At 40.4% G+C, this 72,089-nt stretch overlaps 2 protein-coding genes across 2 annotated transcripts; one reads left to right on the forward strand and one right to left on the reverse strand.

Moving 5' to 3' along the window:
* Nucleotides 1–11,098: 11,098 nt before the first annotated feature.
* On the reverse strand, nt 11,099–20,194 carry LYRM7 (LYR motif containing 7). Its single transcript, XM_042023378.1, has 6 exons — nt 20,060–20,194; nt 19,577–19,939; nt 17,431–17,503; nt 16,733–16,803; nt 14,162–14,243; nt 11,099–11,629 (listed from the first exon to the last, which is right to left on the reverse strand). The coding sequence occupies exons 1-6, from the start codon at nt 20,192–20,194 to the stop codon at nt 11,553–11,555; spliced, it is 801 nt and encodes a 266-aa protein (XP_041879312.1). The 3' UTR covers nt 11,099–11,552.
* Nucleotides 20,195–23,766: 3,572 nt separating this feature from the next.
* Nucleotides 23,767–27,757, forward strand: HINT1 (histidine triad nucleotide binding protein 1). Its single transcript, XM_042023405.1, has 3 exons — nt 23,767–23,959; nt 26,540–26,644; nt 27,420–27,757. The coding sequence occupies exons 1-3, from the start codon at nt 23,849–23,851 to the stop codon at nt 27,582–27,584; spliced, it is 381 nt and encodes a 126-aa protein (XP_041879339.1). The 5' UTR covers nt 23,767–23,848; the 3' UTR covers nt 27,585–27,757.
* The last annotated feature ends 44,332 nt before the right edge of the window (nt 27,758–72,089 follow it).

Here is a 72,089-nt window from a genome sequence, read left to right on the forward strand (position 1 = left end):
GTGTTGAAGATCTATACAAATATTTGCCAGGGTAAAAGTTTAAAATGGCTCCAGAAATAAAATGAGTGGTTGTGCATTCTTTCTGTTGATTTCTGTATTACTTTTAGGCTACTGCATATCCAAAGGCACACATGGTACACAGGAGCTTGGCACACTTTGAAGAATATGCCAAATTCTGCTTGCTTTATGCAAGAAGGTGAATCCAATGATACTGCTTCTGTACATAAGACAGAAAAAATCTAGAACCAAGTTCCTTCTTTCCTTGGCAAGCTGTCCTTATAAAGCATGCTGCCAGTTCTGCAAGCTTTTAAGCAGTGGATTTAATTAGGTTGTTTATATAAGTGGAAGCATGTATTTGCTCAAATGCTACCCAGTTCAAATTCTATGCCACAGCTGAAATTTTCATATGAAGTCATGCTTTAAGGAAGTAAGACACTCCTTACTGAAAGCCCTCTCCCACTGCTGTGGCAGTAATGGTGTGGGTGAAGGCAACACAACTTGGGACTTTAAAATTGTATTTTCATACAGCACCTTTCTTCTTCCTTGTTGTGAGATTGATGAGCCTTGATAAGGCACAAGAAGCACCAGCCTTTCTGGTTTTATTGGACTCAGGATATCCACAGTGATTTACATGTTGCATATACAGCTATCTGGCATGGAGTAGGCTGCTGTTAACTCTTCTCATAATTCAGCAGGGGTAGCAGAAATCATCAACCACTCAAAAAGAATCATCGGAAATATTTGGTACATGGTTAGCATGGGTCCCTATATATTGACAAAAAAGGAAAATTTTGGTTCTCAGCAAGAAAATGATAAAAATCTTGATGGAGGAGAGACAAGACAGTGGCCAACAGTCAGAAAAGATGGAGAAAATGCACTCTTTTCTGTACATAGTCTTAAGTCTGTTCTGTCTATTGTACCCAAGTCAGAGTTTGCTGTGGGCCAACATTACATAAATAAACAGAACTAGAACTTCAGACTTACAAGAAACCCTCTCATATTCCTGAATAGATGTTAAATGAACCTGAAAAGTGGAGTGGTAACAGTGGAACCCCAATGATTCATGTGGGATTGAGTTTTCTCATGTTTGACTTCATGGAAATACCAGGAGAGTCCTTGCAAATAAATTTTAGCTGTTATAATTTCAGGAGTAGTATACTCAGAATCCATCTGCTGGGTAAGGATTAAGTAACCCATGCTAATGCAGTGTTAAAAGCCAGTACCTTTACAACATCTGTGAATCTGGCTCTGCACAGAATTCCTGAAGAGTGTGGTGCACTGGTTTAGCATGGCAAGGTTTTGGTGGCTGGGGGGTTTCTGTGAAAAGAAGAGCCAATGCCAGCTGGCTCCAAGATGGACCCACCACTGGCCAAGGTCAAGCCTATCAGCGATGGTGGGAGTGCCTCTGCAATAATGTATTTAAGAAGGGGGAAAAAAACCTGTGCAGTAGCAATCACAGCCAGAGAAGGAAGGAGTGAGTACACATGACAGCAAGAGCCCTGCAAACACCAAAGTCAGTGCAGAAGGAGGGGTGGGAGGTGCCCCAGGTGCTGGAGCAGAGATTCCCCCTGCAGCCCCTGGTGCAGCCCATGGTGAGGCAGCTGTGCTCCCACAGCTCACGGGGGTCCATCCACAATGGAGCAGAGATCCACCTGCAGCCCCTGGAGGACTCCACTCTGGAGAGGGTGCATGTGCCCAAAGGAGACCGTGACCCTGTGGGAAACCTGTGCTGGAGCAGGCTCTTGGCAGGACTCATGGAGAGAAGAGCCCAGGCTGGAGCAGGTTTGCTGGCAGGACTTGTGACCCTGTGGGGGGACCCACTACAGAGCAGCCTGTTCCTGAAGGATTGTACACTGTGGAAGGGATCCACACTGGAGCAATTTGTGAAGTTTGTGAGAAGAACTCATGTTGGAGAAGTTGGAGGACTGTCTCCTGGGGGAGGGACCCCATACTGGAGCAAGGGAAGAGTGTGAGGAGTGAAGCATAAACAGAACCCATTCCCTACCCCTCTGTACCACTCAAGAGGAGGAGGCAGAGAAAAGAGACATGTTAAGTCTGGAAGGAAGGGAAGGGTGAGGGGAAGTTATTTTAAGATTTGTTTTTATTTTCTCATTATCGTAGTCTGATCTTATTTATAATCAATTCAACTACTTTCCACACATGAAGACTGTTTTGCCCATGATGGTAACAGGTGAGTGGTCCCTCCCTGTCCTTATCCTACAAGCCTTTTGTTATATTTCCTCTCCCCTGTCCAGCTGAGGATGGGATGGATAAAGCAGCTTTGGTGAGTACCTGGCATCTAACCAGCGTGAACCCACCACACACAGGTAGAAATCCAATGTGCAATGATCATACAAAAACTACTAAGACAAAAAAAAGAAGACTAACACCTCAGTGGATTTTCGCCTTGTGTCATCTGGCAGGAAGACTTTGTTCTGCAGAGATCATGAACTAGATAAGGGTATTGGTATACTCCTACCAAGAGCAGCACATCATCTTTCTTTGTTCTATCTCTCTCCATGTCTCCTCATTTTCTTGTAAGCAATGGTGGAGAGGTAAGAATCTCCTTCCCTTTCAGCTTCTGCTCCCTTCAGTGTGGTTGAACACATTGCTTCTAAATCACTTTAACAAACATATAATATAACTGGTATAACACGTTATTTTCCAAGCCTCCAGCTGAATACTCATTCCTACTCATTCTAATGTTTCTACTGAACATGCTCTGATACTGTGGGTGTTCAGGCTTCAGACATCCTAACAAAAAATGCTGTCTGCCTTCCAGGAGGCAATACTTTGCTATGAGAAGTCATTGATCACATTCTTATTGACATCAGTGAGAACTGCACGCTCTTCTTGATATTCATCCTGTATTTTCCTCAGTTCCTCTTACCCCTGGTTATAGCTGTTAAATTGTCACAGCATTACCTTACCTTACCTTCTGAGGGCATATATTTGCAGAGTAGTCATATCACACAAGTGTGCTATTTTGCTCCAGCCAGCACTACAGCTCATCCTTCTTCATTTCCTTATGTATATGGATACTGCCTTGGAGATTCATTTAAACTGTTTAGTTTATCTTAGTTTATACCTAAATTCAGATTGGAATGAATACAAAATATTATTTCTTCACCTGTTCAATAACTTTTAAGGTAGCTTTTGCATCACTATTTAGCAGCTCTTAGCAATTTCCACACATGAAACAGCCCTCTAAATAAAACAAAAATAAATACATAAATAAAAATAAACACAAAAATTCTTCAAATATTTTTTCTTGTTGCTAAAATTTGCAGAGTCCCATTACTCCCAAAAACGTGGGTATTTTTAGGATTCAATGGGATTTTAGTTTCAAATCTGTTCCAGATATTACAGGCCATCCAGTTCAAATGCTACTGCAATATTTTGTTTCTTTAAAATTTTGTCTTTCCCTAATTATTTTCTTTCTTCAACGTGGAGCAGAAGAAATAGCACAAAGGAGAAATCCCTGAGAGACCATCTGACTTAACTTTTGTGGTTTGAGTTACTGTGTATTTAATAAATTACTTAGGTAACTACTTCACCTGTTAGAAAAGTTATGTTTTAAATAAACGGAGTTGTACAAGAATAACACGATAAAATCTGCAGCAAGCTTTACTGGATATCTTGATCACAGAAACAGTGCTGTGTACTTTGTTCCCAGGTTTTGGGTGTTTTTTTGCACTCATTTTCTCCTGCATATTTGGGGTGTTCTGCTCTGAAATGGAGAAAAAACATGTGCCAACATTTGCATGTTTCTTCTCCATTTTAAGTGTCTGTAGTTTCAAATATTCATTGAAATGTGGTTTAGAAAATAGCGAAAGAAATCTCAACATGCATCTTAAAACAGAATTTCAAATAAATCTCTCTTGGGGCAATGGGAAGTACATCAAACAGCATGCTTTAAAGTATGATTCATCATTTGATTCAGCTGGTGCATCATAACACGTTTCCCATCTGACAAAGGCAGATAATGTACCCTTTACAACTATGTGTCAAGTGTTTTGTCACTGGAGCCACAAATTCCCTAAATTTTGCCTTTCATGCAGCAGCTAAAGCAAAGCAGTACTGAGAAGCATACTGGTCACAGTTCTGCCCACCCAAGGCCTTTCTACATGGCTTCTTCTCTGAACACATATTAAAGGCATTGCAAAAGGAACCTCACAATTTCTAGAGTCCTTTTTTCCTTTTTTTTTGTTTGTATTGTCAGTCTGACATAAGTTGACGTTTCATTTTCTCAGGCCTAACATGCTTATAATGTATTTAATTCTATATTTTGATGAAATTGTGAGAAGCTGAGAGCTTCCTACCTAATGTGTGCACATCTATAATATTACCAGAAAGTAAGATGGGTACATTAAAAGATTTGATATGATCTTCCTCATTCTAACATTTAAGAGGTTTATAATCATCTTATAGGGGAAATTTTCTTCCTTCCTTTGTCCATAAGGAATAAAAATACTGCCAGAAATCTCCACAAGTCATTGCAACTGAGTAACTGTTTATCTAAGTCCCACTGAATGCATCTGCAATAAAGCAGAAACAGGCAAAATCACACAGAAAAATGACTGCAAAACAGGTGATTGACCCTAAACCTTTCTGCTCAAAGAAGTTACTTTTTGAACATGCTGCAGTTCTAATTATGACTGCAATGAAGCCAGACCAAGCACAAATTAAATATCCTCTTTGTCTTTACTATTTCTATATTCAGTCGTCTGTTCGTCTTTAGTCCAAACAAAATCAGTCTTCTTTTCACCTCCAGTTTGCACTGCAGCCTATAATTAAACAATGAAAATCTGACATTTATCTATAGAGGAAAATTAACCATTTAGCACATGGAAATTTTTGTTTCACTCATGCAGAATTAGTCCTTAATATTTCTTTATTCCATTTACTCTTCTGTAGATACAAAAATGCTGTTGGCGAGGATTTTCTTGCTATTTTCTAAGTCCATGAGAGACTTTTCTCTCTCACAGAAGAGGTAGCAGGGAATGTAAACAACCAAACACCTGCAACCTTGGAAAGTCTTGTTTATGGTACAATAGAAAAATATTTTGACAATGGATGTTTTAGGATTCTAGCCAATCACCCCCAAGGGGTGGCTGATCCTTGTCCAATTAGACTATGAAGAAAAAAGTCTATAAAAGAGTTTGTAAAATAATTAAATAAGGCAATCTTGCTGCACAATTCCTGCCTGCTGGATCTTCTCTCCTCCTCCTCCGTATGGCTGCGGGACACGGTGATGTACCCTAGGGCTCAGGCCTGTGGTAATACTCTTCCTTCTATGCATTTTAATGCTCTTGCTCTCATTCCTATGCTCATTCATTTTGGGCTTCATTTATTGGTTTGACAAAAGCCAGACTAACCTCAGCTGCTATTGGACAATACTGCAGGGTCCAGTGAGACCACTTGTCTGCTTGTATTTCCACAAAGCATGTTTGGAGGAAAATTACTGAGGAAACCACATGCATAATTAAATAACAGTGACAAAAAAACCCCAAATCTGGCATATTCTTAACGTTAAAGGGAACTTTCTTCAGGGGCTCTTTTCAGGTAGGTAAGAATTCCTTCTTTGCCCCTTCTCAGTACTACATAGCAGCTCTCTTATGCTGAAAATGTGTATTATGTTACAGAATAACAAGGCAAACTGCTACAAAAGTTAAAAAAACCTTACCTAGCTTTTGAAGTCATACTCAAGGGCACTACAGCACGAAAGCCACGCTCTTCCCATTGTGACACGGATAGGCACAGCTATGTGTGGAAAATGCAGGTTTGTCCCTCCCTTGTCCTTAAAAGCACTTTTTCCCATGGGTAGTTTGTGCTGAATCTCCAAAAACCTGACTTCAGACCGTACCTCTAAGCATCAGGAGAAAATCTGAAGCAAAGGATAGCGGCCCTCCCAGGCAGAAAATGCACGAATGGACCAATAAAAGATCCACACAGCAACATCACTGCTGGCTCATCTGCAGGTGGACAGCAACAGATCCCTTAATAAATGCACACTTGCAACAGCAAGGAAGCATTGCGATGACCTTTTCATTTTTTCCCTTACAAACTGACTGGGAAAAGTGTAGAGTATTTTACAGGTCACTGCCTCTTTGTTTTGACTACCACAGTTCTGGTGCACAGTGAGCAGAGAGACAAAATTCCCAAGCTCAGTTATGGTGATGTGTTTCAGCTGGAAAGGGTGGTTCAGGGCAGCTGAGTCAACCTTCACCTACAGCCACTGACCTCAGAGAACAGAGTGCTCAGCAGCATGTGTAACAGCAGAACTCTTCCCACTTCTACAGCCTAACAAAAACCATGCCATCCTCTCCCCCAGGTTCAAGAGGCCATAGTTTCAACAGCTGTTTATTTAATCCTGACTAATCCTGGATTCAAGCCACAGCCTTTTGTGTAGATGAGATGACAAGCTGAAGGATGTAATGCAAAACCAAATTACTGAAGTTCTAGCTAAATGGAAATATTTATTTATAAAAAGAGCAAATTATTTAAACTTACTGCTATTTTTCAAAGTATAAAGACATGACCTTCCTCTCTTTTTCTCTCCAAAGACTTATTCTTGTTGGCAGAAAAAAAAAGTCATGGCAAACCAGAATTCTAAAAAACTGAATAAACCTATCATGCAAGCTTCACTAGTTACAGAATTAGGTATTTGGATATCTACACCACAGATTTACCCCAGAGAAGCTACATATACTTTACTCTCAAAGATGACTGGATTTCTACTATCAAAACATCAAAACTTTATAACTGTAAAATCATAGAATCATCAAGGTTAGAAGAGACCTCTAAGATCATCAAGTCCAACCATCAACCCAGCACTACACTGTAACCCCTAAACCACTAACCCACATCACCCAGCACCAAATCCAGATGCCTCTTAAACACCTCCAGGGATGGTGACTCCACCACCTCCCAGGACAACCTATTCCCATGCCTGACATGCTCTGACAGTGAAAAAAAATGTCTAATATCTAATCTGAATCTCCCCTGTCTCATTTCCTCTGGTTCTCTCACTGCAGGCACAGTAGAAGGGACCGACCCCCACCTCACTACAGCTTCCTCTCAGGGAATTGAAGAGAGCAATGAGGTCTCCCCTGAGCCTCCTCTTCTCAAGACTAAACAAACCCAGCTACCTCAGCAACTCCTCATAAGGCATGTTTTCTAGATCCTTTGTGGGCTTTGTTGCCCTGCACTGGACACGCTCCAGCACCTCAATATCCATAATACTAAATACCAACATTAATACTCAATTCATGTTCCTATTTGTGCTTTGTGTTAAGTAATTATTTTCTCATAAAACTAAAGATCAAATATTTGACAGCCTACCAAACTTCAGAGTTTAGGATTGAATTTTGCAAGTTGTTTGGAAGAAATTATCTAAGGCTGGGAAGTATTAGGACTCAGCTCTTCCTGTAAGTTGGTCAGTCTTTATTTTTAGTTTTCAATTGTCAATATTTCTTTTCCTTTTGTAAAGGAAGTTTAAAGAACTGCCAGTACTTGAAGCTGTATTTACAAGACCAGTGTGATACAAACAGGGCTGATAATTTTATGCAGCATTCAGACTATTTCAGCTCCTTCAGCTGGCAGGACCTCTAAGAAAAAGAGTAAATGCATAAGCTGAAGTTGCCACAGGTTTGCTGATCTCATATTACCTGAAAAACTGACTGAGAACTCAGCTCCTTAGGGAATGTACAAGCCACTTTTCCATACTAAACTTTTAATGCTACTTCCAGATCAAGTCTTTGTAAAATCACTTTGTGGTTTAAAAGCACTCCCTGTAAAATTAGCAACTAAATGCTTCCTGCGCTGAAGTGCACAGGAACAGAGAAGGGGATTAATTTGCCCCTGCTAAATTAGAAAAAACACCTTGTTTCACCTGAAACCATTAAGAGTTGAACACAAATCCTACCCAGACAAACAAAATCAATTCATAGATTAAATCTATCACCTGTGTTTTATGACCATCAGGCTATAGAAAATGTACCAATACCATGCTTGATCCCTATCCTGATCTTGCTGGAAAAAAACAACTAAGAAACCTTTTATTCTGAAACTGTTAAATAATGGAGAGGAGAAGGTGGTTAGCAGAAGACCAAAACTTGGTACTTAAGCCAGAAATACTCTTTGGATGTATTTAATGCTCTCAATAAAGCTGCAGTGTATATGAAGTGAACACTTCATGAAAGAGAATACCAAGGCAGAAGGCTCTAACAGATGCATCTCTGGTAGATGATGCCAAAAGCTGAAGTGCTTAGAATTTTGGTACATGGAATCACTGAGGTGACATCTGTTCTGCCAAACTCTGTATACATGTGACTACCTTGAGCAGACCTGAAACTCGCCTGTAAAACACCGGGTCCTGCTAAGCAGTACTGCTGGTGTCTCTGCACAGGTCACAGATGCACCTCTGCATGGCAACATGCACTGGTCAGAGCACACTGAGCTCTTGGCTCTGGCAGCTGAACTGTAGCGAATCTCAACAAGCACCAAGGCTTTTCCAAGAGCACCTCCTGTCCGCCTGCAGAAGACCTCTGTGGATTTTTTGACACACACATGACTAAACTAACAGCTTAAAGAACGATTACCTTTAAGGCTTATCTTTTATGATTGATGATACATACTCTGGAAGGAAAGACACATGCATTTCTTTCAAAATTCTGCTGTTGCAGTAAACCGAAAAACTTTAATGTGATTGAGTTGTGTTATTGTGAACTTATTAAACTAGTTTCTGTTGTAAACAATCAACCTTTTCCCCTCCTAAGCCATTAAGTGAAAAGCTCTGTAATGACTTGAAGAGTTTCAGCTAAGACTTCAAACTTTGCAAAGAGAGATTGCAACAATTGTTCCTTTTTATTTATGTTTGATTATTGGAATTAATTAAAAAAAGATACATATGAGCACAAACCCAGCAATATCAAGTACAGATTCATACCTGGAGTGAAATTAAAAAGGTAAATGGAAACAGGGGTGATGGCTGGGTTCTGGAATGTGAACAAACAGGTAGCCATGAAAAAAGGGGAAGAGGAATAGTCACTATGACCAACTAGCACAAAGAAGCCTTCAATTACCAGCTGCTCATTAAGCAGATTTGTGAGATTCTTTCAAGATTGAAAAGTTGAATTTGAAGAAAGAAAACACCTGCTGGGCCCACACAGCAGCCAAGTCTGAGATACTTTTAGGGTAACATATTTGGATTCCCATCTATCTTGGTCTAGATACCCCCTGGATTCCTATTTAAAATCACATTGAATAAGAGCAAGGAATAGGCCTGTCAGCCTCTTATGCCAGTAGCCTTTTTTGTATCATCTTGATTTTCTTTATCTCAACTCCGCAGAATTCGGTTTGTCTTTGCTGCCCAGGAATGCACAAGGACAGCAGGAACATGGAATGTTAATGCACAGACCATAAAGATACTGCACAGGAGTGTAAGAAGAACTATTCTGAAGACAAATAAATTGTACCAACTATTTTTTTTACCGTGTACTTTATTTTCACCAGTTGTGTATGTTATTCAAGTGACTCATTCTGTATTTTTATTATGAGTATTCAAGATGCATGTAAGATGAAGTACACAAATGCCCGTTGAATCGCAATTGATCCTGTAAGTTGACACTTCCCTACTGTATTTCTACTGATGTATTCTTACTAAAAATAAAACCCTGAAACACATGACAGCAGAACAATACCAAAGCAACAGTCACATGAAAAATTCCTCCACTTGTGGGTTTCTCAAACAGGATACAGAAGACCACCATCTATCATGACATCACCAGTCTTTTACTACATATTTTGGATGGTAACGGGCAACACTATTTTACATCAGTAGTGGAAGAGTGAAAACTTACCAGGCCTCAGTTCTATAAAATCAATCGGAAGGATAAAATCTCTAAGGCTACGCCCACAGCCTAAAGCAGTGGCTACAAGAGGTAAACTCCCCCCAATTCCAACATGCCATGGGATGTATACCTTAATGGTTATATCATTTGCCAGTCTTGCCAGACCCCTGTTTAACTACTTCTGCTTAAGAGTTAGTCACTTCACCTGAGGCGATGCTCTGCTTTCTCTTTACAGTTGCAACTACCTTGTATTTTCTCTCTCTGGCATATGCCTCTCTTATGCCCCTTCTGGGAACAAGAAGTCAATGTAGGCAGGCCGCAGAAGGATGGGAAACCAGACATAAAATATAGCTTGTCCTTAGGGAAGTAAACAATACCAGGGGCCTAGAATAGGGCATCCCCTACAGATTGAGACATTTGTTTTGTAGTGCAGCCACTAGACCACAATAAATGACAAGAACTGCAGTCATTTCATTCCATCTCCCATCACGTGTCTGCTGCCTTTTAGCTACAGTGCAGGGAGTATCAGTGCAATTCAAAGAGGTTTACTGACATCTGTAATTGCTGCTGGCTGCCCTGCACATGGCAGCCGGAGGCAATGGCTTTAAAGAAAGGAGTACTTGTCACACTGACATGCTTTGTGAGAAAAAAGAGACTGGATGAAGGCACTAGTTTTCTGGTTCACTCAGCCAGTGAAGCTGTATCAGTACACACACAGATACACAATTCTGACATCTTAGAGACTGAAAATAAACAGGAGCACTGGGACTCACGAGTTGAGACGTATTGCTGGACTACTTCACTCCTGTGTGAGGTACTTAGATCCTAGGATGGTGCCTGTTACCAATTGCGCGAAGAGAAGCTTCTATGTATCACTGCAGTTGTACCTCCTTCCAGTTAAAATGGAAGTGAACAGATAATTGTGATGAATTCCACAGAAGCAAGTAAGTATCCTTTAAAAAAAATGCAAACTATTATGGTTTAGTACTCAAACTTTTCATATATTCACTCTAGGCAAGTTCACTTGCAACTAAACAGCAAGGCCCTTTTCTTGGAAAATGCCTCAGTCACTCAAATGATTACAAGCTAAAACACAAACCCTACATTCAGAAACTATATGATCTAAACCAACATCCTTAGATTATGTCGTGATTGGGTTCTCTTGTGCTGTTATCTGAGAACTAAATCCTAACATTCTGGCTCATTCCAAGGTGTGGAGGAGAAGAAAAACACTAGACATGCTCTCCCATCTGTCAAACACGAATAATTTATTCAGACAAACCTTTAAGAACTCTCTCAGGCATCACAGGATACCAGCGTACAATTAATGACAACTTCAGAAACCATGCTTTTGGTGAAAAGCATACATTTAATGTTAAATGCCACAAGATGTTTTTCCATTACTTCAAAGAAGCTTATGATTGACAATAAGCTTAAGAATAAATATTATCAGTATTAAGTACTCCATTTATTTTTTACATAGCTTTGAAAAACTCTGGATTTCTGGGAAACAGTCTCTGTCTGACAGCTGTCATAATCAGAAACACTCCTGGCTGAAGTAACACAATTCAGCAGTGTACTTTTAAGTTCTGTGGAAGTATTAGTATCTTCCACAGAACAAGTACATGATAGTAACATAGCATTCAAGAAAATCAGTGAGTTGATTTTAGTCTCTTTTTTCCTGGTAACAATATTTCCTCAGGATTCTTGCTTTTTTGTTGGTTTATCTAAGTAAGGAGTGTTGTCTTGTAGCACATCTTTCCTGGGTATGAGTACTGAAATAGAAAAAAAAACCCAGTAAGACTATAATCTTATGGAAAATACTACTTCAAATTCTAAAGTTGTTTTCACATTTACATACAAAAAATCAGGTTACTAAAATGAGGATCTGAACTTCTGGTAAGTGTACAAGCAGCATCATTACATCTAACACAAAAGCATACTAAGATTTTACTTTCAGCTGGTCATGAGAATGTTTTCCCATTTCCTTTATAAGCATTAAAATTTTTGATATCATTAAGAAGCCATAAAAAATTATCAAGTCTTGCAGTAACTTTTAGCAGGGGGGGAATGGCATTTTTTTCAAGCCTGAGTCATATTATGCTTACTTCAACAGTTTCAAAACTGAATACTGGATTTAATTTAGCTCTCTCCCCCAAGTCTTGGAATCTGATCTGTAATATTTATCTTGTCACACCTACTTTAAAGGCCAACAGGAGAAGAAAGCACCTAGTGAAAGTTACTGCCAGTATATTGTCACAGAACTGACTATTCTGTGTCCTTTGTTACTGGGTCCCTGTCCTGTGTTTTCTCTCCTCTTCCTTCTGTTGCTGATACACTTGGCTGTCCTAATTCCATCCCTACACACTCGCACAGGATTAGAATACAAGCTAGTATTTGAGCATGAATCCATGTGGCTTTTGCAATGGAAGTTCTGCCTTACAGTCCCTGCTGAAGTCCTCTGAATGGCTCTTCGGAGGTTGCCACGATATGTTTGGATTCCCAGAAGTCCCTCAATCAATGCTTTTATAAAACAACAGCCTTATTATGACAGAAGTCTTGCACAGATAAGTCACTGGTTAAACTGTAAGAAGTGAATAATAAATGATGAGGCCATCCATTGGAGTGATGTCAAATGTGGAGTTCTACAGGTATTTCTGTTGACATGTCACTTACAACATATTTGTAAGTTACCTGGGAAGAAAAGGTTTTTAATATATTATCCTGAACAATTTCATTAAGAAAATGGCTTACTGTGAACAATGGCAAGACATGCTTAAGACTTGACTGAGTAACCACTAAATTGATAGACAAAATTACACCTAGAGACATGCAATGCAGAGCGGTCAAGAAAAGTACTAATTTCACAAAGTAAGTGGTAAGTTCAAAACTGATTATGACTACTCTGAGTTTAATGAGTACAATTTTGTAAAAATAAATACATAATATGTACACTTGGCAGCCAAAAATTAAATTTAAAATTAGCAGTGACTATTAGCAGGAATCCAGTTGAAAATGAAAGAGAAAACATTATTGTGCCATTGCTGTGTGTATAAATGCCTCCTTGCCCACAGTTTTACAACAGTGCTCAGCTCGACTGAGATAGCAGGGCCTTAACCATCTTGAGAGATAGAGTTGAAAAGGGTGCAGTGAATAGCAACAGAATAATCACAGGCATTCACCTGTTGTTTCTGAGAGAAGCTGTTTCATGCGGGAAGTGAACAAAAAAGAGGCAATAAAGGACTTAAAAATTCATGAACAGCTGGGTGAAAATGAAAAGTAATTGAAGAGAAGGCCATTGAAGATAACTAAACCAGAAAACATCCCTGGCTCAAGAAGTGCTGCCAGGTGTGAAGAGCTGAAAGAGGTGCAAGTTCACTTTGTCTGTTCCTATTCTTCCAACTGTTATCTGCCTGGAATCACTGTGGAAGACTTGACACTGGTCCAGACATATCTTTGGTCTTGATCATAACTGCTGTTTTAAAGCCAAATGTTTTACCAAACCTAAAACAAAATTGTTACAAAACTTGACAGACAACATTAAACAAAAGGAAACAATGTACACAGATGAGTATTTCCCATATTCTCTGCCACACCCATGTATGCTGAGCCTACCTACTACTTCTCTTTTTGACTGTTAGATAAAAGAACTGCTAAACCAGGAATCAAGATTTCAGATTTGATAGACTTTGCATCAAGGCCATCACTGTGTCACAAATCTTACACAGAATAACCTGAAACTAAAATAGTTGGGAAAAAGTTTTGGAAACGAACACTCAATCCTCAAAGAAAAAGCTATTTTATGGTCAGTGTCAGAAATAAATGAAATTGTGCAAGTGAGACGTTTCAGGAGTACATACTGCACTTGCTAATTCTCCTAGGCAGCTTCTCCCTACTTGGTAGAGCAAGCACCTACAGATAGATACTGTGGCTACTGCCTTCAGACGTACGCTGACTGACTAGTGTGTACACGCATGCTGACTTGCTATCTAATTGCTGACCTTCCTAATAGTTATAGCTAGTTAAGGGCATCAAAAGTAACTTCTGCCTCATGCTTCAAAACATTTGTGTAGAAACTTTGTGCCTTTGAAACCTCCACCTGTCCTAGGTATCAATCAATCAATAGCCTACATTAAGAGTTTCAGCAGAGAACAACAGACATGCTATTTGCCTCACTATCCCTTTCCTTACTTTAATATTCTATATTTATTTACTAAACTATTATTTTATTATAACTATTATTTTACTATTATAGTTTATTTACTATAACATATACAAGTATCTCTTTAGCATGCAGTCTTACTCACCTATTTTGTCAGAATCTGTGTGAACCGCCTGAATAACAGAAGTTCTGAGAATCACTTCAACATCTGAAGCTATTTTCAGAAGCTAGCAAAAGGAATAAAAAGAGAGGAACAACAGAGTAATTTAAACTATATATGACTATTTCTGAAGATATTTTCCATACTAGACAACTATTCAAATAATAAAGTCATTCAGTTCTACTATTCAGTTACTTATGTACTACGTATATACTGCTTTTGCCTTGGGCATTCTGGAATAACTTAAGAGATTGAAATGTAAGTGGCCTTGACATGGAGCACATAGAGAGGGAAAGTTCAGCTCAGTAACATACACCAGTACACACATCTACGTACCTGATCAAAACTGCAAATGAATAAGGTGAAATGCAAGTACAAAAACAATTAACTAGTTCCCAGTGATCAAAGATACTGCGAATGCCTCAGTAACATTTGACTTTCCTTGGTGAAAGGGCAATCTCATTCTTTCAACACTACTGCTCTTGAAATTAGGAGACAAAAACAAGGGCAAAACACGACAAGAATTAAGAATACTGAAGTTTCATAGAAAAGCTATGCAGAAACAAGGCACTACCTAAAGATTAGCAGAGGCATTAGTATTTGGCAAAAGGCCTAGAATTCCTTCTCTCACTAAGAGGATAAGCTGAAGCACTCTCGCTAGCTTTGCTGAGCAATTAAAAGAAGTCTAATACTTGTTTGCATGATACCTGTGCCAGAAATAAGTGAAACTGTGCAAGTGAGACGTTTCAGGAGACATGCTTACACTAGGAAGTGGATCTCTGCAAAGGCTACAGCTCAATACTTGAATCTACTTGACTGCATTTCTTCTCATGCTTTCCCCTTTTATGGGCTTGGAGCAGGTACTGTCCAGTTACCCCTGCTGAAAAGCCCATTAGCAGCCGGGCTGCATGCTCCTGAAGCACAGCTTCCTCTTCAGACTGATCTTAAGGGAATTCTGCTAGTTGCTCTGACACTGCTCTACAAAACAAGACAAATCACAGGAAGTGGAATAACCAAGGCAACTTTGTAAGTGCACTCCTGATCTGAAGTCAAACTGGTGCATTAGATTCAGCTGCCACATTTCTCATTCTCCTACTGTAGACAGTTATCTTCATCTCCTTATGTCACTGCAAGCTTGCCATGTACAAGTACACACAGATACAAGTACTTGTTGATGTATTAGAATACACTGTAGCTTTCTATTTTGGCTCGTCAATATTCCATTTTTTAGTTGCTGTCCAAAGCAGAACACTAACAGCACCATGTTTATGCAAAGAAAGTGCCCAAACTTTCTCAAGTGCTGTAAATAATTTGATTCAGTTTCTTTGCAACCAAGTCTATTCAGTGTGTACATGCAATAAATATGACAGCTTCTGTGATGTTCTAGGAGTGTGTAGCTGGGATGGAAGCCTAGTATTTCTTTCACTGACATAGTTAATCAACTAACCCGTATTAAAAAGTTACATATGTGTATTTTGTAGGTTGCCAATTACAACAAATACAGATTTCAAAATTACAGCAAATATTTTTCCTGCACACGTATTAAAAAAACCAAGCCTTAACCACATAATTTAGCTAATGAGACAGTAATAACACAAACACTGAGTATTACTACAGGAGGCTGATAACGAGCTGAAATTCACGAAGTCCTAACTAAACGGTCAGAACTATTTATGCTGCTGTTCAGTGGCTGGTATGAGGAAAAGGTTTACATTCATTTCTGCAAGGGACAGATGTAGGCACTTTACTCCAACCAGTGCCCAGTGACAACGTAAACACAGTCTCATATCAGGCTGAATGACAAGTACTAAGTTATTCACTCTGTATGGATGTTAATAACTAAAATTATCTAAAATACAGAAGTTCCATTTCAGGAATCAGTAACTTCTAGAAAATATGACTCAGCAAAAAGTGTTAAGGTGCCAAATGAGCAAAGGTTACTAACTTAGTGAGTGAACAGAATGCTCTACTTTTAATGCATGATGAGGAAGGAAGCAAAAAAATCCCTGTAGCATAATTAATAAATACTACTACTAGACTATACTACAATCAATCATAATAATTTTCTTATTTTTTGCCTTCCACAAAAGATTCTGACTCATTTGTGATCTGTCAGCAACTGAGCAGATTGCTTAATTTCTCCGCATGTTTCTGTGTTTGTCTACACAACAATGACCCAGTAAATATAAGTGACCACAATGCAGATAGATATTATGAGCAAAGCATAAAATATTTACATGAAAATAGCAACTATAAACATTTTCTCCTATAATTTTATTAAAAACTTCAGAATAATCACTTTGAACTGTCAAAACATACTTTCAACTTACATGTTTTTCCATGTACAATATTCTGTAACATATTATTAATACCACTGGAGGTATCTATATATTTATAAACAAAGATCCATGCAGAAGTCTTCCTAAGCCAATCTGATTTTTGTGATGTCTCAATGTATTTACATTGGTTTAGAGATCCTTTAAGTAAAAAGCTCATTTCTAAATATTTTTATGCAAAGTGGAAAAAAACCCCAAACAACAGAAAACAAGAAAATACCTCATTTATCTTCTCTTCAGATTTCTCGTCTCGGTTATTTCTGAATTCTTCATTTATCTTTTGTCTTGCAGCTAAATAAAGTAAACAAAAAACTAAAGTGTGAACAAAAATTGCATTTTGAATTTGTCACTGCCCCAAAGTTAAGAATCTTAAGTCCTTTATGGCACCTTCCTGGGGCACTCTGATCAAAGTATTTCAATGTAAGATTTCCATGTAATTCATGTGATGTCACATTTTAAGTTGACTGGTATACAAATCAAATAAGATTCACTATTTAGCATTCTGTATTGCATACAGAAAGTGGTTTACTAAAAAAAGCAGGACTAATCCCTTGAGGAAAAACCATACAGAGAGAATTAATTCTAATGCTTAGTACAGTTAAACATGCTTTGGCTGGACTGAAGAGAGTAAGTTAAAAAACAAAAGAAAAAAATCTCCCAGGAAGATCAGGAAGATTCAAGAAAGAGATGTGTCCCTTCCAAAATATGGATTGGGTGCTTGAATCTAAGAACCATTTTTTTTGTTTCAAATTAAAGGATGCCTGGTTATGGACACACAAGTTTTCCCAATGATTACTTGAAAAATACGGAAGAGAATGTAAAGAAAGATTATGTTAAGAATTCTCTTTCTCTGTATTCTGAGAAGAAAGTTCCACAGAAATACAGGTAAGCATACACCACATAAAACAAGTATCTCACCTTCAAGGGCTTTGGTATCATTTTTAAAAACTTCTTGCCGTGTTCTGTGCAACAACTTAAAAAGCTTCAAAACCTGCCAATACAACATCAATAAAATTTACTTATTTGCTAGCAGGATTGTTAGCTAAAATTAACATTTTACAATTGAAAATGTTTTGGTTGAAATTTCATGTTCTTTCCACTTAGTACAGAATTTGATAAGGAATCAGTATCTAAGACGTTTTACTTAAATTCCTGATAAAAAAATCTTGCAGTCAAAGCAGATGTAATGTCATCAAAATCTTAAGACAGGTCTAAATATTTCACATCACCCTACGATGCTGGCACCACAATCCTAAATAATTACTTGGCATGATGGGAATATAATCCTGCAAATACATGGACACATGCATTATTTATTGTGCCAACATCAAATAAACCCGACAAACTGGAATAACTCTAAAAGTCAAGTTACTCGAAGGCACTGTCAAGGGCACATCAGAAGATATTCTCCAGCTACTGAAAATGACAGAAATAAAAATGGCTGAAGTATTCTCATATAATAATCTTCTGGTGTGGCAAAACCAATGCAGAGTCCTTCCCTTAAATGTAACTGCCAGGTCAGCAAATGAAAACTTCAGTAAAAGCAAACACTCAAACGATTAGGATTTACAATGTAGAGAAGACACACCTGAATATGTATGAAGAGCAAACCCCCTGAGAATCACAGCTCACAGTCATGTGGTTTTGTTTGGTCATTCATACAGACTGTAATGAACTACTGAAATCCTCAAGTCCTTAGGAGACTTCTTTGGTGTTTGCCAGACACTGAAAAGAATCTCTGACAGGCACCAGAAAAATGTAATCTTGATAACAGTATGCCTTTTGACGCTCCTTGTAGTACTTCCTATCATGTTTTGGCATCTCTAGAGGGCACAATTCCAGGTAATTCATAATAGTCTTAAATTGCTTTCTCACTATTAGTTATTCCAAATATTTTTTAAAAGGACATAAGAGGAAACACAGGGCTGTAACTCAGAAAAAAAACCAGAAAATGAACAGAGCCATGTTGTCTTTAATTACACCATTCCCTAGATGGGTGAATCTGTGGAAAGTAAATTCACAGAATTAAAACACAACAAATAAACTTCTTGCTTTACAGATTATTTTAACATCCTAAAGTTTTTCTACCCCCACAATATTTTTGCCATCCCTGCAGTTAGCAAATTAATATTACAAGTTGTTTTATGTGGAAGACACGTATGGTAAAACTTGAAGTTTTCTGATAGTTATTCTGAACAATTTGATGAGCCATTTTCAGGCATCTTCCTGCCCTTACAGCAGTCTACAGCTTCCTCACAAGGTGAAGAGGAGAGGCAGGCACTGATCTCTTCTCTCTGGTACTCAGCGACAGGACCCAAGAGAACGGCCTGAAGCTGTGTCAGAGGACACTTAGGCTGGTACCAGGAAAAGGCTCTTCACCCAGAGGGTGGCTGGGCACTGGAACAGGCTCCCCAGGGAAGTGGTCACAGCATCAGCCTGACAGAGCTCAAGAAGCTTTGGCACAACTCTCTCAGGCACATGGTGTGACTCCTGGACATGGTCCTGTGCAAGACCAGGAGCTCGACTCGATCATTCTTGTGGTTCCTTTCCAACCCAGGATATTCTCTCATCCTATTTCTGCAAGCTCCTCCTGAAAATTTTTCACTACACCTGCCACAGAGTAGCTGTATTAGATGGACTTGATCGAGACATGTTAAAGCAGACTCCTCTGACCTCCACAGTCACCTGCTTTAACAGGGAGCTCCAGGAATACCTCAGTCTGTTGTATTCCCACAACTAGGCTTCAAGACACTTCTGAAAGAGGTACTGACAGGATATCACACCGTAGTAATGAGAGGGTTTAATAATTCGTTAAGTCTTTGTTTTTCCCTACCTTACTCTCACGAGACGTGCTTTTGATGTATTTTAACCTCTGCTTATCACATCTCGCTTCCTTTTCCCGCAATAGCCTTTACCTGCAAACCCCTACTTTTTTCACCTAGTTTCGTGTCCTTCTTGTCCTGAAAGCCTATGTCTTTTGTCTCTACCAAAGCTACAAAGCTCCAACCTCCGAGCACGCCAGCGGGAGGCTCCCGCAAGGATAAAATGTATGTGTGTCACTCGCCTGCCCGCGGCTCCCCATGGCGGCCGCCGCCCGCACCGGCCCACCGACGGAAGTGGCGCACCGGAAGTGACGATCCAGCCGGTGCCGCTGACAATGCTGCCCCGCCGCCCGCCGCCGCCGCCGTTCCGAGCAGCCTTTGTGCCCTCGCCCCGCTGCCTCCGCCGGCGGGGCTGACGCGGCCGTCACAGACTCACAGAAGGGACTTCCAGCTCGGGCTGGAAGGGACCACAGTGGCTCATGTAGTCCAACGTCCCTGTTCAAGCAGAGACATCCCAGAGCACATGGTACAGGATTGTGTCCAGACGGTTCTACCCCCACTGGGGGACTCCACAGTGTCTCTGGACAATCCGCTCCAGTGCTCGCTCACCCGCACAGCAGAGTTGTTCTTCCTCGTGTTCAGGTGGGACTTCCTGTACATCGGTCTGCCTCTTGTCCTATTGCTGGGCACCACTGAGAAGAGCCTGGCTCCCTCCCTTCACATACTGACAGACACTGACGAGGTCCCCTCTCAGTTTTCTCGAAGCTGATCAGGCCCAGCACCCACAGCCTTTCCTCGTAAGAGAGATGTTCCAGTCCCGTCTTCACTGCCCTCTGCTGGACCCACTTCAGGAACTCCATGTCTCTCTTCTTCTGGGAAGCCCAGAGCTGCGCACAGCACTCCAGATGTGCCTCACCAGAACACAGTAGAGGGTGCGGATCACCTCCCTTGACCTGCTGGCATTGCTCTTCCTATTGCACCCCAGGACACCACCGGCCTTCTTGGCTATCCAAACAGTGCCAGTCCTCGCCATGCCAGGGTCTGGTGGGAGGCTGCCACTGCATGCAGGAGGAGCTGAAGGGGGTCCATAGTAGGCAGGCAGTGCTGCCCACAGGCTCCACTCAGTCCACTGGAGCTGCCAGTGGCCCAGGGACCCCTGCCCTCTGACGGGAGCCGTGGTGAGGACGAGGGGCTGCTCCCTGTACAGCACCCCCTGCCGAAGGTTCGCAGACCACTGCCCAGGGTAGCACAAAGACCAGTGTGCTCTACTCTTTCTTCTGAACAAAAAATCCAGTTGTTTCAAATGGGTAACTGGACAGCCATCAGTTTGTTTGCAACACCTAGAATGGCAAATAAATGATGATGTTTGCTGTTGCTTCAAATCAGTTTTTATTTTGCCAGACTGTTTCCTTGCTCTTGCATTGGCAACTGCCTTGCCAATGGCAGTTCAGAATCCTTCCTTACTGGGGTGCCTTCTCCTTTCCCGGTCTATTTTTTCACCACTACAGAAGAAAACTTGTGGTTACAATTCCTTGTTTCTGCACTTACCAGTAGTATCTCAGGATCTCTCCAGTTCCTAGGTACCCAGCTGTACTTAGAAGAGGCCAGCTGCACTTTTCAAGGATGTTTGGTTCCCAAAATCAAAGCTGCCAAGCTGGCAGGCTTTTTTTCTGCTGGTGTTATCTGACAGGCATTTTTTTCTGTTCAGTCATTTCCCCTCTCTAGTCAGGTCACCTTCTTGACTGCTCACATCAAGTTCCCCACAGCCCTGGCTTGCCTTATTCACACCCTGGCTGACCACCCCAGCCTTGCCCTGGCCATATCATGGCCATGTTTGGTACTTCTAAAAAACTGAATTGCCATTCTCTTGAAAAATAAACAAGCTTATAGTTCAGTAACACATCATTCAGCATTAGCTTAAAGGCAGCATAAGGATTTTCTGTGTAATCAGCTTTACTGTTCACTAGACCTCTAGCTTCAATACACAGTCCATTTAATCGTTTAACTGCAATTACATTGTAAGCTAATTGAAATATGGGAACGCTAAACTATTACTCAATAATTTTAATATTTTATTGTTAATTAATACTCAACTGCAAGCATCTATTAAATACTCCTTTTTACTATGTAACTCATAAATAAACTCGATCTGTTAGCAGAAGTGATGTTTATTCATAGATTTATTTCCAAGAATAATTATTGCAGATGTGAATGAATGAATTACACCCTTTGAAAGGACCTTGTTTTATTGAAAATAATATATATTTTGCTGTTTACATGGTGAGACACAAATATATGCTGAAGTCAACTATACGAAAAAAAATGTTTTTGCTTTTTCAGAGAAACCTTTAGCTTGTCTCTTTATGTCTTCTCTTAAGATAGAAATATGCTTTATAGACTGATTCCACGGCAGCCTGTGGAACTACTTAAAATATATTACCATGTGCAAATGGATCCAAAATAAGTATTTGTATGTTAAACTCCTGAGTCTGTCTAGCTAGTAATACCAGATCTTCTATTCTTTCACAAAATACATTTAATTACTGAGAATATGGGGGAATAAAATTAATCATTTATTTGCTGAATAACCATGGTTAGACAACAATATAATTCAAAAAAATTAGTCTCTGAAGCACTTATTTTAATTGTCGTAAAGCTCCAATACCATCTGTAGGACATATACATGTCAAAATATCTTAATGCAGAACCACCAGCTGAGGAAGAGAATATAATTTCAGTGTTTAATGTGCTTTATCAGAGTTTTGTTCAGGGTATCTCATGATAAACTATTTCAGAGTTATTACTAGAAATATATGACAAATTCTGGTCTTTTTGTAATAAGTTCAGGTAATCAGCTGCGGAACCATATTAGGTTTAAGCCAGTTAGCAGTATTTATTCCCTGCCTCCCTCCAGCATGCTTTCCTGTGAGATTTTTGTCTAGAGAAAAATATATTAAAAAAAAAAAATAATATATATATATATATAAATGTCTATATTAATATCTTCCTAGACAAATCTTCAGGGAAGTCAATCTATTTTATTTGTGAGGTTTAGAAAATCATAGAATCTAGAATGGGCTGGGTTGGAAGGGACATTAAAGATCATCTAGTTCCAACACCCCTACGATGACCAGGGACATCTTTCACTCAACCAGGTTGCTCAGAGCTCCATCCAGCCTGGCCTTGAACACTTCCAGAGATGGGGCATCCACAACTTCTCTGGGCAACCTGTACTAGTGCCTCACCATGCTCACAGTAAAGAATTTCCTCCTCATATCCAATTTAAACCTCCAATCTTGCAGTTTAAAGCCATTCCCCCTTGCCCTGTCAGTACATACACTGTAAAAAGTCCCTCTCCTCTTTCTTGTAGGCTCCCTTCAGGTACTGCAAGACTGCAATTAGGTCATCCGGAAGTCTCTTCTTTTCAAGGGTGAACAATCCCAATTCTCTCAGCCTTTCCTCACAGGAAAAGTGCTCCATCACTCCGATCATCTTGGTGGCCTCCTCTGGACTCACTCCAGCAGGTCCCTGTCCTTCCTGTGCTGGGACCCCAGAGCTGGATGCAGTGTTCCAGGTGGGGTCTCACCAGAGCAGAGCAGAGGGGCAGAATCCCCTCCCTCCCCTGCTGCCCACGCTGCTTTGGATGCAGCCCAGGACACGTTTGGCTCTCTGGGCTGTGAGTGCCCATGGCTGGGTCATGTCCAGCCTCTCATCCACCAGCACCCCCAAGTCCTTCTCCCCAGGGCTGCTCTCAATCTCCCAGCCTGTGTTGACAGCAGGGGTGGCTCTGATCCAGGTGCAGCACCTTGCACTTGGTCTTGTTAAACCGCATGAAAATTAAGCTTTGTTGTTAGTCTTCTAGGTTTCTGAGGTTTTTTCCCTGCTTTTTTATTTCTCCTATTTCATGACTGGTGTCATATGTATTTAAAAAAAAGCATTTACAACTAGATGTATAAGCGTGTAACTTTTCTGTTGCCCTCTGTGAATTACTGCTTGGCCATATTGATTCGTTTGTTTCATGGTTACGAAATTACTTGTGTGCGGAAGGGCTGACACATTAAACTGACCTTCTGCAGGATCCTGATTCCAGGAGCACCAAACACCTGCAAACTTGTATGGAGCTAACGGCAGCCCAGCTCGGAGCAGTCTGCAGAAGCTTGTTCCAAGAAATCACACAGATATTTGCGTTGGATTTGAAAAGCACTAGTTCTGCCTTCAACAGCCTCTCACGGCATCGCACTACTTTCTGCAGAATTGAGTTTCACTTCGCAGCGTTGATTCCTCCGCGGAACCGCCAACAGTTCCCCCCCGCTGGATCCCTCCGCAACTCCCGGGTCAGCGAGGGCGCGCCAGTGCGGGGGACGGGACAAGCAGGAGAATGACAGGCGGAACCACCAATCAGACAGGCGGCAACGGCCGACAGCCGGCGTTGGCCCAATGAGCGCCGAGGGGGGCGTGGCCGCGGGAGGAAGCTGCGGCTGAGGGCCGGCTGGAGCCGCGCGGGAGCCGCCGCCATGGCTGACGAGATCAGCAAGGCGCAGGCGGCGCGTCCTGGCGGGGACACCATCTTCGGGAAGATCATCCGCAAGGAGATCCCCGCCAACATCATCTACGAGGACGAGCAGGTGCGGGCGGTGCAGGGGCCGGGGGCGCCGTGGAGGCGCTCGGGAGAGCGGCGGGGCGGGCGGGGCGCCTCCGCGCCTTCCTGCACCGTCCCTGGAGCTGCATCGGGCTCCTGGCCAAGGGTCGAGGGTTCTCACAGCTGGTGTAGGAGGGTAGCCGTGAAACCTTTACCACCCGCAGGCAGCCTCCTTGCGGGTTCCGAGCACCACAGCTAGCTGCTTTTGCAGGTCCCGATGTTCCTCTCAGTAGCCTTACGGAGGTTTTGTAGCTCTGCTGCCAGGCTTTGGCAGTGAACCTCCGAGAAGGATTGCTGGTGCCTCACAGCATGCTAGGGCCTAAATGAAGTAATCAGCTTCAGAAGAAATGCAGCGGTTATTTCCAAAATGTAAACTAGCTACTATTCAGGATAAGATCCTCTGCACTTTCTCCCACACCCCCTTCAGATTGAAATACAGGAGCCCCATTAACAGGAGTTTTTGCTTTTGAAATAAGGTATTATTCTCAGTGGAGAATACAGACTATAAGGATTCAGTTTGTCAGATTTATGTGTGCAAAAATCATGCGTAGCTTGAAACTGTTTTCTTGATAGATGGCAGAATTGTTGCAGTTGCCATCTGCTCTAGGGAATATTGGAAATGTTCACTGCTTTCTGAAAGTCATGGTTATGTTACTGCTCTGTGTTTATGTGAAGGTATGTGCTCTTTCTTTACCCTGGTCAAAGCTCTGTGAGTTTTTCCTTCAGCTGTAATGGCTACAGCAGAGTAACCTGAGCACTACTTGATTAGGAATTGACTTCGCTGAGTGTATAACCCACTTTGACAGCCATTTGTGCAGAGTATTTTCTGGAAGAGTCATTACCTGCAGTGCCTCACTTGATTTTTACTTCAAAGTGCACAGAAATGTAGAGCTTCTAGATTTTAGTTGACTAGTGGATGATCTTCAATTAATTTTGTTGACTTTATGGAGGTCTTTTTAGAGGTGGCTGGAAGTGTTAAAAGGAGAAGGGTAAGGAAGGCCTTTAATCAATAACTGACCTTTAGAGAAAAGGAAGTACCGAAAAGTACAAAGTCTCTGTGGAATTATGCCTTATCATTCTTTTTCCGGTTGAATCTAAACTTGCTGAAATGAAGTTTGGTTTCCCATGCACTCATGAACTTCTGTGGTTGTGCTTTTTCCTTAATGCTGCTTCTGCTTTCTGTACCATAGAAAACTATTAGCTTCCAGTCTTTTGCTCCTAAATTCTTTGACGTGGTTTGGCCATTTGCATTCTGCCTCCATGGGACTATATAATAGAAAAGCTGCTTACAAAATGGTCAACTCAAAGTAAGATTTATTTATTTGGGTGCACATTCGTTTTATTCATCAGTTATTTACTTACTGTCCTTCTCTGGAAGAAATGAGCAGTTCATCAGAGATTCAGAACTTCAGGGCATTATCTTAAAGATACCTTAAAACTGGACAGATTTGGTATATAAAAGATAAGCTGTATACAAGATCAATGCAAGCTGAGTTCAGGCGTTTCACCACTTTTATTCTTGACAAAAGCCATGTTTCTTAGTAGAAGAAAAAAGCAGTATAGTTGCAAAGAAAATTAACTTTATTGATCACAAAAAAAGTATCTAGGAAATAAGTATTTTGAAGAATCTAGATACGTGTTTTTAAGTATACACTCTCTGTGACATAACCAATAACTACCAGGTGTTTTGCTGTTAAATGTAGTGGGTAAGTCAGAGATGTCCTTGGACTAATGATGGCAGGGTGCCTGCTGTGCATCTGCACGTTTGTCAAGGTTGCAGTAGCAAGTCCCAGTTTTGTGGTCGGCCATTTGTACAAAGAGATACAGCTTCATTTTCTCTTGTCTATTGGTAATTCCTAATTGGAGATTTAAGTGGTGCATGCAGTGTCTGATTGGTTGTAATTTTGGTATTTGTGTAACTTCAGCTGAGATTCAACTGCTCACTACAGACAGTTGTTTGTATTTCAAAAGTGATGCCTTTCTCTCAATTTGAGAATGTCTGAAGCAGAGCCGGTGTTAATGCATTACTGTGAAATACTTTGTGCTGTTGAGAACAGAAGTTTAATATGGCTTCGATCACGTAACTTCAGGATCTTTGGAACTGCCTTGCTGTCTTTGACCAAGGAAATATTCAGGCATATCTGGAAGATGATTAGCAACTCTTTGCCATTTATTTTATTAAACATGGTGTTAATAAAAAATAAGTAAGCATAAGTGTACTTTTTATAGGCATGCATGCCAGCAGCTCTACTAGTTGTTATGCATGTGTTGAAATAATAAATCTTGAACCTGATTGTGTATTACTTTGCTGAGAAGGCTGTAGATTTTAAACAATGCTTTAGAGAGTAGTGTTTCTTTTCATACCAGCAGGTTTTGGTAAGTAGTGTTTTGTGTTTAGAATTTAAAGGATGTAGAATAATATATCACTCAAGAAAAGCTACCATCTCTGCATGTGTTTGAGGTATGCGATAATCTGCTGAAGTATGTATTTAGTGAGGCATATTGATTTGAAACTCTTACCTTTCTCTGAAGCAAGTTATATTTTACCTGTTTGCTGTTCCTCCAGTGCCTCGCGTTCCATGATATTTCACCCCAAGCTCCAACACATTTCTTAGTGATTCCTAAGAAGCCAATTGTCAGGTTGTCTGAAGCAGAAGATTCTGATGAATCTGTAAGTACTCTAAAGGTTTTCTGTATACCAAACTGTGCTTCTTATTACTTCCATAAAGTACTAGGCTGTCCCCCTTTTCCTCTTGACATTTCAAAGAGGCAAAGTAGTTTTCCGATACTATAATCCTTGTCCTCTAGCTTAAAAAGATAATGGAGTTAAAGTTTTCCAGTAAAATTAGCTAGAGAAAACAAAATATGTCTGTATGTGTGGATTTCCCAGGAAAAATGAATTGGTATTTGTTATCTTATAATCCTGATGTCTGTTTTCATCATTTGCATGCAAGAGTACTTGCTCTAATGTGGGCTTGGGGGTCATTAGCAGGTCAGAGATGAAGAAAAGGAAGGTTAGCTGAGAGGTGCTGAATCTTTCATTTGTAACTATAAACATCGAGCTCAAAGATTTTGTAAACTTTACATGGTAAAATAAAGTTTCTTTTCCACCAGAATTATGTATGTTGTCTGAAGAAGTAGTTGGGGCTTTAACCATGTAATAAATTTAGATTCTCTGACACTTGTAGTCTGTTACAGCCTGGCTTGAAACTAATCAGTAGTTCTATTTTCCCCCTATATTATGCATAGTCAGTCTTTATAGTTTTTCTTGGGAAATGTCAGTTGCAGGCAGACAAGAATTTGAAGAGCAGTGGCTGAATTTCTGAGAATTAACTTACTGGCTTATTGGTTCTTTGCTCTCATTCCTTCCCCTCCTGCTCTTTCCCCTTTTCTGTGTGTTTTCTGTTTGTTGTTTTTTTCTTTTTTTTTTTTTCTTTCTCCTCCAGCTTCTCGGGCATTTAATGATTGTTGGCAAGAAGTGTGCTGCTAACCTGGGCCTGACCAATGGATTCCGGATGGTTGTGAATGAAGGGCCTGAGGGTGGGCAGTCTGTCTATCACGTACATCTCCATGTTCTGGGTGGTCGTCAGTTGGGCTGGCCTCCTGGCTAAGATTTGTACACCACAGGAGTTAACTGCATGCATACAAGTTACCACCAAATAGATTTAATATGTTGTCCATCAATCTAGCCACTGTTAGTGTATTGTTTTTTTTAATGTGTGTCTGCAGAGGGTAATAAATGCTCTGAACAATATTCGCACAATAAAGATCAAGCATGTGGGAATCGTCTCTGTCTGGTGTGCATTACTGTTAGAAACAACTCTGAAGTTAAAATTATGTTCTCTGGAGTTTAAAGCATGTAATGTGTTTCGGTCTGCTAACAAGTCTTCTGTAGGTAGTGATTTGCCAAGGCATTTGAAACCTGAAGGTGCAACCGCTTAGCAGACTGTCGTGTCTTTTGGGAAGAAATCTTCTAAGCTTTTTGAATGTGGTATGTAAATGTTTGTAAAGCCAGTGTACGCTGCTGCTGAAACTTTTTTAAAAAGTGAAATTCCAAACATGCTCTTCAAGGGCTGTGTCAGTGAACTGCAGTGTGTTGGGAGCACACCCTGTTGGAGCTTGCTGTCAGTGGCTTCATTGTAAGGCTCAGTTTTTCCAGTGAGAATGGGTGAAACGATAGTCTTCATGGCAGCTGTGATAGTTCTATAGCACATGGGTGTTGGGGTCCCTCCCCTGCCATGGAGCCCTGGGGGGGGGGGGCCCTGAGGGGAGACACGGGGTTTCCCTGCCCCGGTCGCCTTTGTTTCCCATTGGTTGGTTTGTGTTCCCCGGGGTGACCAAGGACCCTCGGGTCCCGTGACTGCAGAGTTCCTGGGATGGCCCTGGCCATGCAGCTGGAGAAATAAACATCTCTGAAACATCTACCACGAATCTGTCCATATATAATTCGTTTCCACGGGACTCCTGGTTTGAAATATACTTGTTGCAGTAATCCCCGCTGCAACAAACTGGTGGGGAATGTGGGCAAGATACCGATCCCTGAAGAAGATTCGTGAGTAACATAATCACTCTAGACCTCTCCTCATCTTGGTTTGGATATTCTCTCTGGGCTATGGAGGAATCGTGGGAAATGGGGCTCTCTGAGCCACAGAGAAAAATATATCTAGAAGTAAAAGGAATCCTTGAACAACAAAACAAAAAAGTAATGCAACCGGGAGATCTAGAACACTTTTTCATCTGGCTTTTCAAAAAGTTCTCCTGTATTTCTCGAGACTTACTTTTTAATATCGAACCTCCTGTGTCTTGTGAGGGGTGTTTCTGGGACGAGATCTGGGATAAAGTATGGGATCAAAGAGAAGCTTTCCATGCATACCTTATAATCAGGGAAGCTCTTGAGGAGCATTTGTATCGTCCCATTACCCCTAAAGCAGAGGATCCTATTTATCCCGTGGCCGAGGCCGCGCGGCCGCCATCCCGGGAGCACATGACTGCAGCTGTGCCGGCGGAGGTGCCTGCGCTGGATGCGCCCGGCCCCCTCAGGAGCGTGCGCCTTATCGCGGACCCCATCCCTGTCTCGGGGTCCCCGGCCATGCGACCGCGAGTGAGGGAGCGATGCCGCAGGCGCCGCGGTGCCGTGGGCCACGAGCAGCCAGGAACCGGGCATCGGCGTGGCAGCCCGCTCTGAGCACACGGCTCGGAGAGCCCTGCGGAGGGAGAAGCGGCGGTTTCCACAGCGACACGAGAAGCCGCGCAGCGCAGCGCCGAGCCGGAACGGGGCCGCAACCAAAGCAGCGTGGAGTTTGCAGAGCGAAACCACTCACAGGGTGTGGGGCCGGCGGCGATGGCAACGCGGGGCCGCGCAGAGCCCAGACACGCCGGGGCAGCGCCGCTTGGAGAGCGCGGCGCAGCCGCAACGCGGGGGCCCGGCCGAGACATCGGAGTCGGCGAGGCGGCGGCCACGCGGGACTGGCAGCCACGACGAACACGCAAGCACGTGATGGGAGGAGTTGTAGCCACAAAAGTCACAGGAACTGTGAAATGGTACAATGTGAGAAACAACTATGGATTTGTAACATGAGATGATACAGGGGAGGATTTATTCATCCATAGAACTGCCATTAAAAGGAATAACCCTAAAAGTTACCTGCAAAGTGGAGGAGATGGGGAGGTTGTGCAATTTGATATAGTGCAAGGAAAGAAGGGTTTACAAGCAGCGAATGTTACTGGGCCTGGAGGTATTCCAGTCAAAGGCAGCCGTTATGCACAAAATTATAAACAATATCCATCCCACCAATTTCCCTACCCACAGCCTACTTCCCCCTTTTACCCTATACCCAATATGAACCCCTTCCTAAGTTTACCCTATCCCCAGTTTATTCCTAATCCGTTTTTCACCCCATGGCTTCCCTATACAATTCCATTTCCCTACAATTCCTCTCCGGTACCGAGGGGGGGATGAAAAGGGGGAGGGAAGAAATTAAACCCTCTCCTGCCTCAGTTTCCCCACAAAGCATGCCCGGAGAGTTCTGTCTCCCTTCTGTCAGCCCTAAGATGTTCCAAGAGAATCTGTTTGGACATTTAAAGACTCAGGAGGGTGGCTTGTTTTGTCTTGAAACTGTTCTTGTTATGTTTTTCCAGTTGTTTTCATTCTCCTTTTATTAAAATAAAACGGGTGAGATGTTGGGGTCCCTCCCCTCCCATGGAGCCCTGGGGGGGGGGGGCCCTGAGGGGAAAGACACGGGGTTCCCCTGCCCCTGGTCGCCTTTGTTTCCCATTGGTTGGTTTGTGTTCCCCGGGGTGACCAAGGACCCTCGGGTCCCGTGACTGCAGAGTTCCTGGGACGACCCTGGCCATGCGGCTGGAGAAATAAACATCTCTGAAACATCTACCACGAATTTGTCCATATATAATTCGTTTCCACGGGACTCCTGGTTTGAAATATACTTGTTGCAGTAATCTCCGCTGCAACACATGGGTACTTAAGTTGTGATTTTGATCAAATTGAGGACTTGAAATGAAAAAACTGAACTGTTGTAAGATGGTCAAGGCATTTCTTGGCACATAAGCAGCATGATGTAGTATGCATATATATATATATATATATTTTAGATTCCAGATTTTAGTGAGCAGATCTCCTTCAGTTAATAGTACTTTCTCTGTGTTGCTGCATACAGCTGTTCATGCAACACAGTCATCAAATCTCCCAAGACAATACATTTTCTTGTAGTTAGGGTTACATGTGTGTCGGCCAGTGTGAACACAGAACAACTGTTCTTTCTGATAAAGCTGTCACAACTAAGTAGTTTTTATGATGAAAGATACTTAAAAGCCTCAGATGCCTTGATAAAAGCCGGTTATTTGTGAGCATCAAAAGTGTTTAAGAAATGTGTGAGTGTGTGTAAAGGGTGTACAGGTAAAGCCAATTAAATGTATTTTCTGTTCAGGTAAAACTTGCAAGTTTGGTAAAGCCATTTGAGTTCATTCAACCAGAAGATACTCTGTAAGTACTTCTGAATGTTCTGAGCTTTCAGAATTTTTACCCTAAGATGTGTCTTAAACTGGAAAGTCAGCTAGTGATTCTGAAGGGGCTTGGTCTATAATTGAGTTAGGAATAAACAGGTGGTTCTGCAGTGGTAGCATAATGGCTCTTCTCCTGTGTAACGTGCATAGAAGTGAAGAAGACAACCACCCAATCCTCAGAGGTACAACATCCCTGAACAGAAGCTGAATGTGTATCAAAAGAATGAGGTATCACTAGCAGACACAGTGGGGCTGCAGTAAAGGTTTGTGGCTGGGAAACTGGCTATCAGAGTAAGTTCATGGAAGGCCCTTAAGGATAGTGAGATGAACCATCGACATCCAAATATGAGAAGGGGCATGTGACGTGTGTACTTTGACTTTTCTAATTTCTGTTGTATTGTGATTTTTTTTCACACTGGCATATGTGATTTGAAGCATAACTGGTGAAGTTTTTGCTGGTGAACCCTGTATGAAAGTAACCCAGTAAAACTTCTGTTTCTTTACTTTGAATCTTGGAGATGTACTTGTAGATGTATGTGCTTCGGGAAGGTAAAGAAGACTTCCAAGTGAGGGCAGAACCATGAATCTGTTGCAAAGGTAGCCATGAGGCCAGCTTCCTAACTAGTTTAATTGTGCTTAGGTCTCAGATGTGTACCTTCTAGATTGATGCTCAAATGATGAGTAGTACTGAAACCTGTCAGACAGTGGTATACTCAATGTGGGAAAAATATAATTGGAGAAAACCTTTTTTTCCCCTTATTTGTGCATGTAGGAAGTGGAAGAACTGGGCATTAGTTGACTTCTACCTCTCAAAAGTACTTGTCAGTCTGTTGCTAAAAGGCAGACCAGGCTCCTTGTCATGAGTTTTCTGCTTGCATTGCTTTTACTTCTGTGGTGAGGTGATGACTCCAGTGCAGCTGCTTTGTCCTTAGGGCCACTTAAAAAAGTGAGGTGTGTTAACTGCATCACAGGGGGGCAGCAAACTTCATCTTAGTAAAAGCCAGGGCAATGGACATGAGAAAGTAGTTACACTACATATATCCCTTTACTCTACATTAGTGATGGATCTGAAACACCCAGTGGAAGATCTTGATCTGTTTTCTCAAGTAATCAAATGCAGCTGGATGACAAAAGCCTGTGAGCAATTCAAGGATTTCACCTTTATATAATCTTCATGGGCTGAAGGTGGAAACAATTTACCTGATTTAATTACAGGCTGATGTATAATCTGTGTCCACTTAATGGGATGATTGAGCTAGGCAACATCTATTGTTAATCTCTGTAAACTCCCTGAGGTATCTGGAAGGTGTTCCAGCTTATCAAGAGATAAGCATGGAGTGGAGAGTCTGTTTGGAAGCAATGGGGAATTTTAATGTGCCTTGTCTTTTCAGGAAGATTGCATTATTACTGTAAACTGTAGTGGTCTCTGGTGGAATTTGTGTCTAATCTTCCAGATAATACCACTGTTACATCACTCTTAATCAGAGACAACCTGTCAGAGAGAGCAAAACTGCACATGTGAAATTTATGTCAGTTTTTAAAATGCCAGATACTGAGTTTGAAGTAACACTTCCTAGGTATGAAATTTGGCATTCTTTTGGGTATTGAGCTGTCCAGTCATGTTGAGTCAAGTGGTCCACATGTACCCATGGAGTTCTTGAAAATCCCATGACAGTAACAATTGCAGGTTTGAGTAAGTCGTACTGACTGAGGCTGCAGTTGTCTTATTTTGTCCTTTCTGTTTGCTGTTTTCTTGTGTGTTAGAACTCATTTTTGTGGACCACACTCAATTTTTGTGGCATTTCTCTCAGGAGCACTGTGTTGATATTTTATTTGGTTATGTTTGCATTTGCTGTGGATTTAAATACAAAGTTCTGTCTTGATTTATTTTCTGCTCCAGTTACTGGGGGGAAAAACAGCCATTGCAACAATTCCTTTTACTTCTTAACAGATAGGAAATGTCTGGTAAACTAGGCAAAATTTAATCTTGTTTCGTTGTCATTTCCAATTACAAATTTCTTTCCTTTTAAGAAACTCTATATACTCCAGCCAATTCACAGCTGAACTTGAAAGAACTGGGGGAAAAGCAAAACGTAGGCTAATAGTGTTAGGCAGAGCTGTTCGCCAGTTTTGACCATTAGGTATGTACCCTATACCTGTCTGTCATCAAGGATTTGAAGAGGAAGTATGTGATTTCATTGGACTGTGATGTGCTTACACACGACACTTGGGGTAGTTGCAGGGCTGCCAGGTGGGAGAAAAGTCTTGAACCTGAGTCTAAAATTCAGTCTTTTGGGTAGAAGTTGAAGAGGGAGTGGTGATGTAAGAAGTCAGTGCTTCAGTAACTGGGTTAGGACCATGACCCTTTGGTGATAGGAAAGTTGGGAAATACTCCTTTTAAGTGGGAAGCTTCAAGACAGCAAATTGTCCTGAGAAACAGAAGATCTTGAGACAAAGAATTCCAGAAAAAAAAGACTACCTCTTCTCTACTTGTGGTAAAAGTGAAAGAGAACTGTGTGCAAAGGATAAAAACAGTATTAGCCTGTAGGGTGTTCTGTATATTGTAAACCCAGCAACACCTGTGAAGGTTGTTGTACTCCATGATCTTGGAGGTCATTTCCAACCTTGATGGTTCTGTGATTCTGATATGTTACGGAGTAGATGTGAGCGTGGCTCATTTGGTCTTGCTAAACTTACTCAAACACAGTCTCACTGGACAGAATGCTCTTGGGATGTGAAGGGTAAAGGGACAAAAACTGAGGCTGGAGCTGTAGTTGCTGACCCCTTTTTTGTGAAGGATTTGTGCTGTTGGTCAATGTTGCTAAAGGTCAAGGACCAGTCAATCTCTTACAATCTCTTACAGACTTCAGTAGCAGAGAAGACAGTTGAAAATAATTATACACCAAAACAATCAGGTATTTTTACTTTGTTGTCATGGTAGCTGTACTTGTGTCAAATTTTCATAGAGCAGAATCATAGAATATCCTGAGTTCAAAGGGACCTATAAGGATCATGGACTCCTGCTGCTGTGCAGAACAACCCAAGAATCACATGTGCCTGAGAGCCTTGTTCAAACACTTCTTGAACTAGACAGGCTTGGTGCTGTGACTACTTTTTGAGAAGCCTTTTCCAGTGCCCAGCACCCTCTTGGTGAAAGACCTTTTCCTGATATCCAATCTAAACCTCCCCTGACTCCATGCCATTTCATCAAGACCAGTCACTGGTCATGAGAGTGAAGATATCGGTCCCTGCTCCTCTGCTTCACCTTGTGAGGATGTTGAAGACCTCAGTGAGGTCTCCCCTCAGTCTCCTCCAGGCTGAACAGACCAAGTGACCTCAGCTGCTCCTCGTAAGGCTTTCCCTCCAGACCTTCACCATCCTTCTAGTCCTCCTTTGGATGCTCTCTAGTAGCTTCATGTCTTTTACATTGTGGCACCCAAAACTGCCCCCAGCACTCAAGGTGAGGCTGCCCCAGTGCAGAGCAGAACAGGACAATCCCCTCCCTTGCCCAGTTGTCAATGCTGTGCCTGATGCCCCCCAGGACATGGGTGGCCCTCCTGGCTGCCAGGGCACTGCTGACTCATGTTCAACTTGCCACTGACCAGGACCCCCAGGTCCCTTTGTGCTGCACTGCTCTCCAGCCTCTTGTTCTGAGGTCTCTCCATACACCCAGGGTTGCCCCATCCCAGGTGCAGAATCTGGCACTTGCCCTTGTAAAACTTGATACGGTTGCTGATTGCTCAGCCCTCTTAATTTGTCAAGGTCTCTCTGCAGGGCCTCCCTCTCTGTTCTTGAGGGAGTTGACAGTTCCTCCCAATTTAGTGTCATTGGCAAACTTAATATTCCTTTGAGTCCTATGTCCAAGACATTTATGAAGATGTTGAAGAGAAGTGGACCTATTGAATTAAGTCAATGTAAAAATTCTGTTACTGTGAAGAAGATAATGAATTTTCTAGAAACTTAATAAAACATCATACTAATGTTTGAAAGATGGAAACTATATGTAGAAAATTCCCACCCTACTGTGTCATAGTTGAGAATGAGAACATTCTGCCTTGTCTATGGCTTACATTTTGTAGAAAGCTCTAAAGGGCCCTGGAATCCTCTTGCCAAACAAGAACAGGTCTGTCAGTTCATTCGTGAAATACATACCTGCTTCAGGTACTTTTCCTCTCTTGAGAGTGCCAGTCTTTAAGTGCTGTTTTACATAAGCAAGGAGGTATGATCAGTATTGTAGACAATGTCAGCTAGCACTTTCTGAAGCATCTGGTTGGACCCATAGGCTTTAGTCCCTTACAAGGTCATTTATCCTTGCAGAGTGGGGATACTGCTTCATGTCCCTATGCTTCTTACTCTTATAGCAAGATCTAAACTACAGCATGTGGTGTGTGTGGAATAGCAATTCCAGAAGCGTAATTTCAGGAAGAAAATATCTGTGGGGAAAAGGAGAAGGAGAGATGATGAGAAAAATACCCTTTTTTTGCATGGTATTGTATATTTCTGGTGTTTTTCTCTCTGCATACTTTTCTGAGTGCTCAGGTGTAGAAATCTGGAGCTGAAGTTGCGTAGCTCCCAAGAGTGGTTGCTTCTCCATGGTTTAGCTCCATGCTAGGTAGGGGTCTCCCCCTGTCAACCCGATGGCAAGCCAAGGGAAGCTCAATGCCTTGATTTGCATCAGAGCTTATTCACCTGTTCATAACATTTCTGTACTCTTGCACAGAAGTGAGGTTCCAATGAGCTTTGGTGACAAACCTAACATCATAATACTTGCATAGATCTTCCTTTCTGTCATCTGTTGATTGGAATGCATTCAATGATTAAGCTGCAAGTTGCACTGCTGCTTATTAATAGTTCTTTTTTATTCCTAATAACTTCTGGAAAAGGATTTAATGTGATTTGATTTTTAGTCCAAAAAATATATCCTATAAAGTGTGCCTGGTTCTTAATTTAGTTAGAACAGTTGGGTTTATGCTTGATGGAAATAATCAGCTCATCACCTTTTTTGTAGTAAGAAAAACCTCATTTGATTCTTAATATGGTGGGTTTTTCTATCATTTAGCAGCACAGCAGCATCCACAAAATTGCTTCTGTTTTTATTCACAGTAGAGCAAAAACATGCATTTGCTTTTCCAGCTGTGACATGAAAACATTCAAGTTTTGAATCAGAAGATGTGAAGTAAGTGAGAGTCATGGTACAGCTCACTTTCTGCTCTGAGGCACCTTGTTGATTTCATCTCAGTCTCCCTGGAGACTCCACTTATCATTAAGTCATAAGCTAGCCCAGGGCCTTCCTCTGCACAAACAGAATGGAATTTCAGCTTCATGGCCAAACAAGATGCATTGTGACTGTATCCTGTGGTTAGAATGCTTATTTATATTCAGTGAAGCTTAGCTTAGAGGAATGTGGAAAATACTATCACTCTGGTCCCAGAAGTTGTGTTGAAGACTAACATGAGGATCAGGCTAATGTTTTGCAGAGGAAGATGAGAACAGCAAGAGGGTAGAATTATATTCCTGTATGTGAAACTCAGGCCTTCTATCTCATAGTAACGGCATTTGGGATAGAATATGGTGACTACTTCAAGTGCAAAACATAGGATGCAGGGGTAGACATTTTTTAATTAGTCTTTTCCTTCAGACAGCTTTTCAATTAAAAGAAGAAGTTTCTGACTGCATGATATGTGTTCTGATCTTGCTGAGGCAATGCTATGTGATGATAGACTCTTTGCGTGTGTAAGTTATGCTGTAATCACCCTTGCCCTCTTTGAAAAAATATAGGTAAACACAGACGTTTCTGGAGATAACCAGATCAAACAAATTGCTTCCTTGAACATTTAAGCACTTGTGTGTCAAGGATGTTGTTCTGTCTGGGGTTTTTGGACATGGGTGAGCTACACAACTCTGTCATCTTTACTATCATTATCTTCAGACTTGAATGAGAGGCCGTGTGTGTTACAGAAACCATCTGCGTAAGTAGAAGAGCATCCTGTCTATTGCAGAGAAATAAAAAATGTTTATGAAATTCTTTCAGACCTTTACAGCAGCACATTTACCTTTGTAAGAGGTTTTAGTTTAGATTGTTCATGATTAGTGGTACTACTTCTTCATCCATATGTTAAGAAAGTGGTTTCCCAAGTTTATTCTGTGTATTATTGCAGGAAAAGAGAAAGTGTACCAGAATAATGATCCTTGTCTTTAGAAGAACAAACTTCTTGAGTCAGACTGTAGATTAGATCCCACGAGAGGTAGCTGTGGAGAGGTCTAAGACAGTTTTTTGATTGTCAAGAATAGCTTCCTTTAGCTTTGAAGTTCAAAGACGGGGATGTGTCGGGGGGTCCACATGGTTGAATGGGCAACTCTGACTGAACTCAAGTGTGAAAATCACTCATACACCAGTGGAAGGGGGGATGAGCTGCATGGAAGAAAGGAACATTTCTCAAATGGTGTAGAAGAGGCCAAACTCAGCTGGAACTGAAATTTGTGGTGGATGAGAAGGGCAGCAAGGGCTGTTACAGCTGCTTAAGCAGCAAGAGCAGTCTAAGGAGCATGTAGACCTGCTGAAAAGATTAAGTGGTAAACTTAGTGACACAGAAAATTGAAAAGGCTGAGTAGCATTTTTTGTTCTTTTTTTACTTGTAAGGTCTGCTGTCAGGTCTCCTAAGCCTGTGTACACAGAGGCCAGGTTTGGGCCACGGTAAAGAAAGATTGAGTTAAAGACTTCTTAAACAATCTAGACTTACAGAGGAGGTCATGGAACCAAGAAAGGTGCATCCAGTACTGCTAAGGATACTGGTCAATGTCACTGTGCAAGCTTTCTCTATGGCATTCAAACAGTTATGATGCCTGGGAACTACATTATGACTAGAAGAACACAGACATCACAGCTAGCCTGAAGAAAGATAAGACAGATTTGGGGAATTTCAAGCCTAATTGAAGTCTCCAGGGAGATCATCGAGCCAGTCTTCCTGGAAATCATTTCTAGGCCCTTCAGGAACATGTGGTCGGGTAAAGCAAACAACAGCATTACCTGTTCTGATTGTGCCTGACCAACCTGATTGCCTTGTACAATGACATGATTAACAGTGTGGATGTGGGGAGAACAAAATGAGTGACGCAGCGTCTTTGTATCTGAAGGGGAGAAACCTGACTGGATTGATAGAATTCCAGGTGGGTGGAAAACTGGCTGGGCTCATGGGTTCAAAGAGTAGGGGTTCAAATAGTGGCTGGTCAGGCATGACATTCCTCAGGACTTTGAATTGCTAACATTTACTGTCTTCATGAATCACCTAGAAAATGGGATGGAGTACACCCTCAGGATATTCCGAGGTGACATAAAATTGGGGATGGAAATGATTGATAAGCTGGAGGTTGGGACTGGTATTCAGAGGCACAAGTGGTTGAAAAAGACTGATGGGGACCTTCTGAAGTTCAGCAAAGGTGCTGAGCCCTGCACTTGGACCAGTCTCTTGCAACAAATACATTGGCAACTGACTGGCTGCAAAGCAGGATCTCAGAAGTCTGGTGGACAAAAAGTCGAAGAAAAGTCAGCAGGATGCCCTTTGCAGCCATGAAAGCTAGGCCCACCCTGTGCAACATTAGGAATGTTTAATTGAGGAAATTCATTAATTCCCTCAATTCAGCACTTATGAGATGGTGCCTGGAGTGCTTTGTGCAGCTTGGGCTCAATAGTCCAAGAAAGATGCAGACATACAGGAAGGAGTGTAGTGGTGAGCTACCTAGAGGGTTGCTGAAGCACATGATATTCAAAGGGAGAATATCCTGAGAAATTGTGTTGGTTTGTCTTGAAGAAAGAATGGCTTGGAGAGGGCTTTCTCTTTGTGGCTTTTTAGTGGGTGGTTGTAGAAAATTCAGGCTTCTGGAGGTGCAGAGGGAAAGGGTAAGGGTTGATGCTGCAGCAGGAGAAGTTCTGAGTAGGAATATTAGGAAAGATTTCACAGTGAGAAAGGTTAATTGCTGGAGGAGATTGCTTAGAGAGACTGTGGAGACTGGAGACGCCCAAAGCTTGACTAGACAAGACTGAGCAATGTTACCTGATTTAAAAGTTGGCTCTCATCTGAGCAGAAATGTGAACTAGACAGTCACCAAAGGTCCCTTCCAACACTGTTCTGTGGTTCCATTAGCAGCAGCATAAACATCTTCTAGGAAGAGTCAAAGTGATGGAAAGAAAGCCATAAGGCAAAAGATCCAAACAGTCAAATTTACAGAATTACAAAATAAAAAAAGTGAGGAGGAAGAGTTGGTTGTATTTGAAATCCTGTAATTTTGAAATTTAAATGCAATGAGACTTAATATGTTTGTGTAAAATTTATGACATATCCTACCCTTCTGTCTTGAGGCAGGGAGAAATGCCATATTAAGCTGCTCATTGTTAGCCACAATTAATTATAACTCAATGTCTGGAAACAATCAGAATGTGGAACACATTTCTTGCAAGCACAAAAAAAAGAAAAGAACACAAAGAAATGGAACGAAGGAGAATTAGAGCTGTTATGCAGTTATGAACAGACTGAATTTTCTGTGTTGAAAGATGCATGATTGTTTCTTGTTTTACAGGATATAAATTTTAAGAGAAATGTGGACAATGTCCTCCTAACCCTTTGCATTCCCTCATGGATTGCAGCTATCTTGGGATATTAGTCAGCCACTGTTAATTCCCATGGAAACTCAGATAAAAGCAGATTAACTTGATACTCTATTAGTAAACTGTCTGGGAGTGGTTACAGAGAAACAGAAAGCTGCTCGATAGGAGGTATTGGAGTCTGAAACTCCAATCCCCAAACTTCTTGTTGTAACTTAGCCCTCTTGTGTCTTGAGAAAAAGTGAAAACAAAGTTGAACATGCCATATACTTGCCAATATTGTAAATCTTGCTGCAAAGATTTATGAAGTTAATTTGGTTAGTTGGTACTGTGATGTAATCAAACTGGAAAAATTATTATATCCTCTGTCAACTAGATTTTTCTGTCTTTTGAAATTATAATTCAGGAGGATTGAGGAATTGAAAAATGACATATTTGGTGGGCACAAATGTTTAAAACCATCTTCACAGCCCTGAAAGAAGTGACCTGCAGCAGTTGGCTGGCTAATCTAGGCACTTGTGGCCAGACATTAAAATTCTTCCTCTTTTCTTTCCCTAAGCAAAATAAGTTTTTCATGGCTAGCAGTACATTTTTTTGACTCACAGTGATCAGTCTGAACTTTTTGTAGCTCCCATTTGAAAACCACTGGGATAGATTTTAACAAAATAATTCTAAATTAGGCTTTCACAAGGAAATTTTTTATTAGTTGTTTATCTTAGACTTATGAAATGTACTGCATCTGATATGTTTCAAAAGTGATGTGACAAAATGAGATTAAAAAATTGGATACTTTTTAAAAATTCAATACATTGTAAATGGAACAATGGATAATTGAACAAAATAGAGTAAGAAAGACTACAACAATCAAAAATTTAATAATTATGTAGTATAATGGAAAGGAAGAAGACAAATCTCAAGGCAGATAGGATAATGGGATACTGAGAGTAGGAAATTAAATAAATATGGCTTGCTGAACATGACTTCAGGTCCAGATACTGAGTATTGCAGTAAGTATAATTTTAATGTATAATCTTAATGTATATTTTATTGACGTGTTTTTCAAATGCTCTTAACAGACATCTGCCTTTGTAATTTACACTGGTTTCAGTGGGATCCACATTCAGCCCTTCCTGAGCACTTATACAAATTCCTTACATCCTGTCTGCCTAAACCAGGGCATATTAAAATATTAAGATATATAAAAATCATTGCAGTAGCGAGCAATATTGTTGTCCAGTGAAAGACATCCTGATTCTTGTGTGTGTTCTGTAACTGAAATGGCACGGACTTTGTAAGCGGATACAGTGAAAAATGCCACGCCCATATATCCACAGTGAAGCGCCCTTGTCTCTTTGTTAGAAGCAGCGTGCTGTGTTTTCAGGGGAAGGATCATGCCTTGGGAACGGCGGATAGAATTCCCGATCCAATTGCCGTACGTGTGCTGCCCCGGCGCGGCCACGCGGGGGCAGCCTGAGACCGCCGATGGACTCGGCCTCTGGCGGTTCGAGCGTCTCCGCTTTCCCCTCGGTGTGTGACAATGCTGAAAGAACTGTTAAGTTTTTTCAGTCACTATTGAGTGACTACAGCATTAGTCAGTAGGGGCTGAACAGTAGGAGCATGCTAATAGCAAAAGTTATAACGAAAAATAAGTGATACAGGCTTTTAAATGGCGTCTGCTCTGTTGCACAGTATTTCTGGTTTGCGGAACAGCATTCATCACTTCAGCGTGGTTGAGATTGCCTTTTTTTCAGAGTTTTAGCTTCTAATTAGCTTGATACAATCTTAAGAGCTGCAGTGTGTTAGTTTAGGAAGAAAAATTTTGCTGGTGTCCTTGTGCGTCATGCACTGAATGCCCTTGAGAATTCATTACATACACTCATGTTTGTATGAACTTGGTGTTTCTGGAGGGTCCTTTCCCAGAATTATCAATGTAAGTGCTACAAAGATGACATGCATTTCATGTTTTGAAGGTGGCATGTGTAAAAACTTATCTTCACATCTATTATATAGTCGCTGCAGGCATATACAACATAGGTGGTTGCATAACTCTTTACAATAGAAATCCTACCTTTGTTGTCTCATGATTCAGACAAGTACTGGATTGGTGCAGCGTATCATTACATTTCTAGAACTATATCAGAACCCTTAGCAGAAAAGGGTCATTGAAAATCTCTGAGTAATAACTCAAAATAGCTAACAACCACTTAGCTGTAATTATATAACAATGCAAACGTTTTTTCAGAAATGCTTTGGCTTTATGCACAATTCTATAAAAACCCTTACTGAATAATGCTGTAGTCACTTAACGTTGACTGAAAAAACTTAACAGTTCTTTTAAATCATTCTTCAGCTAAAGAGTTGCATTTCATTTAGGAGGAGCATTAAGATACAAAATGGGGACTGAATGCCAAGTCAAGGATATTCTGAATCTCACTGGTTCTTTCATTTTGCTATTTGTTGTTGGGGTTTTTTTGTTTTTTGGTGGTTTTTTGGTTTGGTTTTTTTTTTTTTTTTTTGGTAATATTTTTTCCCCTACAAGTGCAATTCTTGTATCTGATTCATTAGCTCCTTTCATTTAGACTACAACTGGTGCCATGCATGGTTGAAAAACTTACTGAAGCAGGAATCAATCCTGTGTATGTCATGGACAAACACTTCAATTAACCAAGACAGATCACAAGATGAGGTCCTTGAATATTCTTCTAGTCAGAGGCACACGTTTTTTTGCAAGAGCATAATGAGTATATGTGGTGCTGAATAAATCAATCCGATCAAGCGAAAAAAGTAATCCAGGAGTGCTATCTTTAGGTTAGCTGCAGACCTATGTTGGAATAGAAAGCACAGTAAAAAGTGTGTTGCAATTCTAAAATAGAAAGTTCTAGCAATAAGTAGTGGAAACTAATGAGAAGATTTTTACTTCAAGTTACACTGCTTCATCACCTGTAAATATCCTTTTCAGTCTACAAGAAAAACATCTGTATTTTCTGTGTTTTTTCCTAGTAGCTGCATATGTATGTATGTCTCTACATTGCTGTTGTTAAAACAGTGAAACCAACAACATAGGACTTTCTCATGGAATCATAAACCAGATGAGACCTTAACAAAGTATGTCTCATTTCATGCTTTAGACTGCCAGTGCTCTGAAAAGGTGAAAATGAAGTAGAGAAGGATATATTTTCTGAATCTGAATATCCAATTCAAAATAATTTTGAGAACATTACTTTCAAAATGTAACTTGTTTTAAAGAATTTTAATATGTAATTCCAAATCTTTTAGCAATACTTCTTTCAAGAAAATTGTTTTAAGGGTTTTGTTATTAAAAAAAGAGGGAAAAAAAGGTAGTGAAAACTGGTAAGTATAGTTTGGTCATTGTATTGCGTTTACATGCCAGGTTTTGGTAGTGGGGCTGTTTGTGGGGGGCCTGCAGGTGTGGCTTCTGTGAAAAGCAGCCAGAAGCTTCCTTGTGTTCAGCAGAGCCAGCCCCAGGCAGCTCCAAGATGGTTGTGCCACTGGCCAAGGCTGGGCCAATTAGAAGTCATGGTAACTCCTCTGTGATAATTTATTTAAGAAGAAGAAAAGAAAGTATTGCACAGTTGTAATTGTGGCCAGAGAAGAGCAGAGTGAGAGGATCAAGAGCCCTGCAGACACCAAGGTCCATGAAGGAGAGGCAGGAGCTGCTCTAGGCACCAGAGATGAAATTCCCCTGCAGCCCCTGGTGTAAGCCATGGTGAAGCAGTTCCATGGGGATGCAGAGATCCACCTGCTGCCCCTGGAGGAGCCCCACACCAGAGCAGGTAGGTGCCTGGGATCAGGAAAGCTAAGGCACAGATGGAGCTAAATTTTACAAAAGGTGTGAGAAATACTAAGGGTTTCCACAGGCATGTTAGTCAGAAAAGAAAGACACCACTCCACACAATCCTAACAAATAAGACAACTGACATGGAGACCCTGAGGTGTTCAAGAACTGCATTGCCTCAGTTTTCACTGATAATTCTCTTCCTGCTGCTATCAAGTCCCTGCATATCAAGAGAGGAACTAGAGGAATGAATCCGTGTCTACCATAAGAGATCAGGCTCAAGACCATCTAAAAAACTAAAAATATGGGACAGAATGAGATGCATCCTAGAGTCCAGAGGGAACTAGCAGACATAATTGCTAATCCAAAAGCTCAATGCCCAAATAGAAAGAAATACTGAACACTGCCCCTCAGGAGTCCATATTGGGACCAATACTTTTCAGTATCTTCAGCTCAGCATAGACAGTGGGAGTTAGTACATCCTCAGCAAGTTTGCAGATAACACCAAGATGAAAAGAAGGCCAGGTGCAAGGTCCTGTATCTGGGTCAGGGCAGTGACCAGTATCAGTATTTGTTGGGAGGTGACTGGATTGCCACCTCTTGAGGTGGCAGCTCTCAAGAGAAAGAGTTGACCATATTGGTAGATGAAAAAGTAGGTATGAGCTATCAATTTGCACGTGTAGTGTAGAAAGTTAATCATATCCTGGGGTGCATCAAAGTGGGCATGGTCAGAAGGTACAGGGAGTGATTCTTGCCTTCTGCTCTTGTGTGACCTTACCTGGAGTACTGTGTCTAGCTCTGGGGCCTCCAGTACAAGAAAGACTTAGATCTGTTGGAGTGGGTCTAGTTGATGGCCACAAAAATAATCAGAGGGCTGGAGCATCTTTCCTGTGAGGAAAGGCTGAGAGAGCTGGGGTTGTTAAAGCCTGGAAAAGAGAAGGCTGCAGGGAAAACTTACAGCAATTTTTCAATATATGAAGGAGATGAGTAAGCAGAAAGACAGCGAAAAGGCTTTCTGAAATTGAAAGAGAGTAGATTTAGATTGGATATAAGGAAGACCTTTTTTATGATAAGGTTGGTAAGACACTGAAAACAGGTTGTCTGGAGAAGTAGATGCCCCATCCCTAGAAGTCTTTAACATCAGGTTGGATGAGGCTTTGAGCAGCTTGATCTGGTGAAAGAAGTCCTTGCCTTGGGCATGGGGGTTGGACGAAATGAAATACTAAGGTCTCTTCTAATGCTACTCAGACCATGATTTTGTGTTATTTGCTGGGAACTATTTCCTTGTGATTGTCCATCTGAAAAGGTACAAGACTGTACTTGCTTTTTCTCACTGGAATATGCAAGTCATATTGGAATATGACTGGGCTTCAGTAGATAATTCTTTTTTCACAGGCTAGGTCAGATGCTTCTTGATTTTATCACCCATACAACAAAGATCAGCCTTCAATGAGCATTTATGGGAGCAGAGTTTAGTCCTTGAATTAATAATATGTGTGGAAAGTCAACATGACAGAATCAAGCATGAGTCAGAATTAGCAAAAATGTTAATGGAGTCATATTCCCACCATACTGCTCAGTACGTCTGGGTTGTGATTGCCTTAGCTTGGAACAGTGTCGACTCAGGTTTCCTCAGCTTTGTAATAGTGCTAGAAGGAAGCCAATGTATTAGAAGTACTGTCTGTGACTGTGGCTAAGTAACATATTTTTTAATAAGCTGTTTAATGAACTGCAAATGTTTGCATTTTCTTCCTTAGATTTCTACTTTAGATTGACTAAATGCAAGCTGCAGGAAGAAAAAAAACCCAAACAACTTACTGGTTTAGCTTTGGCACTTTCAACCACTCTAATAGAGACATTGTTGTTCAGCTGCAGCTCACTTTATTTTTACATTTTCACAGTGAAGAGATATGGATGAGACATGGAAAATGGAAAATTAATTTGGGAACAGTCACTTTTAATTTTCCTAGGACTTCTGAAAGCATTATAAAGGCACTGAATCCCTAGGGAGATACAATGCAGTTTTGAGATGTTTGGCAATTCAGGAAAGAGGAGAGTCATAAGAGGCAGTGCCTCTGTATGCTGACCTGAAGAAGGATTGCTTAAAGTTCTGGTTTCTCTCCCATGAAAAAAAAATAAGTCGGAAAGCCACAGATCTATTTTCTGTCTTTCTGGAATGTGTAAGTTTCCATGTTACTGCTCATTTCTGTCTCATTTTTTAAAAGCCCTGACTTTGTCTGTGCTCTAGTGGTTTCAAGAGATCATAGCTAAAACTTAAAGACACCAGACTTCCTTTTCTTTCCCCAGACTTCCACCACTGCTTGCTGTTCTTTTAGGTATGATCTGAATCAAGGAGCTTGGACTGTACTAAGCCTTACTCTCTTATAGGAAACTGTTTCCTGTAAGTTGATTAAAATGACTTTAAAGTGGAAATATTTCTGGTAAGCTTTTATCACTGACTGATAATTTCAGGAAACAGTTTTTCACTAGGCAGCCTTTAGGTTCAGTATATCTTTAAAAATATAAAATACTTTTTCTTATCTGTGTTTGAGGTAATTCTGATATCTAGCTATTAGCTGGTTCGTGAGTTTTGTGTTTGGATACAGCAGAGTGCTTCTGTGGGAAAATAGGCTTCATTCTTCCTTCATATCCCATTGCCAGCTTTCATGAGGCTACATCTGTAGAAGTGTTGCAAAAAATAGGCACTTACAGGTAGAAAAGTGATTTGAGCTTAGAAAAGTTCTTTGTAAGATATTCAGAATGTAGCTCTGCTAATTAATGAAAATAACCAACACCAAAATAACACTAAATCTTCACAGGGAAAGGAGATCAGAAAGGAGACAGAAGTAGCTTAATAAGATGTTTGTCTTGCTTCTAAGTGGAAGTTAGAGACTTGCAATAACAAGATTCTTAGCAAGGTTAAGGCTTTTTGCCTATTATAATATTGCTGCTTTTTCCAGAAAAGAGCAAATAGCTCTTGTAAATAGGACTCTTAAACACACATGAAAGCTATAGATTATGTTCTATTTATTCTTATGCTGCTTTACTGTGAGCATTAATGCATTTTTATCCAGCAAAGTATCAGGTATTACTATGAAAGCTGGATGTGTAATGTAGTATTAGTTGCTTCATTGCTAATTTCTGTTTATATAATTGGAATTAGTTGGGGGTATTTCAAAGATGCTGGCCAGAATGCTGACCTTAACTGAAACACTTTGGTTAGGTATATGTAAAAAATCTATTAGCGTAGCCTTCCCTACACTGTTTCCTGATATACCTGAGCAGTAGAGGGAATAGTTAGTCAATGCTTCAATTCTCAACCTGTCTACTACCACTGGCGATGTAGTGTCAGTGATAAAATTTGCCAGTCTGTTTTGATAGAGGTGAATTGTTTTTGGCTATCTGTTCAGGGATGTAGTCACTAAAAGAAGTATGGAAAGAAAGAGTAAATTCCTCTGGGCTTGAATGTAGTGATTGGAAGGCTCAGGGCAGCATGCAGAAGCCTGTGTCAGAGTGACAAATATCCTTGTAAGGCAGTTTATGTGGGCACCGCATCTAGCAATATTTGGGATGAGCCAGAGGTGGGGTTGAGAGCTGGAAACATATGTCATGAGCAGGTTCTGATCTAAAAACCAGTTAGAGCAGCTTGGTGGTACTGCTCTGAATTTGAGAACAAGGACTGTCTGATTTATGGAAGACCTTGTTAATCCCTGGTGAACAGCAGAGAATCAGAAGGTTGCAAAGTGCTCTCAAGCCATTTTAAAATGCTTTCCCAGTGTGTTTTGTTACTTTTGGCAGATTCTGCATCATGCCTTAGAGGAGTTGTACTGCATCTTGTGCTCTTTCTAAGGTCACCCTGTATCTGCCTGTGTTATCATTGTTTTGACAGCAACTTTCTGAAAGCACATTTCTGTAAATGAAGTCCAGCGATAGCAAGAAAAGAGATATTCCAGTAAGACTAATGGCAACTGCATTTTCTAATCTGAGGAAGAAATTTATTCCCTTTTTATGCTGGCAGAAATGGAAGAATTCCATAATTGAGGGAAATATTTTTCCTATCTGTATGATAGACCATGACAGGTGCTTTTCTACAGACACAAGTGAAAGCACTAGGCAAAGGTTCTTTGAATAAATGAATAAAACATTAACGCTAAGGTTTACTGTATGGTTCTGATATGAAAATTTGTTCATAGTATTTCCTGAAAATTAATTAGTGCACAGGAAGCAGAGCTGATTCCTGATTGCTCATACATAGTGCAATCACAAGGTGGAAATAAACAAAATAATTAGACAAGCTTTAGTGTTACGGGAATAAGGGTGACATTTGTTTATCAGTATTTCAGCTATATTCCTACCATCCTGAGACTGAAATTCACTGTTAGACAAAAGGTGATCTCATCCCTCTGACATGTTATTTTGAGGGCTCCATGGACCATGGTTGCTTATTTGTACTGAACCCACTGTAATGAACTGCCTTGTTTTTGTTATCCAGTGCTGTGAGGAATATATACCAGAATTCTGCAAATGTTTTTTTGGTTTTGTTTTGTTTCCTTCTGTCAGTTAAGCTGTTGAAGCAGTCCACCTCACTTCCAGTGTATAATCACAAGAATTGTGTTTATTGGTTTATTGTGCTAAAAAGATTTGATGCCCCAACGATGATTTTGTTGGCTCTGAACTACTTCCCTTTGTAAGGCTGTGTATCGTTAACACAACATCAGAAACAGAGTCAGCCTCCACTGACAGAAGGTAATTTCAGCTCACATCCTTGTTTTCCACTACAGAAAATTTTGCATCCTTTACAAACAAGGCATAACCTTCACCTGAGTTCTGTAATTAGTTTGTGCCTTTAAACTGAGTATTTGTAAAATGGGAATAAGTGGTCAGGATAGGTAGATGGATAGATAACCCAATTAATAAATAATTCGGTTATGTAAGCATCTTGTGAAAGTTACCATGACTCTTCTATCAGAACTGTCAGATCTTCCTTTCAGTGCATTATTCTTACTATAAAAATGAGAGTAACTGCATTATATTTTTCATACCCCTATTTTACTTTCATGAAGACAGTCTGTTTGCTCACAATCAGGAGACCAAACTCAGAAGTAACTTCTTTTTTTTCTCATTGCTGATATTTTTTAATACCATGTAGTGATCTAACAGAGTGACACATTTAAAATCTCTTGAAATCCTCTTAAAAGGGGAACTCTAAAATGGGGAAAAATAATAGACTATCTTGTTAAGATTTGAATGTGTCTTCTATACTTATGCATAAACTGAGTTCTGAATGTGAGCTTAGATTTTGTTATTATAATATATGTTTGGGGTTTTTTTTGTAAGCTGCTCCACTTTTTTCCAACTTAGGAAAATTGGTGTTTCATGAGAAGTTGTGCGATATTCAATTTACACCAAATTTAAATTAGTCTTTTAAGAAAGAGAATTATGCAAAAGTAAGAGGATGTTGGGTAATTGTGTTGAGGGGTGATTCTTTGTAACATTAAACCAGTCCTACTCAAACTGATGAGATTTTAATGTGCACCTCTAATATCCAACAGCTTCTTCTCACAGAGAAAAGGGAGTACTCAGAACACAGTCACCTTAGGAATCACGCTTTGTACTACTCTTTCACATTTATTCAGTGAGCCTAACATGGCTGTGTGATCCTCCAGTCAAATGTAGGGGTATGACCTGTTCTGAGAAACATCAGTCAGAAATGTTAGGAACTCAAGCAAGGACTGATGTTCACGCTTATTTTGACATAGTGTTCCAACACAGGAAATGGCATGGTGACTTTTAAGGAGTGGTAGAGTAATAGGACTTCCTGTTTTCATTACTGGAGGCCAAAAAAGCTTTCACTCTAGCCTTACTCACAGAGCCTTTCATACCACTGATGACAATGGAACTGCTGCTTGTGTTTTAAATGTTCCTGAAGACAAATATTTGACAGACAGCTGAAACACTGTCCCAGTCAAATCTTCTAAAAGATGTTGGGTATCTCCATATAGTAGTGAATTAGACGAGATTTGGGAAACTTGATGGGACCCACTTGAGAATTCAGTTTGTAATTCTGCTGTTGTAAGCATTTTATTTGCTTCCTAATTTTAAGTCCTACAATCATATATGTTTCTTCCAGGTATTTTCCAAGACATCAGAGTTTGTTATGTTAACCCTTATTTCTCTGTGGATCTGCCACATCCATATTTCACTGATCTTCTCAGTGCGTAACTTAGTGCCTGGAGTAGCACTGATGAGTCTTTTAAGCAAGAGAATCATGCAGAAGAAAATGAGGGATGTACAGGGTTAGTTTTTTTGGTTTGTTTGTTGGTTTGTTTTGTTTTGGTTTTGTTTTTGTTCTGTAAAAAAAGCTCTAATGAGCTGGTGTCTAGGCATTGAGATGGGCGTTCTAACTTTGACTCAGATTTTCTATGTTCCCCTAGGAAAACTGCAGACCTCCAGAAGTGCAGCTATGACATTTGGTTTTAGCTAAAACCAACAGTTCACATGCCCCGTGTCGTGTGCCAGCCACCTCAGTTGTGCTGGTGCAGCTGAGAGTACAAGTCCAGAGCCGTTTCAGCCTATTCCCCATCTGAACTGTGACACATTTTACCTGCCCCTTTTCATGCCTTCTTGTCCTTTTTCTTGTAGTAGTAACTACATTGTTTCCATTGCACAATTAACTAGAAGGTGACTAGGGTAAAATATTTTGCTACTGCCACCACTAAAATAGATGTTTCTTACCCTGCTTCCTTCCTGCACCATCTTACCACACAGAGCCACTGCAGAAGAGAAGGTCAGAAGATGGGCCAGGAGGGAAGCTTCCAAGATTTAAAATGCCTGAGGCTGCTGTGGCACCATACTGCTACCTTTGCCTGAGGTGTAGACAATAAATAATACATGTTACATAAGCCTGTGTAATTTCCTATTTCTATAAAAAGTACAAATACTGGAGTGAGAGAGGAACATTAAGACTCACTAGGCAATATGCTATTGGTAAAGCAATGTGAAGACGACAAATTATAGCCTATTTTTCATCTGTTCTCTAGTTGTTCATGAAAAGATTTCATAGAATCATAAAATGGCTTGGGTTGGAATGGATGTTAAAGACCGTATGGATCCAACCATCCTGCCATGGACAAGAACACCTTTCACTAGACAAGGTTGCTCAGAGCTCCGTCCAGCCTGACCATAAACACCTCCAGGGATGGGGCATCCACAACTTCTCTGGGCAATCTGTTCCAGTGCCTCACACCCTCCCAGTAAAAAATTTTTTACTAATACCTAATCTAAACCTACTCTCTTTCAGTTAGAAGACATGGCCTCTTGTCCTGTCACTATATGCTCTTGTAAACAGTCTCTCCATCTTTCTTGTAGGTTCCCTTCAGGTGCTGGAAGGCCGTAATTAGATCATCCTGAATCTTTTTCTTTTCAACAGTGAACAATCCCAATTCTCTCAGCCTGTTGTCATAGGAAAGGTGCTTCATCCCCTTGATGAACTTGGTGGCCTCCTCTGGACCCTTCCTGTGCTGGGACCCCAGAGCTGGATGCACTGTTCCAGGTGGGGTCTCACCAGAGCAGAGCAGAGGGGCAGAATCCCCTCCCTCCCCTGCTGCCCACGCTGCTTTGGATGCAGCCCAGGACACGTTTGGCTCTCTGGGCTGTGAGTGCCCATGGCTGGGTCATGTCCAGCCTCTCACCCACCAGCACCCCCAAGTCCTTCTCCCCAGGGCTGCTCTCCATCTGTTCATCCCCCAGCCTGTGCTGGTACCAGGGATTGCCCTGACCTGGGTGCAGCACCTTGCACTTGGTCTTGTTAAAGCTCATGAGGTTCCCATGGGCCCTGTTCTTGAGCTTGTCCAAGCACCTCTGTAACAGCACTTGGACAAGCTTGTTTTGAGTCTATAATGTTTTATTAATGCCAGAATGACTGTTAATATTTGGGCAACTCATAGATTGTGGATTCCTTGCAGACTCATTTTTTATTTTGTATTTTCATTGTAACTTCGTCTGTCATTAAATGAATTATCTTTTGGGTGATGGCAGAAGGGAAGGGTGAAGAATTACATCATCCTCCTGGTTCCTTGTATTTTTCTGAAGAAAGTGAAAACTTCTGTCTGAGAAGAGTCAGGACAAACACACTGTTGTTTGATGGATCAGGGGACATGGCTGGGTAAACTAGAATTAACCTAATATTCTCCTTTTGTTTTCTATGGCATTTTGAGTAATTTGCACCATCTCGAGCCACAGTGAGGTTCTGAAGTCCATGTTAGCAGGGCCTGTCTCTCTTCATACATTGTACAGTGTGCAGTGCAAGAGGGGCGATGGTATCTGTCTGTCTGTACACATTGCCATAATGAATATCTGATTGCTTCCTGGAAACTCAGTCACTATTTGACTAGATGATGACTGATAAAGTAGTGCTAGTGTTCAGGTTAGGTTGAAATCTTAGTTCCTTGTAAACTATTTCGATGCAAGATCAGTCATAGGGACTGCATCTGGGTAATGCTCTACCTTATTTACTTGACTTTTTTCAGTTAAATAGCTTTGGTTGTTTTCTCAAGCCCCATCTGTTCTTACTTCCCTTATTTAAGATGAAAGTCCTTTCATTGATTGTTTTCCTTCAGAGATCTGGAAAAACTGGTGAACTCTGCTTTCCATTGAGGAGAACTGACTGTGGCATCCATGTGCAAGTCCTGATCCAACTAAGTGTGCACTTCGGAAGTCAGTGGTAAACTGCACTTAAGAGGAAACAAATGCCTTTCTGGATTGATGTCAGAGTAAATCAGTCTGATTAAATGTCAGGGTAATTTTATCTCAGAAACCCTTATGCCTAAAGAAGAAAAAGATTATTTTATTTTCCAAAGAAGATCTCTAGAAACTTTTGAATAGATCTGAAGTGCAGATTTCTTTGGTTAGCTCAATCGTTGTGAACATTTTTGCTTTCATTTGGCAGTGTGAAAGAATGTGTCACTTAGCCTTTTTTCCTTTTTTGCCTCAGGGAGCAACAATGTAATATTCTGTACATCTTGAGGTTATGTCTTGCCTGTCAGAATTTGTTCTAGATCACTAGTTTGCCTGATGCAAGATGGGGTCAAACTGCATATCAATGAAAAGTGTCTCAGTTGCCAGCTGCAGTAATAAAGCTAATATTCAATAGGAAAGAAATGTGTTAAATCAAGCCAGATTCTTAATAGTTTTCTAGCTCCTTGGAGCTAATTTCTGAATGAAGACAAACCTTTTTTAAAGCATATTATATGAAAGAAAAATTCTAATTTTCGTTTGACACATGGAACAATCTTAACTCTTGTGCCCTCAGCTGTTTGAAATGAGCAGGGTGTCTTTCATACTTGTCCTTATTGGCTAAGATGGAGAGAAATACAGAAACCAAAACTTTTAGGGGCTAGAAGGGAGGAAAAAGAAGATATTTCTCAAAGAGCATAATGCTGGAGACATACTTGTGCTTGCTATACTTTCTCATTGATAAGTGGATAAGTGTGATGAAGACTGAATCCTCTTTCTGGCTTCTGGACATCCTTGCAAAGATAATCCAATCTGCACTGGTGTCTCCACACCTGTGGAAAAATTTGACTTTTAGAGAAGTATTTTTGTGTGGACAAAGTTAACAAAGCAAAGGCTGAAGAGAGTAAATGATTCTCTGACTTCTGACTGAGAACTACTGTCTGGCCACTTGAAGTGACATCCTGGTGTTGTCTTTGAAATACAATAATAAACGCACAAAGACAAAGGTCCTTTTTTAGGATTTTGGTTTCAGAACTGATAATAGATGCATCTTACATGCATTTGTAAAGAGAGGGAAATACAGTATTTTTGTTACATGTGGGTGGAGCAATGGTACTGGATGGAGCTAATAGTACTTTTCTGTGCACTATAGCTGCATTTGTGGACAAATAGTCACTAGCAAATTTTAATTATAGTTTTTCTATTTCTAGTGATATACTATATTGTTACAATTCTTGACATCGAACTATAAAAAATAAGACTGTAGAAGTCACAGTAATTTACTCAACTCTGCAAGTTGTTCCTAGCACGGCAAAATATTCTTTATAATTTAGCTAGGAGGATATAAATTCAACCCAATGCTCCACAACTTCTTTGGGGACCAGATCAATAGGAGACAGGGAATATATTAGAGGTTTGCCTTTCCCACAGAGGGAATTTGGCAGGGAGAGAACTGCAGTGGGTCTGCCTGTTTTCTGTTGAGCTGGTTCTGGCTCACTAATGAATTGTGTGTGTGATTTCTGACTCCTGTGTGCTGACAGAAATGCAAAATGAGGGAGAGTAAGATGCTTGTTGCCTGTTCTCTCTGCCTTACAGAATAGGCAGACTATTTGTGGGCAGAGACAAAAGGGTGTTGATTTTATGAGGGGTAGGTGATCTGAGCTTTTTTTCTCTGGACGTGTCTGTATGGTGATGCTGGCTTGCAGCTGAGGTCAGTGTGCCCTCCTCATCCATGCTGTTGATGTGCTGACATACATACTAATTAGTCTGCAGCCAGCAAGTTGCACTGGAGGACACTTCAAGTAAGAGATTCAATAGCTTGGTGCTTTTAGCTAGCTAATAAAACAGCTTCTGCAGGTGTTACGGCAAATTAGTGTGAATACCAGATGTCTAGCAAACATCGAACAGAAAAGAAGAGTAACAGAAAAAAAACCCCTTTTTTGATCTGTGTTCCTGTTTGTCTGAAAGAATACTTCACAAGTCCAGATTTGTACATATACATGACTCATTATTTTTATGAAAAAAATGTGAATAAAACCAGCTTGACCTCAGTGCTCTGAAATGTCTGACTTAAATGTGAACCATACTGGGTTTGCTTGCTTCATTTTCAAATAGACCATTTGAGACTTCAACAGCAGTGTTCTGGTCTTCATTCCTATAAATGTTTTCTTTGACTGTTTCAGCAGCTCTTCAGATTGTGTCATGGTTTAACTGCTAATGAACCAAGTACCATGAACCACTTGCTCACCTCCCCACCTGTGGGATGGGGGAGAGAATCAGAAGGGTAAAATTTAGAAAATTCATGGGTTGAGATAAAGACAGTTTAACAGGGAAAAGCAAAAGCTGTGCACTCAAGCAAAGCAAACCAAGGAATTCATTCAGTGCTTCCCATGGGCAGGCAGGCGTTCAGCCATCTCCAGGAGAGCAGGCTGCCATCAAAAGTAAGAATTACTTGGAAAGGCAAACTCAAATGTCCCCCACTTCTGCCTTCTTCCCCCTACTTTATGTACTGAGCATGATGTCACATGGTCTGGAATACCCCCTTGGTCATCTGGAGTCACCTGTCCTGTCTGTGTCCCGTCCCAATCTCCCATGCACCCCCAGTCTCCTCGCCATCATGCAGTGCAAAAAGCACAGAAGGCCTTGCTCTGTGTGAGTCCTGCTCAGCAACAAAAACATCTCTGTATTATCAACCCTGAGTTCAGCACAAATCCAAAACAGCTCCATACTAGTCATTGTGAAGAAAATTACTGCATCTGAAACCAACACAGAGTGTCTTCTATGCAATGATCTTGCCCAGTTTTTTTGAAAACTGCAATCATTAAACTTTTCCAAACAAATTGGCTAGGTATTCTGAACACTTCTAAGAACCAACTGTGTAAGGTCGTCTTTTTTCCATCTTCCTTGGGATTTTTCTTTTCTAGTGCCATTTCTTCAGCCAAGAAGACCATACAACTTTTTAGGATACATTTATAGTTTCAAGTATTGTAATAGTCTGTTATTCAGTGTGCTCTCCTTCTCAAAGTGATCAGTGCTAGTGAAAAAATTAAGAAGGCAGGGACAAATGTGGTGATGCTTCTTCAATATATTTTTCCAGCACAGACTTTCTGGCCCAGAAGAAGTATGAGTTTGGGTTTTTTGCCTCCACTTAAACTTTTTTCCCAATGTATTTGTCCAGTTTCTTGTTGGATTTTAATATGCCTCAGTTATCCATAACATTTTGCAGCAGTGAATTTCTCAGAGAGGAAATAGATCATACAGCTTGTCACAGACACATGGATTTGCAGACATTAATCCCAAACAGAAGACAATACCTCTCTCTAGTCTATGGTTAGCCCTTTAAAATTTCTTTCTGAGTGGGATTAGAGTCTTGTTCCTTTCCTGGCACTTCCAGCACATTTAAGGAGCAGACTGAATCAATGTATTGTTTTCAATAAAGATAATTTTTTAGGCTATAAATTCTACTTATATATGACATAAAAGGAACATAAAAGAAACTGGGCAGCAGCCATCTACAATCTGGATATTGCAATGCGTAAATTTCACTTGCAAATCTAGCCTATAAGCTTGAATAAGACGTTTTGTCCTACAAAATGTAATGTCTCCTCAGACATATTGTAGACCTTCATAATTACACTTATATTAAGCAAGACATTTACCTTTCAAACCCTCTTTTCCTTCTGTTTTCTAAGTGATGATTTTTCTCCTGAATATATATCATCTATCTTTGTGTGTTATTTAGCAGTGTTTTAAAAAATTAAAATAGAATATTTATTCTCTTCTTTCTAGTTGAGAGCACCACAAAAACTCACCATGTCAATATATAATTATGATTCCATATCATGAAAACTGCAGTTTAGACAAAAGGGAACATTTGAACAATAACTTAAAAATAAAATCAATAATGATGAACAAAGGCACAGAGTTGCTTCTGTACATGAAAAAAGTAAAAAGCTGGTAGGGATAAGATAGAGGCCAGTAAAATCATGAGTTACTATAAAAAGATGTGACTATTCCCTATTCCACATAATAAAAAAACCCTAAGAGCATCAAATTAAACTACAAAGTGTCAGGTTTTAAAAGCTGGGGGCTTAATTGTTTATCAGCGGTATCTATCACCTATGTAACAGTCTTGTAACTTTGTATTTTGACTTTGGGAGAGGTTAAGAAGCAAATTAAAGGCTATGAATTGGTGTAGCATCATTTCTGATCACATAGACTTTTGCATTCAAGAATTGTGAAAGACTGAAGCAACAATTAAGTGGGGCTTTGCACGCATCTAAGTCCAGTAGCCAAACTACTGAAGCAGCTTTAGGCAAGGTCCTGAAACCTCTTACATTTGTTCTAGATCAGCTTTTCCTCCCTTAAATGAAGGAAGTTAAACACTCAATGGCATGATTCTGTAAAACTCTCAGATTTTGTTGTCCCTGAGGCATTACCACTAGTATCTAAAGCGTATAGCAAAGTGGTTCTCTGAGTTTGGCCTTTGTATGCTTTGTCCGTTCATTTCACTGCTTGCAGTGAGTCACAGGTTTTTTTTCCATTGACTCATTTGCTTTTAGACCTTCCAACTGTGAATTTACAGCATCACAATCTGTGACTGAAAGATAACCATAACCATCTAGAAAATGTAAAATGTGTCCTAGAGGCACAGAATCCTGGGGTCACTGTAATGCCTCATCTTTAGGCAGAAGCTAGGCCAGTTTACATGCAGGCACTGCAGCTTTTAACACAATCTTGTGCTGCAAACTGCTGCTGCAGAAGCCAGATATTGCCAGTGGACCAGGAACTTCTTGCTACAAATCCTTATATCTAGAAATTGTTATTACGGAAAGAAAGGATAGTGTGCATACAAGCTGGTAAATTGTTCTTCCCTCTTGCAGGAATGGTGGTCCAGTCCTGTGTTTGCTGCCAAGACTGGCTTTAGATCAGCTCCATGTGTTGGACAGTCTTCCTGTTGTTGTGTGAGGGTGGAGTGGAAACAGGAAAAGCTGTATGATAAGCTCCTGCTTTTTCCAATTTCAATATTTTAGTCTATGTGAATGCATTTATTTACTAGGATCCAACACCTGTAATATAGAAAATAGATGCTATAATCCTGTGCTCAGTTTTGTTTTGTTAAATGTTAGGTGTTTGGATGGCCTGTGTACTCCTGTGTTTTATAAATCTCCATGTATAGTCACAGTGATATAGAAATACTTATTTTTAATGGAAGAGGAAACTGTAAAAGGGCCATGAGAACATCTGTGCACCTGGAAGCACTAACTTCTGCAAAGTCTCCAAGGGCATTAACATTTCTAATTTCTAGAGTTAATGTTCTTGCTCAACATGGGTTTCAGCTGGTATTTTCTGGTACTCACTTTCCGAAATGAACCATCTTTGGGGATTGGAAGACATTTACTTTGTTTTCAAGGAGGGATCTAAATATCTCAAAAAACAATTCTACAGACAGAATAGATCTGTTTATAGATTGCTATGGATCAGTTTGATTTTCTTTACTGTGTGTTTCTTACTTTTTGCAACTGTAAAGAAGATGCTGGTCTGCTCCAAAAGGACTTGGTTTTTAATGATCTTAAAACATTATAATTATAATTATAAACAAGCAGCTTTTATTAGCTTTATTGTCCTTAATTAGCTAAAGCTTTGCTGTGCTTAAAAGGTGCAGCTTTATCTAGTCCGCAGAAAGCTGCCCTTTTCCTCTCCTTGTCTTCCAAGAAACAGGGCATCTACTGGAGAAAGTAGTGACAACATCTGCTGCTTCTGCTAGATACAAAGTGGGAAAGACACATGAACTGTAGAGTCTGCTTTACTCTTGGGCTGATTACATATTCCCGTAGATGAGAAGTCCTTTAAAAGGGCTTTAGGAAATGCTGTGCAATCTGGCTGTCTCTCTGCCTGAAAAGTAATTCTTTTTTGTTTGGGCAGGTGTGAGGAGAAAGTTGCCAGCATGCATATGCCTGAGAGGCGTGTGTCTGTCTCTGGGATTGACTGTTAAATTCTAGGGACTAAAGCTGTGGTGAAATAGTAAAGAACAATACTCTTTCAAGTGTACTGAGAGATCTCTGTAAAACAAACTGGTTGTCTTTCTTTAGGTACGTAGGTGTGCCACAGAAGTATGTATAGTAGTTAAAAAAATACTCTGTTGGAAGGCTCTACATTTTGACGCCACACCGTAGACATAATGTCATATGAGGGATGACATTAATTTAGGCTGCCTTTGATCTCATTGATTCTGGTTTATTTCATAGCCAAAACCAAAATATCCTAATATCGTTTTTAGTTTCATTTATTCTCTGAACACTGTCTTTCCTCAGGCCTATATATACTGAACTTTTAGTCTTATAATTTGGAAAACAGGAAGTTCTCCCTACTGGAAGAATCCCTTATATGATGGTGAATACAGTGTTACTAGTGTATAATTATACATGCATCCAACAGCTTTGATGGCAAAAGTTTCACTGATTTTGATTTTAGTGAGCTAAGTCCCTTTGTGATAACCTCAATAGTGGACTGTTTTTATGTTGAGCTGGGATCAAACCCTGGCAGTTGATGGTGAATACCAATTGAGATAGTAACCTAAAATGTCTTTAAAAGTAACATTAAATAAAACATGAAATTATTTTAAACTTCTATTTTGTATTTACTCTTCTTGCTTCTGAGTGGCAGTGACTTGCCTACTAATGCCTATGAAATCTAGGATGAGGCTGAAAGTTAAGAGGTGCCTGTGGACCAGTACTAGAATCTCGGGCATTGAATGTAAAAATAATTGGTAGTTCTTTTTCTTAGTACTAGACAGAAATCTGTATGCATCCTCTGTTACAACCCCAATTTTCCTACTGATTTTATTTATAGTTCACAAAGCTGCTTTCCAGCTGGCCAGCCCCTAGCACATACTGTGTCTGCAGTTATTTCTGGTTAGAGGCAGGACCTCGAACTTCCCTTTGCTGCATTTCATGAGGTTTCTGTTTACCCTTTTCTCCAGCTTGTAAAGTCCCTCTGGATGGCATCACACATCAGGTACATTAACTGTTTTTTGCAGTTTTCTAGCACCTTCAAACTCTCTGAGATTGTATTCAGTCCTGTCATTAATGATGATTTTAAGCAGTGTTGGTTTGAGTATCAATGCCTGGAGTACACTGTGGACAGCTGGCCTTCAGCTGTTTTTTGTGACTCTAATCAGAGCTCTCTGATCCTGTCAGTTCTGTCAGTTTTCAGTCTGCCTTGTTTGCAACTTACTTAGTCTGTACTTCATCAGTTTGTCTGGGAAGGTGTGATGGTAAACAGTGTGGAATGGCTCTGTTAAAGTTAAAATAAAGCAACCTCTCTCATTCTCCTTTCATGCACCAGGCTGCTCATCTCATCATAGAAGGCTATAAGGTTATTCAGGAATGATTCACCTTCGTAAATCCATGCTGACTACTCCAAATAATCTTTTGAGGATTTGGGTTTTAAATATTTCCCAGAGAAAAGTCTTGTGATATTTATAAGTTTGGATTGTCTTGTCCCAGTAGAAACAGTGAAGCTGATCCAGATCCTCTTTCTTCCTCTTCTTTTAAATAGGAATGATAGTAGCTTGCTTTCTTTCAGTGCTTAGGAACACCCTCTCTAATTGTTGTGATCTTTCAAAGATAACTGGGGGAGTGGCATTGTCCAGTTCACTCAGCACCACTTAGTGCATCCTATCAATTTCCATGGACTTGCATAGGTCCAGGTTGTTGAAATGTTCCCTATCCTAGTCCTCCTCTACAAGTTGTAAGTTTTCTTGGGCCACACTTTACTGCTGGTGTCCTCGCAACCTTCAGACTGCCAGGTTGCCACCATGTTGAGTGGTGGCACCACCAGCTCATTCCAGCAGTAGGAAAATTTTGTGTGGGTTACTTTACTGGCCATGGTATGAGGGCTATCTCACCGTGAAACTAGGAACACGTGTGCTGCTTCTCCATAGCATAAGAGCCTTAAAAATCATATTTGGCTTACACTGTTAAGACCACTAAAGCCCACGCTTCCCAAATATGCCTTCTGAGTTCCAGGAACTTGTTGTAAGATAAAGGCAGTGCTATTGTCCAGTTATTTCAGGTTTATAGGGAAGTAAACACGACTGGAGGAGGAGAATGTATCCGCAAGGAAAGCCTGCTCAGAGCTGTGCTAGAAATCGTCTCTGGCTGGGCCCAGAAGGGGGAGGCCATAGCCCACTGACCCATTTGCTGAGGCCAGATTTGCACACTAGAGTTTGGAGATTTTTTTGTCATCCACTGTGAGTGAAATGCAACTGTACTGGGTTTGTCTCTGGGGCAGAAAATTCATTTTTGTGTTGCTGTTGTTTGTAAGTGGGCAAGAGGTGCTTAGAAAAACAGTGGAAAATCATCTTGGAGGTATACTTAAGAGATTCATGTATTAAGAAAAAGTATTTTGTAGGATCTCAATTTTTAGAAAAATTGTTCCCAGTGGCATCCTTTATATGACTTACAGTACTGTCTGTTTCCCTGGAGCAAATCAGTACTTTCACCACAGGTGAGAAATCTGGCACTGAGTTGACCACCCAGAAATTGCAAGGAGTCTGCATTGGCAAAGGGACCACCCAAATACTGACATTCCACTGTGCTCAAATCAGCAGTAAGAAACTTCAGTGGCATGCACTCAGAAATACATGCTGGGAATATGAATTCTTCAGGAGAAGGAAGAGAGCTTGTAGTTTGTAGAAGAAATCTGGTAGAAATACGTGGCCATTGACTAACATATGGAACACAATGTATTTTAATCCTGTACACATGTGAATGAGTGAGTGAATGAAATGGAAGCTGGGACAGCATACAAAGAGTGTACACCGAAGAGCTGCCAGTTCCTGTGTTTCTAAAGGCATTATGAGAATATGACAAAATGAGTTCTTTGCAGAATAGGCATATAGGCAAAGCAGAGACTGCTGCTGTGGTAGCACTGGCACAGACCAAAAGGGCCTGCTTCCTGCTAAAAGTGCTGCTCATTGGTTTAGAGCTCAGTACACTGGATTCATTCAAGAATTCATGTTTCCCTGTTCAAACCCAATACCTCTGTGTTTTATGTGTTTCCACCTCTAGTTAGTCTGATGTGGATTCTCTTCCAGTTGTGGTTATTGTGTTCGCCTGTGTGTGCAGTAGAAGACTGAGACTTTGAAATTTTTAAGCCAGACCACTGTGGATGGATAAGCATAATGAAAATTTGTCACCAGAATTTTATTGTGGCTGCTAAGGAATAGTAGATGCTTTGTCTCTTAAGCTTCGAAGTAAATTTAGACATTTAATTTAATCTCAGAAACATCGGACTACTTAATAGCAGACTTCTCCTTTGTCTCTTTGTATGCCTTCTTATATTATGTGTAAAACTTTAAAAGTTTACTGTAAGTTTACTATATTCCTGCTAAAGATTTTGAAATGCTCAGGTCTGAAATATTTTAACTGAGAGATGAATTGGTCTTAAAACCCCTACTGAAAAAAAGTGCTAGCTGGGACTTAGAAGAAACTGATATTTTGCAGGTCATGGACAATTATTTCCTGTATTAGCATTCTACTAAGTGCAGTGACTGGTTTTGGTCTGTTTTTGAGGATTTGAGTTTTAAATATTTCCCAGAGAAAAGTCTTGTGATATTAAGTGAGGAACACCAGTGCAGTGCCCAAGTGGTATGACATTTCTGCAAGGTGTTTATGGGAAAACTGTGTGGTATTTTTGCCATTTTGATCATGACTTTTCCACACCATATGTGCTATGACAAACAGTATGAAGGTAAGTAAACTAATTTTTACAGATTTATGAAGATTCACTTTATTTTTCCCTGCATTAGTGGCTTGTCTGCATTAAGAATATTCGTAAGATAGTTTATCGTAGGAAATATCCTGAATTGTCCTGTCTTGGACATGTCGTTTCATGGCTGCTTTTACGACTTCTTTTTCCTCAAGGACATATGCTGACATATGCAATCAGCACAGAGCACGTTACAGATCTAGATATGTGTTTACAACCTGTAACACCTGTATAAGACTATGTGTTTCTAACATGTAGCAGTGGTGGACTGTCTGGACTTTAAAGAGTTTTGAGTGTCTGGGAGTGCATTTGGGAATGTGGTTCAAGAGCTCTCAGCCTCTGGATTTAACTCCTGTTTGCTACCAGATACAATTACATGTTTTTGTGCTGTGTCTGACTTACAGGCACTTGCACAAATGTTTGTGTTCTCATTGGATTTCCTCCTTCCTGTAAGTCAAGATGAGGACTTAAGTACCCCTGAAAACTTATGGAACACAAGTGAAAAATAGGCATAGCTTTGTATTTGACCGGTCTGTTTTACAGCAGGATCTGTCCTTAGTTGTCATGTGGTCAGCCAGTGAACTGTTTTGTCTCCAGCACTGACCTAAACAGAAGAATGGAAACCTTTATGTTCATTGGTGAAAGGCAGTTTGTTACCTTGATTATTAATGCTGAACAGATACCATGCACTCTGTGAGAATGACTGTGAAAGTCAGGCAGAATACCTTTTGGAATCAGATACAAATTAAGATTATCTCTCAGACCAAATATGAGTACAGTATATGGGAGAACTAGTTGGAGTGTTTGGTTTGCAGAGCCTGATTTTCTCTCCAGTATCAGCCTTCTTTGAGACATAAGATCAGGAATTAGATAATGCACAGTGGAAGTGACTCTAATTCTGTTTTTCCTTAGTAATGTCAGCCCATTACTTTATAAATCTCTTCTCTCTCTCTCTCTCTCTTTTTTTTCTCAGTCAGTTGGGGTTTATTTCCATGTTCTCTTTTTCCGTTTTTCACACTTTACATCTTCCTGATTTTCTTTCATGGATTCTTACTGGCAGTGCTATAATTTATGTATCTTGTAATATTTTAACAGATGCTATTTTTGAGATATCCAGACTTATCTAAACAGAGCTGGAATTTAACCTCTTGGCATCATAATTTCACTTGTTGTGTTTGAATTGCAGAAAGTGTTTGAAGACTCCAATTGAATTATGACTTTATTGTCCAAAGAAGCGTATGTGCTTATCCTAGGAGACAGATCAAAAAGTCAGAGGTTGACTTTGTTCATTTATCATTTTTGTGGTATAAGGCAGTATGGTGCATACAGACAGGCAGGAAAGATATTTGAGAATACTGAATTATTGGAAAGGAAATAAGTTGCAGTTTCTTTCACATCTCTTACATTTTGGTTAAATTTCTGTCTCTTGTAGACTAGTAGATAATAACATTGTCATAAGATTGTTGACACAGGCCATTTTTATATGTTTTGCAATAAACAAGTACAGATTTATGGATATTTTGTCTTTTGCATACCCCAAGGGTCTTATTAATTTCTTTAATTGAAATGATTTGTCCTGAAGGTTTTCTTAGCCACCAAAAACTGTATCAAGATAGTCATTCTGTTAAGAGGACTAGTGTTCAGAAGCATATGGCAATGCCAAATGAAGAAGTACAGCTCCTGCATCCTTCTTTACTTTTAGGAATCCTTTTTGTTTTGTGTTTAAGTGGTCTTGATAGGTCAGTAGACATTGTATGACCATACCTGTATACAGTCTGTGAATACAGTTCAGAAACATGGTACAGAACATACAGAACAGCATGATAAATTGTGTGGAGGAAGCAGTCTTTTATACTCAGATATGTGCCATGTACTAGTTCTATTTTTTGTCTTAGACAGTATGAGAAATAAAACCTGATAATAATTTTATCTCAATTTGTATTGCCATTTCTGGTAAAATATTATTGCTATTTTATGTCTCTTTCCAGTCAGCATACTGGAGAACTCTGACAAGTGTGATGCTATTTATAATAATCCTAAAATCCACTTCTAATTTTTTTCCTTAACTGAAACTTTTCATATTAGTTATGAAAAGGCTAGTTTTGCCATTTTCCCTGAACAAAATACAAAATCATGAGGAGGCTGAGGTTGGAAGGGACATCAGGAGGTAGTCTGGTTTAACCTTCCTGTTCCAGTAGGGAGACCTAGACCATGCTGCCCAAGACCATGTCTCTCAAGAATGGAGATTCGACCACATCTCTGGGCAATCTTTGCCAGTGCTCAGTCACCTTCCCAGTAAAAAAGTGTTTCCCACTGTTCAAAAGGAACCAGTCTTCCACTTAGTGCCTATTGCCTTTGGGTCTGTCACAGGGAGCAACTGAAAAGAGGCTACATCTTGTTAGTGCCTTCCCTTCAGGAGTGTGTGCAACATCATGAGATTCCTCTGAGCCTTTTCTTCTTCAGCCTGAAGAATCTCAGGCCTCTTAGTCTTTCCTCAAAGGAGAGATGTTCCAGTCCCTTCATCATCTTAGTGGCTGTTCACTGCACTCTCTCCAGTAGCTCCATGTCCCTGTCGTACTATGAATCCCACATCCGGGCACAGTACTCCAAGTGTGGCCTCACCAGTGCTGAATGAAGGGCACAACCTGCTGGCAACACTCCTCTTCATGCAGCCCAGGATTCCATTAGCCTTCTTTGCCAGAAGGGCACAATGCTGGCCTGTGTTCCAGCAGGACCCAGTGATGCAATGTTACAAACTGGGTCATTTCAAATAGGCTGCTTTCAGATATACATGTCCATGGGAAGAAGTAGTTTTCGTATAAATTTCATATGGTATTTTAGTCTGCATGATTTTTAAACATACATAGCAGCCTTATTGACCAGCTGAGTTACTGAATGATTGTCAGCCTTTGTTCTTGAAATCACCCAGTCTTCCACTGGAGTCCTCTGGTCTCTTGACAGCAAGCTGAGAACTTGCCGCTGCAGCGAAAGTGGCTTTATGGAGATACTGAAAACTCCCACTCTTTTCTAAGCAGAGATGAATCTCAGCTCTGTGAAATGTTAGATTCATGCCCCAGTGTGGTTCAAATTCCTGTCTTGGCTCTAGGGTATGTTGTGTTGTTGCCAGGTGAAGAACGGTTTGCACACCTGGTGGGTTAATAAAATGCTCATTCTTCAGAACCCACCAGCCTATGGAACCACACAATGTTTATCCTGTAGGATCATGTTAAACATTAACCAAGAAGAAGAATGGGAGAATAATCACCCCAGTTACTGGTAACAGTGTGAATGAATAATGAAACAAAACTGCATCATGACTTTCTGGTCAACCACTGAAATCTACACACACTATCTGATACTTTCCTACACCATGTATTCTGTATGAGAAGTGGCAGATTCCTTATGGCAGTTCTACACTAATGTGAAGTAATAATGGGAGCATTTTCCATTTCTGTGACTAACAGCAGATACTTTGGCTCCTACGGAGATACTTAGGAGAAGAGGGCTCTGAATGTTCTCTAAGAGACCTGAAGGTTGTTCTGCTTTCTGACAGAACAAAAGAATAATTTCAAAATTTCTACTTCTAGCTCTCCAGTACAATGTCGTAACAGAAATCAAGATTTTTGCTTAGTGAAGATCAGTTTCTTCTTTGGGACTGTATCATATATCTTTTTGGCACCCATAAGTGATAGGAATTTTTGAAATTTTCTCCTGCTATGCAAGTAATGGAAAATACTTCACATTTGATTAAAAAAAGAGGCATGTATAGTCTCCATGAGCTTTGAAAGTAGAATCTACTATATGAGAAGAGTGAGACACATATGATAATCTTTTCCTTTTGCCTGTGCAAGGATTTTAGCTCCAAATTAAGCATAATTTCAAAAAAAAAAAAGGGATTTTGGAATATTTTTTAAACTTGCACATATATTTTATATAGAGGTCCCCAGACTTGAAATTTGAAAACTTCACAGGAATACAATATTCCTATGAAGAGTTACATTTTGTGTACATGCCTACAGGATCTGAAGTTTTCTATCTTCAGGACTGCATTCATATATTAAATCTTTTAATATATGTATGTGCATAGATACATCAGTTTATCAATATATTTATGTACATATATATGTATATGCATATATATATTACACTTACTTTTCTTGAACTGTAAAGACAGCAAGCTATAGAACGCTAAAGAACAAATTATGCTTACATCAGTTTCTTATTTACCACAGATGCACTACAGAAGGCACAAGAGAATGTCTCTTCATACGTCTTCCTAGTAAGCCTCCATTTGCTAATTCATCTCTAACAAAAATTCCCAAATTCATGGACCCTTATTAGAACTCCCTCTGCTTGATATTGCTTCCATTTCTGTTGGAAACTGAGATCCTTGTTGCTACCAGTTTTTTTTTAAAAAACTGAGGCTGAGGCATCGGTTCTGTTTTGTGAAAAAAGCCTAGCTGAGTACTGGCTTTTATCTTTGAACTCAGATGAAGGCTTTCAAAGTATGGCTCAGCAGGTAGTTGACTGCTCCTCCTGCTCACTTTAATTTTAAGTGTGTCTTATCTCCCACAATAAGTTGTCTTTCCTTTGCAATAGTCTCTTTACTGAATCCACAAAAGAAGAAAATCTTGGATGAAGCTGGAAAATGAGGGCATCTTTTCCTCGGGGTAATGTACATTTGCAGCTTTTTGAAACACTGTTCCATCTATTCCAATGCAATATTTTCTAATAAAACATCCAATGAACTATCTGAAGGCTGCTCTTTTTTTTCTTTTCTTCTCTTTTTTCTTTTTTTTTTTTCTGTAGGAACAAACTCCTTTATTGTGTATAAAGGTATAAGGATTTCAAATGTGCATGAGGATCACAAAGTGCAGAGCAGCACTTGTTTGGGTATAGCGCCTTGTTCCTGAAAGCATATAATGTCTTGCATGTAAAGCCTTGTTCCTATTCATCTGTGTTGCCATGGCACTGTGCCCAAGCTAATGGCTTTTGAAGCTTGTGGAATAAAATGTGCTACAGCAGCTATCCTTTATTGGCTTCTGAAGCCAGTGTGGTTTTCACTCATTCTGTTGTCTATGCTAGGTGTGATGCAGTCATGACTTACACAGCTCTCAGTTTTGGAGGCTTCTAGTTAGAACTATTCTTCTACATATTGAGGAGAAAACAGTGATTTGACATAATGTAAGTGCAGTAACCCTGTTTTTTCTTTAATTTCTGCCTATCATGCTATTTTATTAAGATAGATATTTAAGTATATTGCAGTCTTCTTTCACTCAGCCTTTGTTATGCCTTAAACACAGAATTACTCCTGAGCACATCAGATTCACAGAGCTGCGGTCTTACACTCAAATGAGGCAAAATTCTGTATATTTTTAATTTCATCATAAACCCAAATCCACATCATAGCTTTGAAGGATGAAATCTCATTAACTAGTCCTAAAAGCCATAGAACATCTTCCTGAGTTTGTGATAAACAGTTTTAAATGAACTTCTGGACTATTGCAATGTGTAACATCAGTGTTTTCTGATACTCAGTGAGTAAGCATTTCTAATATTCCTGTTCCAGCACCTTGCCTTCCATCAGGGGATTCAGTAGTGTATGTTAAATGCTAAGAAGACTGGCAATTCTGTAACCATCAGTATTCCTGCAAGAAGAATGGAGAAACTCAGGGCAGAGGGGCTCAGTGTTGTGCTCAAGATTGTACTTACACTTTGTGGAGCCAACAAAATCTTCTGCACTTGACACAAAGTTCTCCATTGTTTCTGCCTGATTCAAGTGGTTTATGTTACTTTCTCTTCAGGAAAGTCATTGATAGAAAATGTATTACCTCAGATATACTGCTAAGGTCTAATTAAGGCAAATGATATTGGGAGATTTGTACTAAATAAACATAGGGTTTTTTTTTTTCTTTGTAGAACTTTGCCAATCCTGTTGCAGTCCAGTGGATGACAAGTATCTCTAAACTGAAAATGGCTGTGTGTGCCTTTTGCTCTGTTAATACCAGTAGCTGTGAGTTTCCTTGCCTGTGAGAGTTGAAACTTGAAATCAGGTTGTTTTTTGAGCAATATTTTCTTAATGTGCACTTTCCTTGCTTGGCAAACTCATTGCTGATAAGCAAGCAGACAGCACAGTAGGATGAGATTATGAGTGTTGTATAATATACTTGTTCTCTTTCTCCCCGTTTTTCTTTTTTTTTTTCCTCATCCTCTGGGAGGAGTGTTCCCAGGCACACTTGGAAAGCTGCCAGTCCAGAAATATAAATACTTCTGAAATTCTTCCCAGTCTGAGGTTTCTGATACTCTTTTTGTGGCATAGTCAAATCAGAAAGGATACCCAAGGTAATTTCTGTGGAGGATGTCACTGGAGAAAGGAAGGCAGAGTCATGAAGGTCAGGATATAAAAGCGCTAAAGCTATTAGTACTTTGTGCGACTATTCTGGGTACTTAAAACTGCACAAGGGACAGAGAACAGTGGTAATCATTCAAATACATGTTTACTACTTTACTATGCTGCTTCTGTGCTTTGATGGGCTTTTACGTAGTGCTTCTCATCTGTTCAATGTTATCAGCTACTAATAAAAGCCATCTACTTAAACACACATAACTTAGACTGCCTGAAAATAAAGGACTTATAAGGTCTGTTGAGTGTTGTGGTTGTTAATGGGCTTCAAGGCTTAAGGGATGCTGAAAACCTTGCAATTTGCAGCATTCACATCTACATTCATGCTGATCTGTTAGGTCACTCCCAAAGGGCCAACTCAGTAGAATATCACTTTGTTTATACCCATACCCTCAACATTACTCCAGTTACACCATATGGTATGCTGCACATTAATAGGTAAATAGATAATACCTGCCCCCTGGGGACCTCAGCAAAGTATGTCTAACACTTGTTTTGCCCCAAACTGCCTGCTTTTGGCCTATCTGTGTGGGCCTGGCTGATTTATGCTACAAATTTACCAGCACTTTGTAGCAAGAGTGGCAGCCTACCCCAGTGCTCCCACGGAAGAAGTGCTTGTTTGGAGGTCAGCTGAACTTGACATGGCTGGGGAAGATGTCTTAGATTACTGCACTGGAAATGTAAGAATAAAGCCCCTTGTGGATTGATGGTGTGGCATTTGTATTGACTCCCAGAGCACCTTGTCAAGAGGCAAAACACATATTAAAATTATACACACCTAACCTGTGCCAGAAGAATATTTTGCTCTTAATTTGCACAATATAATTCAATTTTCTTTTCCCATTTGCAGGGATTGTGAGCAAAGAAGATATTCTAGGGTCCTGCCATCATGTAGAAATCACAATGGGCAGAAAAAAAGTCTCCTGTCTTAGGCCATCTGTCCAGGCAGTTGTTCTTCCTGGGTGACACAGAGCAACCCCAATGGGCACAGGAATGCTTTTAACATCATGAGTCAATCCTCAGTTTTCATTTGTGTAGAGCTGAAGTCATATGAGATCTGGCTTTTTGAAATATTTAAATATGGGCCTGGTGTGGTCTTTCCTCACACATAAGCCTGTGAACTCTCACTGAGAGTTTTGTTTGACTCTGTTCTCTCTACAGTAAATAGTCAAGTATGCCTTGCATTAAACCACTGTTGCATTTACCATTGAACTTTTTAAACTCATAGTTTTGTATCAATTAAGTATGTTGTTGCTTCTCTTTTATGAGTGACATGCATAATTCCCTCTGCAACAAGGCCTGTCCTAGATACAGTGAGCAATCACCACATGCATTCAGAACATCCTGATCCAGGAGAGAACATTATCCAAATTATTCTCAAGATAAAGGGAACTTTTGTCTCCTTCCTACAGATGTAGTTGTTATAACAGTCTCACTTGACTGCTATGTGAGCACTTTGAAGATGTCCCTGGACAAGGGTGGGGGACTCTTGCTTTTTTTGCTTCAGCTGCAAATTGCATTAGGAAACCTGGCGCTGTTCCTGGTATATAGTGGTGATTATGAAATGGATGATAGGGAGACATTCTCTGTGCAAGGGCAGTGCCAAGCCTGTGCCTCCTTCCCTCCCTCTCTGCCTGCTTTCATCTAGGAGATACAGTGCAAGCCAGCCCTTGGTCCGAAGAAGCTGTCTCACATGAGAGTGGCTGCCTGCATACTCAGTAGTACTGGCTGTGGACTTTGGATGGTGGAGATGGACAAACACCAAGTGAGACCGCAAGGAGAATGTGCCATAGGTACAAACTTCATGTGTTTGTTCATGAAGTGTATAGGGTGGTCTGAGGAGCACTGAAGGTAGGACACTGACATCCTAAGGACCTGTTATCCTTTTGAATACTGAAAGAAGAGCTTTGTGAGACTAGGGCAGCAGGGGTGCCTCTGTTTTTGTGTGCTCACAGAGGTACTGCCTGCTCCAGTTGTGAAATAGCCCTGTCTGGTGTCTATTGGGCAATATGCCATCCTTTGCCCTTGATGCTCCCTGTCAAAAGATGTAGCTTGGTAAAGTTAGATTTCATATGTCAAGGTTTATCCATGCTGTCTACTCTAACATTCTCACTGTTCAATAATGAGCTGAAGTGTTGTAGTGGGCTGTATGCACCTTAGTCGTTCTCAGAGCAGCCTGGTTGGAGCACTGTTGTCCCAGACACCTAGTGATTCCAGTGGCATGACAATGTGAGTGAGGATTTGGCCTTGAGAGGCCTAAATGACTGCTTATAGTGCAGTGGCTGCATGGCACAGACACAGCCACATGGGTCACAGTGCTAGATCATGGTCATTTGAGCTCTGACAGCTCCATTTAGCTTTTGGAAAACTATTTTGAGGTCATCATGTAGTGTAGCAGAGAGAGTAAGTGAGGTTGGGTTCGTCTCACCAGTTCCTGCAGTGCAGTTTCTTGAGCGTTTATTCCGCTGGTAAAAACATAGAAATGGGCAAGATTTTGCCTCTGAATGAAAGAATGTGAATTCAAAATGCATTTTGGAGGCATTGTGTCTTTAAACTACTACTAGTTTGTGAGAAAACATGTCACCTCCAGCTGTCAGTGAGTGCCCTGTTAGTTCTGAAGTGTAGTTGCCTGGTTTGCCTCTACCCCCTTGCTGGTGACCCCATCACCTTGTCTGTTGTCACAGTCCTCCAAGTGAACAGTGGCACTGCTCAGCTGTCAGCTCATCATAGAGCAGCTGCGGGCAGAGAGAGGATAAGGCAACATGCCTGGCAATCTTTTTTCTTTTTTCCCTTGGATTTACAGCTGGTTTGGGATACATTTGTGTTCTGGTAATTGGGAAATCTAATTAGATATCTTAGAGTCGTAATTAAGTGACTTTCATGTTATAAGATATTTTGAGAATAATCATCTGTGAAAACTTGGGACCCGTGTTCCATTCACATGTGCAATATTTCTGACTATGTGAATAAGTTCTGTAATTGCCTGTAGGAATTTAGAGTGTTTGCCCAAATGGAAGAAATTACAAATACTTCCTAGCATTCAGTTTTTAAGTGTCTGATTTTAGAATTAGGGAAAAAGCTGAGACAGAAAATGCTATAGCTGAATAGAAATGCAAGAAAAAAAATCACATTATGTTCACATAAACTGTCTTTTTTGGTGACTTGTGTATCAGTGGGTGGAAAGTTAAAATTTTGCACTGATTTTAAACCTGGTTAGCCACCACAGAATGTCCTTGGTAATGAGTAGGTACCATGGTATGGAATATATGCTAATAGTTTTCCGATTAAACAGCATTCACTGCAATTACATCTCATTAGGTAAATAATTTCTGAGGGAGATATACTAATTAAGTGTTTTTGCTCATTATGTATTTCATGATTAAGATGAGTTTACTAAATTTACAGCTGTGCAACTAAAGCTATTTAGAATTAAACATGCCAATATTTACAAAACACACAGAAATTGCTTATGATCTGTTTTCTTTGTTGCTAATTATGAAGGGTATATAAGGTTTCCTTGGAGCTGCTTTCCCTCCTGTAATGAATAAAATGCTCCCCAAGTGTTTTGAGATCCTCTGGAACGTAAGTGATTTTATAAATGTAAAATGCCATTGTTACTCAGTTCTCTGAGCTACCTGCTGCTGCCCAGCAGCTGATTTGCTTATTTAAAATAATAATAAGTTTTCTGTTTTAACATTGTTTTGTCATGTATGTGGTGGGTTGGGCGTGGCTGGTCACCAGGTGCCCACCAAAAGCCACTCTATCCCTCTGCTCCCTGGTTGAAATAGATA

The sequence above is a fragment of the Corvus kubaryi genome, unplaced genomic scaffold, assembly GCF_017639235.1.
Source record: "Corvus kubaryi isolate FWS band 111438036 unplaced genomic scaffold, C.kubaryi_AGA036_p1.0 37249, whole genome shotgun sequence".
Lineage (NCBI taxonomy): Eukaryota > Metazoa > Chordata > Aves > Passeriformes > Corvidae > Corvus > Corvus kubaryi.

Excerpts from the sequence above, each read along its gene's own strand:
- LYRM7 (XM_042023378.1), bottom strand. The coding sequence starts at position 20,194 with ATGGAGTTCCTGAAGTGGGTCCAGCAGAGGGCAGTGAAGACGGGACTG. Across the intron at positions 19,940-20,059 it reads GACCTCGTCAGTGTCTGTCA|GCGAGCACTGGAGCGGATTG; the intron begins GTATGTGAAGGG and ends CTGTGCGGGTGA. Across the intron at positions 11,630-14,161 it reads CACAGATTCTGACAAAATAG|TACTCATACCCAGGAAAGAT; the intron begins GTGAGTAAGACT and ends TTTCTATTTCAG.
- HINT1 (XM_042023405.1), top strand. The coding sequence starts at position 23,849 with ATGGCTGACGAGATCAGCAAGGCGCAGGCGGCGCGTCCTGGCGGGGAC. Across the intron at positions 23,960-26,539 it reads TCATCTACGAGGACGAGCAG|TGCCTCGCGTTCCATGATAT; the intron begins GTGCGGGCGGTG and ends CTGTTCCTCCAG. Across the intron at positions 26,645-27,419 it reads CAGAAGATTCTGATGAATCT|CTTCTCGGGCATTTAATGAT; the intron begins GTAAGTACTCTA and ends TTTCTCCTCCAG.